Genomic DNA, 72,089 nt, shown 5'->3' with positions numbered 1-72,089 from the left:
TGAGTGGTTGCTAAGGTGTTGCTATGCGGTTGCTAGGGTATCTGTGATGGTTGCTAGGGTGTTGCTATGCGGTTGCTAGGGTACCCCGAGTGGTTGCTAAGGTGTTGCTATGCGGTTGCTAGGGTATCTGGGATGGTTGCTAGGGTGTTGCTATGCGGTTGCTAGGGTACCCCGAGTGGTTGCTAAGGTGTTGCTATGCGGTTGCTAGGGTATCTGGGATGGTTGCTAGGGTGTTGCTATGCGGTTGCTAGGGTACCCCGAGTGGTTGCTAAGGTGTTGCTATGCGGTTGCTAGGGTATCTGGGATGGTTGCTAGGGTGTTGCTATGCGGTTGCTAGGGTACCCTGAGTGGTTGCTAAGGTGTTGCTATGTGGTTGCTAGGATACCCTGGGTGGTTTCTAGGTTGGTTTGGATAGTTGCTAGAGTGTTGCTATGAAGATAGATAGATAGATAGATAGATAGATAGATAGATAGATAGATAGATAGATAGATAGATAGATAGATTAGAAACAGTCAGATTATAGATAGATAGATAGATAGATAGATAGATAGATAGATAGATAGATAGATAGATAGATAGATAGATTAGAAACAGACAGATTATAGATACAGACAGATTATAGATAGATAGATAGATTAGAAAAATACAGATTATAGATAGATAGATAGATAGATAGATAGATAGATAGATAGATAGATTAGAAATAGATAGATAGATAGATAGATAGATATGACATGATAGATGAGTTTGAATGAGTTTGAATGGGTTAGTAATAGTACATACAATATGTACATAGTACATAGACTATGAGTTTAATGGGCTTCAGTGTGTTTAGATTTGAATTTTTGACAGTTGGAGTTTGACGGAATGTTCAGTTGAGCAGAGGCTTTTCAATGCAAGTCTATGGGAGTTTTTATGATTTTTAATCTTCAGTTTTATGAAAAGTATAAGTCCGATCAGTCTAAAAAGATATAGCAACTAACTTCAGATCAGTTTGAAGATCTGGGCTGAGTTTGGAGTCTGTAGAGTTAAAGCTCTAGGAGGAGTAGCAGTTGAAAATTTTAGTCTCAGAAGAATAATAATAACTAGATAAAAAAGTTCGTCAAGACAAACTTTAAGTTGGCTTGAGAAAGCCTGGCCAGTTTAAAGAGTTTAAAATTAAATTTTAAGTTAAGTTAAAAAGTTTGATAATTGCTATGCAGTTGCTAGGGTACCCGGAGTGGTTGCTAAGGTGTTGCTATGTGGTTGCTAGGGTACCCAAAGTGGTTGCTAGGGTGTTGCTATGCGGTTGCTAGGGTACCTGGGATGGTTGCTAGGGTGTTGCTATGCGGTTGCTAGGGTACCCTGAGTGGTTGCTAAGGTGTTGCTATGCGGTTGCTAGGTTACCTGGGATGGTTGCTAGGGTGTTGCTATGCGGTTGCTAGGGTACCCTGAGTGGTTGCTAAGGTGTTGCTATGCGGTTGCTAGGGTATCTGGGATGGTTGCTAGGGTGTTGCTATGCGGTTGCTAGGGTACCCTGAGTGGTTGCTAAGGTGTTCCTATGCGGTTGCTAGGGTATCTGGGATGGTTGCTAGGGTGTTGCTATGCGGTTGCTAGGGTACCCTGAGTGTTTGCTAAGGTGTTCCTATGCGGTTGCTAGGGTATCTGGGATGGTTGCTAGGGTGTTGCTATGCGGTTGCTAGGGTACCCTGAGTGGTTGCTAAGGTGTTGCTATGCGGTTGCTAGGGTATCTGGGATGGTTGCTAGGGTGTTGCTATGCGGTTGCTAGGGTACCCTGAGTGGTTGCTAAGGTGTTCCTATGCGGTTGCTAGGGTATCTGGGATGGTTGCTAGGGTGTTGCTATGCGGTTGCTAGGGTACCCTGAGTGGTTGCTAAGGTGTTACTATGTGGTTGCTAGGGTACCCGGGGTGGTTTCTAGGTTGGTTTGGATAGTTGCTAGAGTGTTGCTATGAAGATAGATAGATAGATAGATAGATTAGAAACAGACAGATTATAGATAGATAGATAGATAGATAGATAGATAGATTAGAAACAGACAGATTATAGATAGATAGATAGATAGATAGATAGATAGATAGATTAGAAACAGTCAGATTATAGATAGATAGATAGATTAGAAACAGACAGATTATAGATAGATAGATAGATAGATAGATTAGAAACAGTCAGATTATAGATAGATAGATAGATTAGAAACAGACAGATTATAGATAGATAGATAGATCGATAGATATATAGTTTAGAAACAGACAGATTATAGATAGATAGATAGATTAGAACAGACAGATTATAGATAGATAGATAGATAGATAGATAGATAGATAGTTTAGAAACATACAGATTATAGATAGATAGATAGATTAGAAACAGACAGATTATAGATAGATAGATAGATAGATAGATAGATAGATAGATAGATAGATAGATAGATAGATTAGAAACAGACAGATTATAGATAGATAGATAGATTAGAAACAGACAGATTATAGATAGATAGATAGATAGATAGATTAGAAACAGTCAGATTATAGATAGATAGATAGATAGATTAGAAACAGACAGATTATAGATAGATAGATAGATAGATAGATAGATAGATAGATAGATAGATAGATTAGAAACAGACAGATTATAGATAGATAGATAAATAGATTAGAAACAGACAGATTATAGATAGATAGATAGATAGATAGATTAGAAACAGTCAGATTATAGATAGATAGATAGATAGATAGATAGATAGATAGATAGATAGATAGATAGATAGATAGATAGATAGATAGATAGATAGATAGATAGATTAGAAACAGACAGATTATAGATAGATAGATAGATAGATAGTTTAGAAACAGACAGATTATAGATAGATAGATAGATTAGAAACAGACAGATTATAGATAGATAGATAGATAGATTAGAAACAGACAGATTATAGATAGATAGATAGATAGATTAGAAACAGACAGATTATCGATAGATAGATAGTTTAGAAACAGACAGATTATAGATAGATAGATAGATTAGAAACAGACAGATTATAGATAGATAGATAGATAGATAGATAGATAGATAGATAGATAGATAGATAGATAGATATGATAGATGAGTTTGAATGAGTTTGAATGAGTTTGAATGGGTTAGTAATAGTACATAGAATATGTACATAGTACATAGACTATGAGTTTAATGGGCTTCAGTGTGTTTAGATTTGAATTTTTGACAGTTGGAGTTTGACGGAATGTTCAGTTGAGCAGAGGCTTTTCAATGCAAGTCTATGGGAGTTTTTATGATTTTTAATCTTCAGTTTTATGAAAAGTATAAGTCCGATCAGTCTAAAAAGATATAGCAACTAACTTCAGATCAGTTTGAAGATCTGGGCTGAGTTTGGAGTCTGTAGAGTTAAAGCTCTAGGAGGAGTAGCAGTTGAAAATTTTAGTCTCAGAAGAATAATAATAATAACTAGATAAAAAAGTTCGTCGAGACAAACTTTAAGTTGGCTTGAGAAAGGCGGTGCAGAAAGTTTGAAAAAGTTAGAAAAGTTTGAAAAGTTTAAGAAGTTTAAAAAGTTTTAAGTTTGATGGTTTTCAGTCTGAGATAGATCAGATAGATAGATAGATAGATAGATAGATAGATAGATAGATAGACACAGTCAGAAGATAGATAGATAGATCTAGGGTCCCCAGGAGTGGTTGCTAAGGTGTTGCTAAGCGGTTGCTAGGGTACCCTGAGTGGTTGCTAAGGTGTTGCTATGCGGTTGCTAGGGTATCTGGGATGGATGCTAGGGTGTTGCTATGCGGTTGCTAGGGTACCCTGAGTGGTTGCTAAGGTGTTGCTATGCGGTTGCTAGGGTATCTGGGATGGTTGCTAGGGTGTTGCTAAGCGGTTGCTAGGGTACCCTGAGTGGTTGCTAAGGTGTTGCTATGCGGTTGCTAGGGTATCTGGGATGGTTGCTAGGGTGTTGCTATGCGGTTGCTAGGGTACCCTGAGTGGTTGCTAAGGTGTTTCTATGCGGTTGCTAGGGTATCTGGGATGGTTGCTAGGGTGTTGCTATGCGGTTGCTAGGGTACCCCGAGTGGTTGCTAAGGTGTTGCTATGCGGTTGCTAGGGTATCTGGGATGGTTGCTAGGGTGTTGCTATGCGGTTGCTAGGGTACCCCGAGTGGTTGCTAAGGTGTTGCTATGTGGTTGCTAGGATACCCTGGGTGGTTTCTAGGTTGGTTTGGATAGTTGCTAGAGTGTTGCTATGAAGATAGATAGATACATAGATAGATAGATAGATAGATAGATTAGAAACAGTCAGATTATAGATAGATAGATAGATAGATAGATAGATAGATAGATAGATAGATAGATAGATTAGAAACAGACAGATTATAGATAGATAGATAGATAGATATAATAGATAGATTAGAAACAGACAGATTATAGATAGATAGAGATAAAATAGATAGATTAGAAACAGACAGATTATAGATAGATAGATAGATAGTTTAGAAACAGACAGATTATAGATAGATAGATAGATAGATAGATAGATAGATAGATAGATAGATAGATTAGAAACAGACAGATTATAGATAGATAGATAAATAGATTAGAAACAGACAGATTATAGATAGATAGATAGATAGATAGATAGATAGATAGATAGATAGATTAGAAACAGTCAGATTATAGATAGATAGATAGATTAGAAACAGACAGATTATAGATAGATAGATAGATAGATTAGAAACAGACAGATTATAGATAGATAGATTAGAAACAGACAGATTATAGATAGATAGATAGATTAGAAACAGACAGATTATAGATAGATAGATAGTTTAGAAACAGACAGATTATAGATAGATAGATAGATTAGAAACAGACAGATTATAGATAGATAGATAGATAGATAGATAGATAGATGAGTTTGAATGAGTTTGAATGAGTTTGAATGGGTTAGTAATAGTACATAGAATATGTACATAGTACATAGACTATGAGTTTAATGGGCTTCAGTGTGTTTAGATTTGAATTTTTGACAGTTGGAGTTTGACGGAATGTTCAGTTGAGCAGAGGCTTTTCAATGCAAGTCTATGGGAGTTTTTATGATTTTTAATCTTCAGTTTTATGAAAAGTATAAGTCCGATCAGTCTAAAAAGATATAGCAACTAACTTCAGATCAGTTTGAAGATCTGGGCTGAGTTTGGAGTCTGTAGAGTTAAAGCTCTAGGAGGAGTAGCAGTTGAAAATTTTAGTCTCAGAAGAATAATAATAATAATAATAATAAGTTTAAATAGAATATCAGTAAGTTGGCTCTCTCAAGCCAACTTAATAATAAGTTTAAATAGAATATCAGTAAGTTGGCTCTCTCAAGCCAACTTAATAATAATAATAAGTTTAAATAGAATATCAGTAAGTTGGCTCTCTCAAGCCAACTTAATAATAATAAGTTTAAATAGAATATCAGTAAGTTGGCTCTCTCAAGCCAACTTAATTACTGAAAAATGCTATCCAATATTTTGAATTCATTTAAAAATAGCCTTAGTGATTTGATAATTACACTGGAGGCTGGAATACACTATCATGATTACTATTTATTTTTATTTGTGCAACTATAATTGGTATATATTTAAAATGTAGAAAAATAACGCATGAAAAATTTTGCGCTTAAACACTTAGCATTTAAGCTATTCTTGGCTGAGCATTTTCCTTTTTAACCTAATTTACTTTACAGAAAGTACCGTGACTCAATGATAGTATCGTATGGAAATTGGGGTCATGATGTACAGTAATACCTTGTCCAAAGACCATTGCAATTTCTTTTTGGTACTTGTTTGCCTTTTTTAGGCAAGCGTCCCAAGCAAGCGTCCCAAGCGTTGTAAAATATTGCCTTACAATTTAATTTATTGTAACATCAAATTATTTTTCATGCTGTTCAGTTTAGCTAGCATTATTATAAGTCCTGAACTGTGCTTAAAAAATGGCAGTCTTTGAAATCCATTTTTCTACATACACAATATTTATTAATGAGACCCAGTTGTTAGTCACTTTGCTAAAGTTCTTCCAGATGTTTCACAGTTTCCTCATGCCCATGGCTACCGTACACACACTCTGTCACAGTGTATGGGTCGTGTGTACTGAGCTTTTGTTTGTAAACATGGTCTGTCAAATTTAAGCCTTAGTTAATCCTATCGGTTCAGTTTGAAATTAAATTAGCCCCCCTGCACATATTGTGCTAATGTCACAGTCTGTTGAGCTGGACATATTCAGTGTTTAGTATTCAAAGTATCACTCTGTTTCTGAGGTTTAGCTGTTGCTGCTGATGGAGTCTTGCTATTGTTAAATAAAAAGTACCAATAGCTCTAGGCATGGTGGTAGTATCATTGTATTTTTGGATGCTGTAATGATAATGCTATGGTATTCTTTCAAGTACCTTTAAATACAATTTACATTCCACTGCATTTACAGTAGTAATCATTTAGTACCATACTATTAGACATGGGGTTTTTAAACTTTTTGAAGCCAAAGACCCCAGAATCCCCTTCTGGCGTTTACAGTATCGTTCAAACTATTGAGGTTAGTATTTTTTATACTTCTATTCAGCAAGGATGCATTAAATTAACCAAAAGTGACAGTAAATACACCTTTAAAGTAATAAGAATAAATGTTCTTCTGGCCTTTCCATTCATTACTAAAAGAAAATGATACAGTACTATGGAGAAAGCGGAGTAGACATTTGGCAACTTAAACACAATACTTTTTGAAGTTTAAGCCATTAAAATTGTTTTTCAGAAATTGTCATTGTCCATTGCAGATTCAAGACAGCACAGCTACAGATCTATAAGATGCTTTCTTGTTATAACACATTTCCTTATTGTGCATCATCTGGCATCCAGACCTCTCAATGCTTGTGACCCATTGCCACTCCAACTGCATGTCTCTACAAAGCCTGTGAACAACAGATGATGCCCAGAGCCTTCACAAATGATCCCTCACCCTGTCTTTTTTGTTTATCACAAAGTACTCAACACTTGTCCCACTTTGGACGGCCTGCAGACAGAGAGAGAGAGATGAGTCACAGAGAACCTTTTCCACTACTTCTCATAACATTCTTCTGTCTGGGAACGGCTATGCAGGATCAATCATGGCTGGGCAGCATTCACTGTTTCTCCCCTTGCTGCTGTCTCTATAGTCCTGCAGTCAGGTCTTTGATTTTTCCATTAGAACATCAGTCTCTTTTGTCCAGCCCAATGTTTTAGCACAAAGCAACAATAGTCTTCTAAGAGGAGACATCTCAGGCACATTAGATTTCTCCTCGGTCAAAAGTAAAGTAAATTTTGTCTTGTGTGCTTGTGTTGGAAACTTCATTCAGTTGAGGTCATTTCAGGTGTGAAAACACTGTTGTCATTTGGGGGATATATATGCAGGCTTGACAGCTGTTGTTTAATCTAGTAGACTGTAATAGTACATGCTGATTTTATTACTTTTATTTTTGTTAATACAGGCCTTATTTGTTGCAGGCTCATAAATTTTTACAAAGAGGCAAAACTCCTCCTCTTGTCCCCAGAGCGAACATCTCCAGGCTCATATTTGTACCTCTAAATATTTTCGTACAGCTAAGCAACCCAGTTCTGTCTGTGCTCTGAGCGTGTCAGTGTGATGTCATTTTTGTTTTCAGTTTTGAAGACCATATTTTGCTGACACATATTTTTCCTCACTATCCAGCGGGTTAACTGTGGGCACTATAAAAGATCTGAGAGATGCATCTACAAAATATTTTTAGGAGAAGTTGGGCAGAGTTTAGATGTACTCATTTATTATGTGCATCAAAGCTAAGACTGATGTTTATTGTATAAAGTAATTCTTTATTAATAGAGAATGATCAAGAGTCAATAACCCATGAGTCTCAATCGTGCTTATCATCATATATCAGTAAATATATGTGGTAGGGTTGCTGTCAGGGGACGCTGTACCTGTGATGGGTACCATAGATGGTGAATGGTCCTATACTCAAATATGCTGCTCTAGTAGCCTCTTGATGTGTCATAAATCACAAAATGTGCTGCTTAATGAGTGGTCAACTAATTGGCTAGATATCAGATAAGATAACAAACTAGTCATTTAGTGAGGTTAACTATTTTATCCAGATCTGTTTCTAGATACTGTACATTAATATTTAAAAGTTTGGGATAAGGTAAAATAGCCTACTTGTATTCAGCAAGGGTACATTCAGTTTACAAAAATGACAGTAGAGATTTATAATCTTACATAATATTTATGTTTCAAATAATTGCAAATATCGACAAAAATAAACTGCTTCTTATTCAGCCTTAATAATAATAATAATAATAAATGTTTATAGAACCGCAAATCACCATATTATAATTATTTCTGAAGGATTATGAAGTTACACTGAAAACTGGAGTAATGGCTGCTAAAAATGCAGCTTTGCTTTGCCATCACAGAAAAAAAAATAGTTTAAAGAATATTAAAATAAAAAATATTTCTTTTCAATTGTAATAGTATTTTAGAATATTACTGTTTTATTGCAGTGTTGATCAAATAAATGCAGCCTTGTGCTACTTTCAAAAACATCAAAAAACATTTTGTTTATACTGTATATTATTAACTCAAAGGTAAAGTAAATCACAATTTAAAACCGAAATAGACATCAATAATAGGCTGTCCTATTGATGTAAACATCTGAATAATTGATAAAAGATGTTAAAATAGTCTCTATTCTATGTAGAATCTATACGCCTGCACGTTTCACATTAGGGTCAGTTCTAATATACAGTACCTTTCATATGCAGGTCTGATTCTAAAGGCCAAAAGGTTGACAAACAGACCATCGGAGAGTAAGAGCACAAAAGCAGCAGCTCACTATAGATTGAAATGTTCCTCTTTAACCTTTGTATCTTGAAATAGAAGCACTCATTTGTTTCTCTATAAACCTAGTCGGCCATTTTCTCCATGCCTATGTTTTATTTAATAGTATTTCTATCCGTTTGCAAACATCAGGCCAGGCCTGAGAGGTGAAAGAGTTAAAGACACAGCAGAAAAAGACACACAGATGTTCTCTGTCACATTGAGCAGCAGCTGCTGAAAACAGCCCTGTATTAAGGCTGACTGATGTAGATCGCTGCAAGCAGCTCCATTCCAGCTGGAATACAGACCTCATATGGCATATTCTGATTCGCTTCCAAATTCCACCGTTGATATTATAGGCCCCATAGAAGCCCGTTTACCAGGTGTTAAAGGTTTTATCACCTACAGACCAGTTAAATTGGTGAAATCTTAAACATGCCAAAGCCAGAGGCTCTATGATGTTTGGATAAACAGACGCTCTGCTGGCTGTTGGATGAAAACAGGCCAGTGAGGTACTTAAAGCCGAAGCGTATAATTTCTTTTTTTCATGGTTCAACAAAAGTTTCTTGAACATTCCTCCTGTCTATTATTGTTTGATCAAACAGATCCTGCCTTAGATGCATGCCACTGGCCGATCCATAGTTGGTGTGATGAGTATTTTGGAAAAATAGTACTATTTGAAAATCAACCTCATACTGGAATCTGTGAAAGTTGTGATCAGAGTGCTTTTGCCAAAAAGTGTTATATTGGCCAGAATTTGATATTTAATTGTATTTATTTTTATTTATTTAACAAATTAATTAGAAATTAATCAATAAGTAATAAGGTAATAAGTACTAGTGAGTACTTCTCTTGCAGGATCTGTCTGCTGCTTTTGACACGGTTAACCACCAGATCCTCCTGTCAACCCTTTTGGCAAAGGGCATCTCCACTCCCCAATGGTTCTAGTCTTACCTCTCAGATAGGGCCTTCAAGGTATCTTCTTGGGGTCAGTTGTCTAAATTGCTGCGTCTCGCTACTGGGGTGCCTCAGGGCTCAGTTCTTGGACCACTTCTCTTCTCTATCTACATGGCATTACTATGTTTTGCCATACAGAAAAATGGATTTTCATATCACTGCTATGCCGATGACAGCTGTGTTTATGGCATCTTCAAGAAATGACTAAAGACACATCTCTTCCATCTACACTTGAACCTCTAACACTTGCTTCTATCTACTAGGTTTCTATATATATATACAGTGTATTTATATATATATATATATATATATATTGTCACGGGCGGAGCACAAGACAGACACAGTGGGCGTGGCGTCAGGCTTCGGAGAGGCTTTTATTAACAGAAATCATAAAATAACAGGGAATAAAAGTGGCCAAAGGGGGAAAGTGTCCAAAATAACAGGGAATCTGGTGTCCTCGTCGTGCTGCGGGGTTTGTGTAGGTCGGGCAGTGTTCATCGAGGAAGGGTCCAGGCAAGGGGCGGAGTCCGGCGGCCGCACGTGCTCCCCTCCTTGGTCCGGGTCGCGAGGGGCGGCGGCTTCTCCTAGCGGCCGCGTCTCTCTCGTCGGCCACGGCACTGGTAGGGGATGGACGGCCCGGCATCCTGGCCTGTCGGCCGTGTACACAGGTGCAGTTCCCATCCGGATCGCGGGTCCGGCAGCTCACGTCTTGGTGGCGTGGGAGTCCCTCAACGCACCCTTCCTGGACCCACGAGGACACCAGTGTGCATGCACGGGGAAGAGACCGGTCTCCCGAGGAGAGACGCGTTGGGCTTTTAAACAGCGGCAGGGATGAGGCTCCATTCACATCAGGTGTGCCCCATCACACGCCGCCAGCCCTGACTCGTCCAGCGCCCCTCCTCTAACACACCCACAGAGATGTATAGTAACGAAGTAGAACTACTTCACTACTGTACTTAAGTACTAAAAGGCGGTATCTGTACTTTACTAGAGTATTATTTTTTTCTCCTACTTCCACTTTTACTTCGGTACATATTTTCGCTGAGTTTAATACTTTTACTCCGATATTTTTTTTATGTGCTGCATCGTTACTCGTTACAATTATAATAATGTTACGAATCATTCCATTACAAACCACTGCCAGAACTGTAGATGAGAGGTTTGATGACGCTGGCACATCATTGAGCGAATCAAGCGAGACTGCGCGTGCTGACTGAACTGCTGTGAAGAGAGAGATGAACACCGAGCCGAGCCAGATAATGACTCGTTCACGATTCAAGAACCGGTTGCATAGGTTTTCGGATGACCAGTAACGTTAGTTCTTTCTGACAGTTCGATTCAATAAACCAGTTGAAGAAAACAGTTCACCGATTCTTTTGCGCTCGATGCAATGGCGTCATTGGCGTTGACTGCACATTGGCTCATAACATTAACACAGAATTAGTTCAGAATCAATCACCAAAAGAATCAGTTCGGTTCCAGACGCTCTGTGTGTCGGTTTGCTTCACGCTAAATCACACATGCGCAGTATCATCAGCTCCTCGGTTCACGAATCGGACGTTTCTAACAGAAACGGTTCTTGACTCGTGAACGAGTCATTATCTGGCTCGGCTCAGTGTTCATCTTCAGTTCTCTCTTCACATCAGTTCAGTCAGTGTACTGTTTGAGTCAATGAATTACTCCGGGATATTGGTTTGTTTTAACTCAGAGGGAGTGTCAGAAACATTAAACAAGTTAACAGCTTAATTCATCTGTGGATTAATGCGCATTGGAGACGCGAACTGTTTAAAACGATTCAGTTCGATTTGGTGGACTGTTTCAAAAAGATCCGGTTACATCAAACGATTCGTTCGCGAACCAGATATCACAAAACTGCTTTGTTTTTAACTGTCTTACAACAGACACGGAAGAGAAGACAATGCTGAATAAAGTCGTAGTTTTTGCTCTTTTTGGACCAAAATGTATTTTCGATTAAATTTCGAAAAATTCTAAATGACCCTCTGATGTCTTACGTGTTTGAAACAACATGAGGGTAAGTTATTAATGACATCATTTTGCAAATTGGGCTAACTAACCCTAGTAACCATTTTTTGTTTACAAGAAGTTACAGTCAAAGGAATTGTGATTGTCCTTTAGGTTAATCATTTGAAATAGTAAAAACAATATGTTCAAACTTTTGACTACTTTCTTTAAAGGGGGGGTGAAATGCTAATTCATGCATACTGAGTTTTTTACACTGCTAAAGAGTTGGATTCCCATGCTAAACATGGACAAAGTTTCAAAAATTAAGTTGTACATTTGAAGGAGTATTTCTGTTCCAAAAATACTCCTTCCGGTTTGTCACAAGTTTCGGAAAGTTTTTTTCGAGTATGGCTCTGTGTGACGTTAGATAGAGCGGAATTTCCTTATATGGGTCCTAAGTGCGCGCTCTTCTACCGAGTACCCGAGTTACTTCTATCAAGTAAACAACATGCGATGTTGTCATCAAACTGCAGTTTCCACATGTACAGCTTAAAAAAAAAAAAAAGACGACAAAGTGGAACTTAGTCATTTTCCAAAACCGCTAAGCAAAATATATACAGTTTCAGTACATACCACATAGCATACCGCCTTTGCTGCTCTTGTTAAATTTCAGCCTCTGGATCTGTGTCACAGCTTCCACATGCTCTCAACTCAAAAGCCTACTGGCGCTCGTGATTTTTTTAGCTCCGCCCACACGTCACGCCTCTATGCGCTCGTGTTTTTCCGGGAAAAATCGGTACAGACTATCTTTCTCTTATAAATATAATAAAAATAAAGACTTTTTGGGTTATGAAGGATGCAGTACTACTCTATAGGTACTCAAGATTAACAGGATATTGAGTGAAAACGAGCATTTCACCCCCCTTTAATATAGCTACATAACACAATACTTCTACTTTTACTTTCAGTACTTGAGTAGTAAATTTTAAAATAGACTACTCTCCAACACTTATTTGTTAAAATTTTACTTTTTGCTATATAAACTGTATATAAAACCATACTATCATATAACATGCTGTGAAATGTCCTTACTCCCACAGTGTACTGTTGCTTTTTAATCATACTCATCCTTCTTTCCTTCTCTTCTTTCTTTAGAGTTGCTGGGCTCTGCCAAGAAGGTGAACGTCAACTTCCAGGACACTGATGGGTGAGTGGGACATATAAGGACTTTATATGGCTCCATGTGGCAGTCTCTTGTAAACATGATCGTTCCTGTCTGACTGCCAAATATCCTCGGGATCTGCTAGAGTTCTTGTGTGCTTGTTGGATTAGAATTTTTTTTATCCAAGTCTCTTTCCCAGTCACTCTCTTTTGTCTGTTTATCGAACTAGCCTCCATATACATATTGTTTGTTAATTTCTTTCTTAACTCCAATCCAGCATCTAGGGATATATTCATGGTGAGAACCAGTTAATCCATACACAAGTCCATATACTATACATTAAATAACCATATCAATCCATAACTGCTCTTTAATTTAAACTTAATCAGTGCTTAATTATTATACAGTGGTTAAAAATGTGGTATTTTTGTAAATAAATGTATCACAGACACGTTTTTAAGCAAAACATAAAAAGTAGTTTTTTACATTTATAATTGAAAAGGAGCATGCTCAAAATTGAGACAAAAGAATTTGAACCCTTTTTGGTTGTCAAATGTTAAAGAAACATGTTACTATGTTTTAGTGCTGTCAAACTGCGATTAATCACATCTAAAAGAAAACTTTTTGTTTATATATTATATGAGTGTGTAATGTGTATATTTATAATGTGTATATTTATTATGTATATATGAAAACAAACACATGCATGTATATATTTAAAAAAAAAGAAATTATATATTAAATATATTAATATATAATATGAAATGTAATAATATAAATGTATATATATATATATATATATATATGTATGTGTGTGTGTGTGTGTGTAAATATTGTCAAAATATATACTGTATGTATGTGTATTTATATATGCATAATAAATAAACAGCATACATATATTATGTAAACAAAAACATTTATTTTGGATGTGATTAATTGCGTGTTTGACAGCACTCTTTTTTTCATTTGAAGTAGAACTTCTTTTTGGCATTATAATTTTAGTTAGTAATAAACTAAATACCAATGCATTCAAAGCCAGGTTCTTGCTGTATATTAAGTCCAGAATGTTTTTTATTCAGAGCTGTTCAATGAGATTTGGCAGAAAAGGTCTGTAAGCATTGAAAAATAAAACTCTTTTACTATTTTATGTTTAAACCACAGATGGCAAAAGCGATCGATTACATAAATCTATAGTATACGTTTTAAAATGTGTCTTAACTGTCCAAATGCTTTTTGGGACTGTTCATTGCACAGCATAATTGTATGTCGATTGCTGATCAAAATAGCTAGATTATAAGTATGACATATTTGCTCTCATCCAAATTGCTTCTGCCACATTGAATAACTCTTTCAGCTGCCCCTTAATGTTTGTTCAGCTCTATCCAGCGTGTTTCAGAGCCAGAGAGCATTGTGTTATTTGTGGCAGTGTGTTATTTGTGCTAGCGTCATAGAGCTGCTTTGTTCCAAATATCCTGTATCCGGATGTTCTAGTGGTGTACTGTACATATTGGTTGTGAATCATGCACTCTACTGAAGTTTTTCTTGAGTAAAGAAGAGCTGAAAAGAAGAATCTGTGTTGAGATATAATGCAAAGGGTGGTTTGTGGTTTGGCACAGAGCACACAGACACCTGGACTGAAGCATAAATGTTTCTAGTGCTGCAAGGTCAGTTATTTCTGTTGATGTAGCTTAAAAAAAAGAAAAAAACAATGGAATACAAAAATAGATTCAACAAAATTAATGAACCTAGTCAAACCAAAGATGTAAACTGATTCTCTGTCATTTCATTTTGTAAGAGTGCCATACAAATACTAACCATGGGAATATGTTGACTTTCATGAACGATGGTGATCTGAACCACCAACTTTATTTGTAGGGGTGTGCGATACTGACAATTTTGTAAATAAAATTGTCTGAGTGTATTTTTGTGGTGGTACCTTGACTGATTTAGTCCTATCATGGATTAATAAATATGACTCTAAAACCACCAGTAGGTGGTGGGACGTCCCTGTCTTCATTAGTGATTCATTTAATCATTTGTTTAAATGTTAGGTTCAGAATGCTGATTCATTTAGAAATGAAGCAAGCGACTGTCTTTATGAATGGTCATTGAATTACAATTTTTGTAAACTGAGTGACACATCGTCACAGCAATTACTATATTTTAATAGATGATAAATATTGCACACCCCTGTTATCTAGTGATAATGTAAACATTAAAAACATTGGGCTCCTAAAAGTGTATTCTTTTTCTTTTCTCCAGCCTTTAAAGGCCTTGTGGCGAAGACAGGATTCCACAGAAATTGCACCTCACACACAAAAGCACAGTCATACACACGGTGGATGGGCAGGCTGCCATAAACACTCACTAATTCTCACATGTGCAGACGGATGGGCAAACACACACTGACGCACTCTCACACATGCGGTCAGGTGCAAATACACAAACATCATCTAACAAAACTACCCTTAAACCGATCACAACAACATAGTTAGACTTTTTACAATGACCCAAAAAATACAGCAGGGGCCTGTCCTGCTTTGAGCTCAGACATCCATAGATCAAAGGCTGTTTTATTTTGCTGTAGTCTGTCAAGCTGTGAAAGCGGCAGAATAATTTAAAAAAATCTCTTCTATTGATCACTGTCACTGAACACTTCATTTTCCAGCGATTTTTGTCGACTTGATTGCACTGATACTATTTAAACTGAGCTGAGCTGAGCTGGATGAGGACATAATTGAATTCAATGATGAACTGCATTTGTGCTTTATTGACACACTATTTTCATATTTAATCCTGTTCAGTTGCTTTGTTACAGTCTATATTGTAAAAAGCGCTATATAAATAAAGGTGACTTTGACTTGCCCAACAGAGGCATTCATCATCACAGCCCTGCTTCATGGGTTTTAAGGAAATGAAAGCTGTAACACTAAACCGCTGTATACCTCCTCCACGCACAGTATTTACACGCGCAGCCTTCCTCTGGCCACATTTGTATCAGTGAGATAAATGACTCACACATTAATTCCTTCTCCATAGACTATTGCTTTCTTAGCAGAGATGAAATGATGTTTTCTGCTGAGTGGAGAATAGAGCAGCAGCAGTGAGGAAATGCAGTGTGGGATGATCCCTGTTTTCGGAGGTTAAACTGCCAGTTGGATGGGTGGTGGTCCTTCTAGCCTTGAAATGACAGTCAGACATCAATACACACTCCCCTGCAATCACTTTAATATCTCACACCCTGTGTGATTGTGAGGTCCAATGAAGGTGACACTGAAGAGCTGCACATGGATCAGCTACAGTGGATTAAATTTAAAATATACGAGTAAAGTTAGGCCCAATCCCAATTCTACCCCTACCCCTTCACTTGAACGTGCAAAACAGAGGGGTAGGGGTGTCTCAATTCTTTTTTGGTTGAAGGGAAAGGGGTAAGGGGAAGGGCCAGATAGCCCTTCAAAACGATGTTTTTTTGGGACCACATTCAAACGAAGGGGTATGAATTATCTAGGAAACATGGCTGCTACAAAAATGCTACATGGCTGTCTATGAATGTAAGCTTTTTTGGCATAAATAAAGATTTTAACGAAAAGTAATCATTTGTTTTATGTTACATTCAATTGTGAGTTCATATTAATGGTCATGTTACTCAAAGAAATATTTGCAAAAAATCGCTAATATTTGCTAACTTCCTATCATTACAGACTGCATGATAGTGCCACAGCATATGTTTGATCAGGGCCATAACTGCCGTAGACTAATCCCCCCAATAATTAGAAATCGCTAAACCATTTTCTCAAATATTGTCTATTCGAGAGAGAGAGAGAGGGAAATGGAAGTTGTGTGTTTTGTGCGTTTATGTTTTTAGAGTGAGTTTACTTAAAAACAGCGATTGTATCCTCTCGTCGCTAGAAAATATAATGTAGCGATTCAATATTTAAATTGTATTTAATAAAAGTCGTGGGGGCAGCGTTGACAAGTTTATTTTCTCCTGGATGTGTGAGCTGTGCGATTTCTGGTTTGTGTGTGTTAGTAGGCAGCTCATTAATACAGAACGATAATTAAAGGCTCTAATGTACACCATTTTACTGTCTATGAATGCACAGCACACCAGTATATGTGTGTAATGTAAGAGCTATACTACAATCGCTGATGACGTGTGACGTTATGGTAGTGGTGTCCCAATCCTTAGGGGAATATTTTCTCCCCTACCCCTTGACACTCTGTTTCAAGGGACAAGGTGAAGGGGTATAAAATAGAATTGGGATTGGGCCTTAGTCTTTAATATTAGCCAATGATATTAGTGAGTAAGATTCCAGTGACAAGCAGTTTGTCTGTACAGACCAGACGATACACAGCTATATGACGCAACAAAATGAATCAAACCTTACAGACAAACAGAAGCACATGTGGACAGGCTCTCTAAAAACTCAATGCACATAACGAAAAACATACGTTTATAATCAAATTCATAACTATTAAACCATTTTTAAGATTATATACTGACTATATCTTTTTTTAGGGGAAGTCGTGGCCTAATGGTTAGAGGGTTGGACTCCCAATTGAAGGGTTGTGGGTTCTAGTCTCGGGCTGGACGGAATTGTGGGTGGGGGTAGTGCATGTACAGTTCTCTCTCCACCTTCAATACCACGACTTAGGTGCCCTTGAGCAAGGCATCGAACCCCCAACTGCTCCCTGGGTTCCGCAGCATAAATGGCTGCCCACTGCTCCGGGTGTGTGCTCACAGTGTGTGTGTGTGTGTGTTCACTGCTCTGTGTGTGTGCATTTCGGATGGGTTAAATGCAGAGCACAAATTCTGAGTATGGGTCACCATACTTGGCTGAATGTCACTTCACTTCACTTTATGAAATAAACTTGTTGGTTCGCATTGAGTTCACAGTTTTCATTTTTATCCCTGCTTTTGTTCCCCGGGAACACATGATAGTTAAAAATTGATAGCCTGAATGCACTGTAAGTTGCTTTGGATAAAAGCGTCTGCTAAATGCATACATTAAATTAAATTACATTTTAATTTTATTGGTCAGTTGCGACATTGCGAGGTATGTTATCCCTGGATAACAACCGGTAAAAGCTAATAACACTGGCTCATCCGGGTAACAGCAGTCAGCGCTGTACTCTAGCTTGAACAATTTTTGGTGGAAGCGTTGTGTTTGATTAAAACTCGATTCAAAATGGTGTACAATTATTTTAATTATGTCATCCTTGTATCGCGGACTCACTTTCATTTCATACAAACTCAGCTGCTGCCACTTTGACTACTGCTGTCTCAAATCGATATTTTGTGTCTACGTATTTACTTATGTAGCAAGTAGCCATGTAATAAACAGGATAATGTACATCCAGCCGGTTATAATCTCAGAATAAATCCCTTCAGGCTGATACAAGCCCCCCTCCACTTTGCGTCGGGGTCCTGATCACACGATCGGGGTTTATTCTGAGATAACAACTGGCTGGATGTACATTATCCCTTACTTAAAGCACTTAAAGTACCTGAGATCATCGTCACAGCATGTATATTGTTCAAATCTCAACATTGCAGAAATAGAAAACCGTTTCTAAAATAGAATCTGCTGTCACTCGATGCTGGTTAGGACAAAAACGCTGATTAACGTGAAGAAGAAAAAAAAATATACACCTTTCATTGCGCATCACAGTGTCGTGTCACATCTGGTCAGGAAACAGTGTTAACCATAGCTTCGTGTTCATAATACCTGTTCCAGCATTGCTAAGAAACTAAGTTATTAGTCTATTAAAAAAATAATTGCATTAAAAAAAAACTAAACAAAAGAAACTACACATCTCTCGTCTATAAGTTGCATGATTTGAGGTACCATTCTTAGAAGAAGAGGTTTTAAGAATAGCAGAACGGTAACGCTGTCATAGATCTGTTTTTGTGATGCTTCAGGATCAAAGGTGCGTGAACGAAGCAGCAGGAGCACGGCGTGAGGATTGTCAGGTGCTTGATGCTGATAGGAGGATTGTGTGGTAGAATGTTCCGGTAGTCATCTGCGGGAACAATAAAAACAAAGACGCTTTAGATGGGGCGCACACTAAGCTCTGATTTAAAGGCTTGTTGTGACAATGTTCTAGACAGATTTGTGAAGGCAATGTGTCTCAGTGTGAAGGTCACTGGCACTGACAGCCACACAAACACACGCTCTCACTGCGGTCAGGGTTGAGGCCCAGCAGAGCCACAGCAAAACAGGAGGCTTTCAGTGGATTCTGAGATAAGCTGTGTCTGAAACGAGCTCGAGGAACATTGCTACATGACTGCCATCTACTGTGAGGCTGTGTTCATCAAGATAATCTTACTTTGTCATCTCTTAAATCTCTGTGTGATTGTATCGAACACAAACCATAACTGCTTTCAAACTGACTGGGGATCATACCAACACTGTTTGTCCATTGCTTCCAGGTGGACTCAAAGTCTGTTCTTCCATGACCGGATAAACATAGGGTTGATAGACTCTGTTTGTAGAGGCTTCATCTTCTGTTTTTCAATTCAGCCCACATAAAAATCTAAGATTAATATAGCTGCCAGCCCCCTAAAAAAATCTAATCTTGCTCTTGAAGCAGTCGATAATTCTCTCAGCCACAACATCTCATTTTCAGGTAAGAAGCCGAGTCCTAAGCTGAGTAAGAAGACTGAAATCCTGACACAGCCGCTACGTGTTAGCTTTGATGTACATGTACATTTGCAATGATAGACTTCAGTGTAAAAGAAACAAGAGTCATTGTACAAAAGTGAATGAGAACAGTTTGTTCACTTAAAAGATATGAAAAACCAAACAAGTTGATTATTATGTCATTATGATGTCTCTACCACATGAAATGAGCAGCAGTTCTCTAATTTAACATGCTGCTTTAGCTCAGCAGATAATGCTCAATGTGTGTAATGCTGAGAATCAATGTAATGACTTTATTTTGAGGATCAAAAACGAGCTAATCTATAAACCTGCGGATGTCTTCAAAACACACAGCTTGGGCGGCTACGACTCAGTGGCAGGATTAATGAAGCTGTTCTTTTACTGAATTCATTACCACGCTCACTGAGCATTAATAAAGCTTTAATTGTTATGTCTAAACCCAATCAGCTAATTAGGAGTTTTCATTTCTTGAACTGCAACCCTGCACTTTCTTCCATGCAATTCGTCATCTTTAGACTTTTAATATACTAAGGGTTCCTGTTATTGCTGCCAATCAATATAACAGAAAAAAATATAAATAAATAGTGAAAGCCACTATGTGACTTGCTTTGAAATAAAAGTCACTTTTTAAAAGTGGCATTCATTTAAAGATTTATATATATATAAAAAAAAACTATATATATATATATATATATATATATATATATATATATATATATATATATATATATATATGTATATGTATATATGTATGTATGTGTGTGTATATATATATATATATATATATATATGTATATATGTATATGTATATGTATATGTGCAAGAGTTCTGGTATATAATTTGACTAAATTTCAGGTATGCATTATATATCTGCAGTCGAACTGGTTTTGGATGATAAAACTGGTTGAATTACATTACATTTATTATTTTCTATTCATCAAAGAATCCTATTATATATATGACTGTTACCACAAAAATATAGAGCAACTGTATAAATAAGAAATGTGTCTTCAGCAGCAAATCAGCATATTAGTATGATTTCTGGAGGATCATGTGACACTGAAGACTGGAGTAATGATACTAAAAATACAGCTGTGCCATCACAAGAATAAATTACATTTGAAATGTATAACTATAGAAAATAATCATTTTAAATACTATTTTACAATATAAAATATATACAGTTTTTTCTATATATTTAATCAAATGAATGCAACCTTGGTGAACATAAAACACCATTTTTATCAACCCAAACTTTTCAATGGTAGTGTATAGTAATGTAACAGGTGCCTGCTTTATTTGTCTATATACATATTGATATATATATATATATATATATATATATATATATATATATATATATATATATATATATATATATATATATAATATATATATATATATTTTATATATATATATATATATATATATATATATATATATTTATTTATTTATTCCTTTTCTAACTATTCTTTTTTGGCAAAGCATCAATCTTTGCATGTCGCTAAGCAACACACAGTAACAGCAATTTTCCCATCACCTTGGCCAATCCAAATTGAGAAAATAACATTTTGCAGGTATGTCATACGCACATTGTGACATCCATGTAGCGCCCCTGCTCTCTTCGGTAGTAGAGATAACAGACATCTTGTGATAATAAATCTAAAGTGTTCTCATAAGAGGCTTAATGTTCTTTCTACTCTGAGATCATTCCCTTAAATGGGAGCACTTGTGGGATCTTGATTTATGCGAAAGCAAGAGCCTGTCATTTTGCTGCCTCCAACTTTAATAAAACGATATGAAACCGGCCTTCAAAAAAAAAAAAAAAAAAAGGTTATGGAGAAAGAACAACTGAGAAAAAGTAGAGCTGAGTTATTTCAGAAAGGGATATTGCCAGCACTGACTCGGAGGATTGTCTTGTTTGATGGCATTTTGTTGGAGATAAATGTTTAAAAGGCAGAGGAGCCAGTTGAGCTGTAGGATTATTAACCATGATCCAACTGATGCGGCTGCCAGAAGTGAGATGTGTGGGAGCTCACTGATGGATGAGTAGCAGTTTATTCCATCTGAACAAACACCTTTTAAATTAACAGTGAAATGTGGGGGTCAATAATACAGTCTTTAGCGCTTGTAGTTTCAAAGATCTGCTGGTTACGAATAATCAAAACTAGTTGTTATATTTGCTAACTTGTGCCTTGAAGGCACAATTGTTCTGTTAATATCAGATTACATATACTGTATGAGTAATATGTTTAAGTCTCTATTATGAGTCAAAATCAAATAGTATGTAAATTGGGATCCAAATGTGAAAAATATTGATTGATAAAAATATATATACCCTAATAAAAAAAGTTATACTGTATATATCTAAAAAAAGACATTTATTTCATACTAATTATAGTTTAAACCTGTGAACATATTTACTGACATATCGCACAACACTTTTAAAAATGATTAAACTTTATTTGTAGCACTTGTGGGCAATGCACATTTCTTAATAGTAAGTCTAAAATGTGATTTATTGTCACTATCGATGAGGATTGTATGATCGTTTAATAATATCAGTCTTTAAATGTAAGATATTTCAAGTGTACTTCAAGTATATTTACAACAGTTCCACTTTAGCACAATCAAATATACTTCTGCGTATCTTTAGTTGGAATTTAGCACTACTTATGCACAACTAAAGTGCATTAAGCACAAATTTACCAGACTGTAAGTACACCAGTTTAGTATATTAAAAGTACAAATTAAGGGCTTTTATTAAGTACTTAACTATGTAAATGTATTTGTTATATACTTGGCATGAAATAAATGTATTTGAAATACATTTAAGTATATTTATTAGGGCCGGGACTTACACGCGTTAATTGAGATTAATTAATTACACAAAAAATAACGCGTTAACTAAGATTAATTAATTACAGAAAAAAAAATTCCCGCATTTTTAATAACTTATTTTTGCACCGCGGAACGTTTCTCACTGGATGAGTTTTGGCGGGACCGATTATACTGGAGCACCAACTAGCGTTCGCATATCACCGCAGCACATCCTTTCTTTTACTTTCTATGAGCACATCAAACCTCAAGTATCACCTCAACGCAAAACATATAGCAGCTAGCGTGGACTTTAAACTTTATGTTGAACTATGTATTATTTTGTTGGTGCAACAGTTTATGTTGGAATCTTTATTGTTTTGGCCAAGGTTATTGAGAGTTGGACTTAGTATGTTATGGCCTCTGAAGCAACAGAGAGATGTTTTCTAATAATCAGTGTTTCCAATTTCCTGAATGTAATTGACAGTATTGTGTTTTACTTAAAAAAAAAAAAAAAAAAACACTTTACAGAAGGTTCCAGCACCTATAAGCTTCCTGAATTTCTGAAATTTTCTATTTCTAAATTGTTTCTAAATATGCTATTGCTACACTTCATGGCAAAAATTGCACTGGTCTGCTAGATTTGGTTGAACAAAAATAAACTATTTTGTTGCTTAAGCTTATGTATTCAGTCATTATTCAATGGTATAATATAAATCCATGTTAAAAAAAATTACTTCTCACTGTTCTCAGGTCAAATATTTTTATGCGATTAAAATGCGATTAATTTCGATTAATTAATTACAAAGCCTCTAATTAATTAGATTAATTTTTTTAATCGAGTCCCGGCCCTAATATTTATGTTTCACTAGGGAAAGTATCTCGTTTTAAATGTGGAAGGATGTTAGTGCACACTATTTCTCAAGTTCAAGTCTGGTTTAATGGCCAGGTGATTGGTCAGATGACCTGTCAATCAAACTCCCTGCCAAGGGTCAGCACAAAAATATGCAAATGTATTTAAAATAAATTTTCTTATTTTAATTTTTTTTCACACAGTAATGTTTTAACGTTTTCTATCTCTCTTATAAATCACCAAAGCAAAAACATACACAAAATTACATTTTATGTTCCAGTTCACTTGTAATGATTTTTTAAAAATGATTTACTGTCTCTCATTATGATGCTGATAGTGATAATGATGACGTTGGTGGTAAATAAAATCTCATCAGACATGCTGCTAGTGAATGGAGCAGTCCCGATGTGCTTCTTTTGAAGGGAACGCCTTGGGCTTTAGTACCCTCATTAAGAAAAGTAGGTCAGACAGCGTGTTTATATGGGTTCACCTCACGAGAAAGAAAGACATACATGCATATATGAAGAGACAAGGCTCATTGTTTCTGGCCTACTAATAGAGATAGCGCCACAGAGTGAAGAGGACAATGAATATTGTATGTCGTGTGATGAATGTATGTGGGGAGAGTGGGGTTTTCTGGCCCATCCCCCATCATGCTCTGCTGCAGCGGCACAGTGCAGACCTGCATGATAGTGCCAGTGAGAGAGGGAGAGATGGGTCAGACAGAGCTCCTGTGAGTTTAGTATTCTGCTCTGAGCCGCCACACTCCGAGGGTTTACGTTCACGCTTGCACTGACAGCCTCACAACCCTAGCCATGGTTACAGCATATTTCACACACCAATCACAGAGAGAGAACCCAATGAGGGCTTTTTGTCTGCTCCACTTTGAAGAACCGTCTGCACTCTGGACATGCTGCATCATAATGCATTGTGGGAAAATACTATAGGGCGTTAATGATGCAGATAAACATACAGTATATATAAAATAATCTTTATTGAGGTTTTAACAGTCAGTGTTTAGTCTATATTGTATGTATGTGGGTTGTTTGAATGAAACTGCTGAAAACTTGAATTTGAGAGCATTGGTGTCTGAATTTTGCTGAAATCGCTTTTCAGTTTTACTAATTTATTTACTTACAACCTGATTATGTGTTATTATTGGTTGACTATATTTCTTTGGTAAAAATAACCAAACAAATGTCTCCCAGAATTGTTTAGAGTATCTGTTTATTAATATTTACATATTTAATATTTATAAATATATATTTAAGGTGCATGTGTTTTATAGCGTATTTGTCCAATATCATGAACAAAAATGCTCAATATATTAATTAAAAAAGAAAGAAAAGAAAAGAATAAATGCCAGGATAAACATACCACTTTTCATACCGATTCATACAAAAAAATAAACATAATCAAATATATGCTTTCATGTATGTGCGTGTGCATTTTTATACATTAAATTGTATATTAGGCATTAATACAAACACACACAGCCACACAACAAACAGCACACGGTTTCTTTTTGTGAAAAGTGGGGACATTCCCAGTAGGCCCGTAATGTTTTTTTATACTGTAGAACTGTATATTCGATCGCGCCTCCCAACCACCCTGACAACTTTAACAAATACATATGTCACAAAAAAAGAGCATCAGACCACAAATCAAGTTTGGATTAACCTCATACTGATTCAATTTATTAATTTTAGAAACATACACACATTGTATGTACATGAATGTTCTTGGAGTTCAATTGTATGTGGCTGACAGTATGTATGTGGCTGACAGTAATTCTACATGCTTGCATTAAAATCCAAATTAAATTAAAGTTGTGCATTCTGTTTGATACCTCAATTCACATCCAATACAGGGATTGGCATTCTGACACCTGGCTTATGTTATTTTTTATGTGTGTTATTCACAGATTTTCACCACTGCACCATGCAGCTCTCAATGGAAATGTGGAGGTTATATCACTTCTGCTGGAGTCTCAGGCCATAGTGGACATCAGGGACCAGAAAGGTACCAGATACACATAAGTGCTAAAGTTAACTAAATTATATTTGACCTGTTTGGCTCACAGATTAAAAAAAAAGAAAGAAATTGACAGTATAGCTTTGGATCTCAAATCAACACAGCCTGATAGAAGCTTAACTCTAAATGCATCTTTTTGTCTAATGGGTATTTTTTTATATATTTTTGCAGTGCTGTAATATTAAAAGTCTTTCCTTTCATGTTCCAGGGATGCGGCCTCTGCATTATGCAGCGTGGCAGGGAAAGTCGGAGCCCATGAAGCTGCTACTGAAGTCCGGCTCCTCAGTGAACGGTCAGTCTGATGAGGGTCAGATCCCCCTGCACCTGGCTGCTCAGCACGGACACTATGACGTAGTGAGTGCACACCATGCCCACTGTTCTTCAAAGACTCCATATGAGCTCTGGTGTATTATAAAAAATCCGCCATGTGGTTATGAATACTGACAACTTTGTACCAGAACCTGATGAGTAAATGCTTTGAAGCAAGATCATCCCACACACATGCATTTAATGAAATGCACAAGGCAGACACTTTTCCTGCTCTCTGTCAGAGTTTCTAGCTCCTAGTGAAGAAGCAGCTTCAGTAGATACTATGGTTCTTATTTTCCCTTTTAAAGACTTTGGTTTTTATTTAAATGTTTAAACACGAGATATAAATATGCCATTGTTTTGTGTGGCACTGTTTACAAACAGTCCTGATAGTCTTGTGAATCCATCATCCATCTCTGAAATTATGCGTATATAATAGGGATGCACAAAAATAACATTTTGATCAACATGCCAGAAGCTGTCAATCATTTTTTATGTTATGACTGATAGCTGATATTAAAATTGTGCTAATACTTTAATATAGGGACCGATTCTCTCTATTAACTAGTTGCTTATTAGCATATGTTATTAACATATTTTCTATTTATTAGTACTTATAAAGCACATATTCTGCATGACCATAATCTAAATCTCTAATTAATACATACATTTAACATTTACTGTACCTTACTAATTATTAATAAGCTGTAATTAAGAGTTTAGTGAAGCAAAATACGTAGTGAAAAAAGCGTGACCAAAATTGTATACTATAATGTCTAAAATCATTAAATAAGAAAATAATTCATAAATGAATAAATGTAACAATAAAACATTGTGAGATTGAATAATTCTTGCAAAGGTGACAACACGTAAATGTGCTTCGAAAGGAATATTTTCAGTATTGGCCAATATATATACACTGTTGACAGATACAAATAAATTAAGTTGAAATAAGTTGTATATATGTATATAAAATATTAAATGTAAATATTAATTATATTATACTATAATGGAATATGTGTATGCAGTATAAGATGATTTGAGCTTGTAACTGATATTTTAGTAATATAACAAAAAACTAAGAAAAGGACTAACTGCTGGTTACCTGTTCACAGTCTGAGATGCTTCTGCAGCACCAGTCGAACCCCTGCATAGTGGACAATGCTGGGAAGACCCCACTGGACCTGGCTTGTGAATTCGGCCGGGTTGGGGTGAGTCACATGCTGCTTTTTTTTGGTCACTGTCAAATTACTACTACATCATTTTCCTGACTCTAATTGGCTTTTGTGTGTGTGTATGATGGTCTGTCTGCTCTGCAGGTGGTCCAGCTGCTACTGAGCAGTAACATGTGTGCAGCTCTGTTGGAGCCCAAGCCCGGAGACTCGACTGATCCCAACGGCACCAGCCCACTGCATCTCGCTGCCAAGAACGGACACATCGACATCATCAGGTGAGCGCTCAGAGCCCCGAGACTCTGATGGAAAGACAGGATGCATGGCTCCAGTGCTTTTCTAAAAATAGAAGTCACCCCTCTAGTGCGCTTTTTTCTGACTGCCTGTGCCGGGTCGATGTTACACTTCTGTTTACCAGACACTGAAAATAAATTGCTTATGAATATGGGTTCATTTGTAAGTAACATAGTTCAATAAATAATTTTTCACTTAATTTATTGCTTATTAATAGTACTACTACTACTTATAATGATAATAACAAATATTCAGCATTTCATTTATTCGTGACTGTTCAGAATACATTTACTTAGGTTAACTAGAATTGTTAAAAATGGAAATGTAGAATGTATAAATTACATGTACATACTAAAATGATTTTAACATAAAGAGTGCATGCTTTTTATGAGCTGCTGGCAGGATTTGCACCACATATATTACAGCTATGATGCATCACACGTAGGAATCTCTCGTAACACATCTGTAAACCTGTTGTTTGTGCGAAAAGAAATATATTTCCTGTCATATTTAAGCCTAATTCAGAGTGCACAGCAGCAAGGCACAAGAAGCAATCCATACTCTCTGTGGCACCAACACCAAGGGATTCTGTTGAAAAAAAACTGCATATGCTGGTTAGGTATGTTTTGAAGCCTGTCAGCTGGTTTGAGCTGGTTTAAGGTGGTCCCGAGCTGGAGGAGGTTGCTTGGACCAGCTTAAATCAGCTCAAACCAGCTGCCATGCTTCATGCTGATTTAACAAAATTTACGTTGTTCCTTGAATCGCTCTGCATTTTAACTGAACCAGCACTTTTTTATTTTAGGAGCTAAGAAAGTTGTTCTATTCGTGGTCATAAACATAATCAAACATTGCAGCATGGACTGGAGCTCTGGGATGGAAATGTACAGGGGGAAGGCAAAAGCCTTCATCCTATTAAATCAAGCTGACTTTATGAGCCATTGGTGTGAGTGACGCTGGGTCCCGCTGTGTGTGTTTGAGTGTTAATGGATCCATGTGCTTGATGAAGTGAGACTCTGCAAACAGACGCGCTCTCACTGATGTTAATGAGCAGCCAATGAGCATGTGATGATGATGCAGACGCCGTGTGCAGGTCAGAAGTGCTGGATTTATTGCCACTCATGAGAGAGAAGGGGAAATAGTCAGTCACGTAACATGTATTGCAATATCCATATGTCACGTCATGTTCAACAAAGCCATTTCTGCTCTACTGGCACCAAGCCAAATCGCAAATCCAATTGTTTTCAGATAATTGCACAAAATTATGCCGTTGTTTGGAAGGGTGATCTCTTTTTCCAGGTCATGTCCTGGCCAGGATTTCTGAATTGCCTAAAATGTCTGGGTTTTGGCTTTTTCTTGTTTTTATTTTTTATACTTGCTTAAAGGGTAATAACTGAAAAGTAGTTTTACCAATAGCATGCAGAATTTGTTCATAATTAATCAATCGTGGTGCAAAGAAGGTGGGATTTACAGAGATTTATACAGATTTATTTTATTTTATTTTATTTATTATTATTATTTTTTTAATTCGTTCATTTCCACACTCACCCATTTTGATTGAGTCATTTATCTTTTGTGTGTGTGTGTGTGTGTGTGTGTGTGTGTGTGTGTGATGAGATCTGAGTATTATCAGAAATGGCCTGGAGCTTAGAAATCAGCTTATTAAAGAAACTCTTTGATGAACTGTAAGTCAATTATCATGTGACTTCCCATTGCATTATTATACGAATGCCCAGGGGTCCTCATGCAACTATTTACATTGGATGAGAAATCTATTGCTCCAAATCTCGGCTCAGCCGTGCATTTTGTGCATTGACATACAAGTTCAAAGGAAACACTTGACAAGCCATGTCCTCAGCATCAGCTGCTGTATCTGTGTGCAGACAGCTGCACCTGCTTGTGATGAAGGGCATCTTTCCATCTTTCCATTGCTAGCATGAGCACGGTTGAGTGTGCACGTCCTCAGCTATATTCCTCTGGGTTTGCCAGGCCCCATCCACTCCCTAATACAACACACTGCCATCCATCATTGTGACAGCCAGAGCCAGACCTCCTTCATTATCAGACAGAGATGAGAGGAAGATCAGAGGTGTTCTGCACTGTGCTGCCTTTGTACCATCCTAATGCTACACTGCATGTCAGACATTTTATTGGAAAACAATCAGGCTGACACATGAATCACTGCATCATACAGTACACCCAAATGTTCCTTATTTGATTGATATATGTATAGAACAAATTGTATTATGTATTGTGTGCTTTTTTTATTTAAACCCTCTGGTTATGATTATGATGGTGCATGTATAGGCTCAGTCTCAAGGCTTGTAGTTAACAGGACTATCAGTGCAGTTGCCAATAAGGGTCAATACTAGGTGTCAATACAGATGACAGCATGTGACTGTTTGTCAGTGTATATTCTAGAGCAGGGATGTCACTCTTTTTAGGTCAAGGGCTGGCTTGGTGTAAATATCACTTTAGGCTGGGATTTATTTTGTTTAACCTTGGTGTACCCATGGAGAGTTCTTGTAGTTAATTAAAATGTAAACCATAAAACTTTTTGATATGTGCTTAAAATAATTGTTAACTGAACCCAAAAAAATATATATTTCAACTAGTTGCCAAGAAAACATTTCTCGTTTTTATTAAATGTAACTTTATGTACTAAAAATCTGAAACTGAAAAAAAAAAAACTGTATTGCCATAATTAAAAATAATACTAATAAAGCACACAACAAAATTACAAAACTTCAATTCAATTTCAAATGAAAACAAAATATTAAAATAAAAACTAATTCAAAATTACAAATTATGAAATTATAAAAACTATAATAGAGTCTCAATGATACTAAAATAACACCTCTTGCACATAATGAGACCCAGAATCAGCTAAATGCTGCATTAATAATATCCAAACACTAGGGTAAATCAACATATCAAAATTTAATCATTTCATTCACAAGAGCCTTTATATGTCTTAGGGCCTATAGATGCAATAAATAACCACTAACTAGCATTGCTTTATTTTACATCAGCCAAACCTCAACACAAGGTTTGATCTAAAAAAGAAACTCAAACTTCAGCATCTAATCAATATAACTGTATTAAATCTAAAAACCATGCAGTGTGAAGATGTGAGCAATTCACAGTTAAGCCCAAATACTCATGACGATAGTCATAATTGCCATGAGGGACTCAATCTTCAAAAGACGAGCAATGGACTGAGTTCTGAGTTATCCAGGGACTCGTTGTTCACTTGAGTGCTGAATGTTGTGCACAATTAAAAGAAAGCTTCTATCTCTTCAAAGTAAACATGCTATAACATGCAAAAACATTGACTGTAGAGTATATCTTTCCTGCAGCATCTAAAAATATAGTATACTAATATAAATAAATACAAGTTAAAATGTTCTTTATATCATCTTGCATGCTGAATTGGACTGCTCAGTGGTGACATGAATTCTTGATTTCAAACCTTGAAGAACATCACCAACTAAATATAAAATGGCAAACTATTTTGCACTAGATTGATCAGTGTCTCATACAGACTTTAAAAGGGGCTCAAACATCTCCATGTGATCACCAGGTCTATCACTGCACATTTGACACTCATCATTAATTAGCCTGCCTGGATTGTAAGTGTTGCTGTGTCACACATTAGAAGAAGACCCACAGACATCAGCCCTCCCCTGTCACATGTGCCCACACATCTCCCTGTCTCTCCAGCTCTGATCAGCCTCGAGCTAAGTAAAGACCACGTGACAGAGCGCGGGCTATCGCGAGGCTGTTAATTACATCATTAATCCAGTAACCCCAAAGGCCGTACGCATTGGCCGGCCCTAAATAGATTGATGCAGTGAGGGAAAATATGAAAGCAGGCTTCTTTTATTGTTCATATCTGTGAAAGAAATGGAACATGGCACCTCTACCAAAGCTGTTACCTTCATATTAAAATGCTGTCTTCTAAACTCAGTGTCATGTACGTGTGTTAATGCTCTCAAACCTTTAATTAACACAGATTAATGTGGCCATGGCCACTAGCAGAAACCGTTTTTGTGGGCTGATGTTCAATGACAGCTCAGCACACAGCCGGACCAGTGTGGGCACACCTGCCAGTCAATATGTTATTTACTCTGCTGCATTTTCCAAGGGAGGTCGAGCATGAGAGGGCATTATGTGTAGCTAAAATGGCTCATTTTGGCAGCTAATTATAGGAGAGGTGTCTGATGCAGCGCCAGGACGCCTGTTTCCCATCCTCTTCTCTGTAGCCATGACTCAGTCCACCTGTGTTTGCTGATGTCCTGCTGCAGTAGATTAAATTTACTTTAGTGTCAAAGTCGTGCTCTGTCTAATAAAGGCTGTTCAATCTTCAGGATGCTGATTTTGGGACAATTTTGCAGTTTAATATACAATAGAAGGGTAAGATGGGGAAGACTTATTTACTTTTTCGTAATGTAACATAATTTAAAAAAATTCTAGCATGTACTGGATGATCAGTCAGTGTGTTATCAAAGGAAATAAATAGAAACAGAAACACCCCCAACCCCAGGTAAACTTTTAAAGAATAAATGACTTTTATTGTAATTATTGTTAATGTATAATGTATTCATGTAAAACACTGAATCAACTATTCTATTTAAAATTGTGTTTTGACAATTTTGTTAAATATCTGAATAATAGACAAAGCTGAATCCCGGTAACAGGGATTCAGCTGAAAGAAAGATTTTACTATGACTTATATACTGGTATTTGAAGTACATATTTTATTGCTCGTATTTTTAATAGAACAACACTATGGATTCAAATTAAATTATTTCTCAATTTTCTGGCCCTACTATGGCCATTCTGTTGATATTCAGATGAAACTACAAAATTAAGAACCATGTATCCATTTATTAAATGTGTTGAGATGACATTGTTTATGCACAAAATTTTGGATCAGTAAGATTTTATGTTTTTTTTTAAATAGTATCTTATGCTCAATAAGGATGCATTTATTTGACAGAAAATACAGTAAAACCAGTAATATCATAAAATATTACTATAATTTAAAATAACGTTTGTGCTGTATAATTTTTATCTATTTTTTTGGAAACTGATACTTTTTTCCCTATTTTAATAAAAAGGCAAAAGTAAAAAAAAAAAAATAAAAAAATAAAGACCCCAGACTTTTGAACGGTTGTGTATATTGTTATAAAAACGTTTTTATTTTTTTATTTAATGCTGTTCTTTTTAACTCTTTATTAATCTAAAATATGCATTTTCGATCAAATAAACGCATCCTTGATAAGAGACTTCTTTAAAAACATTAAAAATCTTACTGATCCTACACATTTGAAAGGTAGCATATGATCATGATTGGAAATAAATAAGACAGGCATCTTACCCCGTCTTACTCTACACACCTAATTACATGTCTCTCTTGAATACTTGATTATTATTGTTCAGATGTGGTTTATAATGACACTAAATTCTACTTAGCCCCCAAACTCATACACTCTCTTTTTACCTTTTTTTCCCCTCACATAATAAAGCAATTCAGTAACTTTAATAATTAATGTCTGTGTATTTATTTAGTGAGTAGTTTTATAATAAGCAGAATAATATATAGCAAAGCCATTTGGATTATATTGCAAAAAATCAGGATGATGATCACTTGAGAACAATAAGTTTAATAGAAAATGAAGCTCTAGACGTGAATTCGGTCTCAGATGTAATGAGTTTGATCACAGCTCTTTTCCGTGGTTGAGTAAACTAGTTAATAATCGTGTCCTCTCCTAATAGATTGCTGATCCAGGCCGGTATCGACATCAACAGGCAGACCAAAGCGGGCACTGCCCTGCACGAGGCGGCACTGTGTGGGAAGACCGATGTGGTGCGCCTCCTGCTGGATGTAAGTAGACAGAGAAACTGCTATTGATCCCTGAGGCGACGCAAATAAAAACAAAACAATAATTTATAAGTCAGAAAAAGCACCAACATTTCATTAGCTGACAGACTGATCAACCCATACTGTCTGTGATAAGTATTAAGAGCATAACTTACTGTTATAGCCTACTTAGGTGTACATGTATGTCGTAACATTGCTAGCAAACAGTTTATGCCCAGTTAGATTCAGGCTAGCAGTTTCAATGATATAGTGGTTTCCCTCAGATTCGGCTGTTAGGTGGAATTATTTTAATTAGTGAATTGGTTGGAAGTGGCCAGACAGAGCTGGTCTGTTTTCTCATGCAACCTGTTATATAAATAAGAAATAAAAAGATCAAGCATTTATGTTTCATATCTCCCATGTTAGCCATAGGGATCCCAGACATGATCAAATATTGCTTTAACTTTCACCATACAGAGTGGCATCAATGCAACAGTGAGAAACACATACAGCCAGACAGCGCTGGACATCGTCTACCAGTTCACTGCCACACAGGCCAGCCGAGAGATCAAGCAGATGCTGCGAGGTAAGAAAAGGGGTAAATATATATCACTTATTTATACGTGTTTGTGTCTATATATTTATATATGTTCATATGTGATGTGTAGTAGCTTATGCCATTTATATCTGTTTATCTCAATGCAGATGCCTCAGCAGCCTTGCAGGTCAGGGCACTGAAGGACTACTGTAACAATTACGACCTGACTAGCCTTAATATAAAGGCTGGAGATGTTATCACGGTAATATTCATGAGACATGCTCTAAAATTAATTATGAATATCTGAAGCTAGTTTGATGTCTGTTTGTTTAACTCTCATGCATTATTAAAATTCAAACTGTGGTAAATATGTAGATGTTAAAAATTCACATTGAATGTCTCCAAAAATCCAAATGAATCCTTTGAAATAATCGTAGGTAGTTCAGTGTACTTTCAGAACTTGTCAACAGAGGGTGCTGTTGACTGTGTTTCCCCCCAGACTTTCACAAATAATTTAGATAATTACGTTCAGCACCTTACTGTATGATCTCTTCTTGCTCTGTAATATGATATTTCAGACTGGTCTAATTTCAAAGCTTCACTTCAAGTTCAGAAGTTTTCAAGGGCTCAAGACAAAGGTCAGAAGTCAGAAAAGTCACAAAATTGCTCCAAATGCCTATGAATTATTTTTACACACATTTAAAATGGACATTTTTAAAATGATTATTATTTATGGGCATTTATGTTCATTTGTTTATTTTATTCGAAGCCTGTTTAGTTAAGTATGTGTTTATTTTTCAAATGCCAAAAAAAGTGAAAGTCAATTCCAGGAAATAATAAATACTATTGAATAAATAATAGATAAGATAATAATAAGAGATGTTTGTTGAGCAGCAAATCAGCATATTATAATAATTTCTGTAGGTTCGTGTGACACTGAAGACTGGAGTAACGAAGCTGAAAATTCAACTTTGCATCACAGGAAAAAATGACATTTAAAAAAATTAGGGAGGAAAAATCTCATCTCGGTTGTGAAAAATAAATTTTTCCACAATACTGTTTTAACTATTTTTGACAGACCAAATCTGAGGGAAACCACCGTATCATTTAAGTTTGAGCAAACCCAAACCTAAACTTTTGAATGTATCATCTACGATAAAAAAGAAACATACACATGACATTTGAAATTTCTGCTTTACATTCTACATCTACATACATACCAACACAAGAATTCAAATGCAGTTAACTCTGAAGATCAAGCTCCTGATTTTAAGTTTGCACTTTATTTTGGCATTACAAAGTATTCAAGGTGATGTAGATTGAATAAAGATTCAAGATCATTACTCATATAGGTTCTGGAGCAGCATTCAGATGGGAGGTGGAAGGGCTGCATCCATGATAACCGCACAGGAAATGACAGAGTGGGCTACTTCCCCTCCAGCTTGGTGGAAGTGATCAGTAAGAGGCCTGGGACTGCAGGTAAGAGAGGACAACAGGCGGGTCAGTGCTGCCTCTCACTGAGACCTCACGCACTCACAGATGCACGAGTAATGCTGATAAACTCACATGACCCTGATTCTGTTTACAGCCAGCTGTTCATGCTGCTCATGTGCACTGGATTGAGAGCCAGACAGGGCCATCTGCTTTAAAGCACAAAAAAAAACCCAGGGCAAATGTGGAGCAGCTTTAGCTCTTTTCTGATCTCCTATTGTTCAGTTCTTACAGCATTTTATGCAGTCTGAAAGGAATCTGCTGATAATAGTGCCTCAAATAGTAGCTAGGTCTCCATCCAAACACAGACAGAACAGCAGAACTCATTGGAGCGCTCCCTCTGCTGGTCAACTCGAATTTAATAAACAATTGTACGTAATGGTGGGCATCTAGATCTTCTTAGTTCACACTGGCCAATAAGTACCTCTTTATCCATGCTAGAGAACCTGATTTTTAGGCTGATAGTATTAGAGAAGAGAAGAGAAGAGAAGAGAAGAGAAGAGAAGAGAAGAGAAGAGAAGAGAAGACCCGTTAAACCTGACCTTAAAGATGTTTTCGCTTATCACTCATAGGAAGAACCTTTGGGCATCAGAAGACTTTTCTCTTTCCATCCAGAGGGTTTATGTCCGATCCATGGCCTTGTTTGGGAATGAGAGCAGGGGACTAATCTTATGTGTTCATTGTGTCTCATGCTTCACTAAGTATCCACGTCTGTGTCTACATTTGCTGCTCGGTCTCTTCCACACATTCCATGTTTTTTGGCCCCGCTTTTTGTGCTTTAGAGTATTTTCAGGTCCTTTTTTTCATAGTCCCTTATTTACTGAAATACTGAAGTTGCTGCAACTGATGTCATTTCTGTTATATTTATGTAATTAGTGAAAGGAGCATCTCATCTCCTCTGTGGTCACAGTGAACATAAATGGTCAAATTGCACACTCGCACGGCCACCCACACACAGACTTACTGAAAAGAGTCGTGCATACTGCATACTAAACCTCTCATTTGAGAAGATCACTCTGATCCTCCTCAGGCACTTTCATTTCCCTCAAAGCACCAGCTCATTTCCAATTCATTCACCTACCTTGCATTTCCACACATCGCTTCTATTTCAAATAGATATATTTATGTCTATTTTAAGTGTACGCACAGATAAAATTTGAAAGATGATATAGTTACATGCATTTCACCCCATTCACACTGAATAGCTCAAAATATAAAGCAAGAGTTTTTTCTTCTTTTGATTTGTCTCTCATGGTTTTGCATTCCGTGATCTTTGCGTTGAGTTAATTTCCTTCCCCTCTCTTATGTGTAATTGTTTTGTTTGTTGTGGTGGTGGTGGTTGCTGTGTTGTTGTATCTAGGTTCATGGAGTACAGTCACTTGTACCCAACAGTATCAAAAGATACAGCTCTGTGCGCCGGTGTGCGGCCCCGTGTCGCCCGCCGTTGCCATGGTGAATGGGGACTCGTATCATGAGATTCATATCCTGCCGCCGCCTCCACCTCCGCCACCACATTCCCATCTGCCACTTTTCACTTCCTTTGGCTATAACAGGTCCCCAAACACCTCAGGAGAGCCGCACAGTGGACAAGGTACAGATCCCCTAATCTGTCTCCACTGTATTATTCTTAATATCATTTATAATAATTATTCACAAAGCTTTAAGGAATGTTAAATTACAGTAGTTCTCATTTGAATAGTCCGACCACGAACAATAACCAATTAGCTCCAATAATTCCTTAAAGTTTTCTGAATTAATACATAATTTTTCCTGGAATTTTCCTTATTTACATTTGAGTTTAATTTTATTTTCTGACATTATTTTGGTTGTTGATTTTTTTTTTTTTTTAGAGGCCAAGAATGACCAAGATTTGGCTAGTAAGTTCTTTTAACCAGCACAAAAGAGGTTCACGGCCTCTCTTTGTTGAAGCTGTTATCTCTCCTCTTTTACTCCTAAATCTCCCTGAACTTGGTGCTACATTTTCCCTCTCTGTGATGACCACACCTGGGATTCGCTCCACTGCCCCCTTCACTCGTTCTCTCTTTTACACGTGACGGGTGCACAGCCATCCTCTCACCTCTCCATACCTGCACAACATCAGTCTGTGTGTGTGCCGTCGATCAACATCTGTCTGTTTCATCTCTCCCTTGTCTCAACTGAACTGATCTGTCCATTCATATACTAACTCTGATCCTTTCAGCGATTGTGTATCAAACCAAACTTTGATAATGGTATGGAGCATGTTGATATTCTTATGAACTCTGGGTCATTGTAAATTGGAATATGTTTGTGTCTGTTTAAGTTGTAGGTGATCAGTAATCATCAGGCTCATGTGGAATCAGTGCTCTTTCAGCTTTCAGCTACCAGTGAAAGTTTGGTACTTTCAGTTCCCTTTAACACCATGTTTAAATCCATTATGAAAAATTACTCTGATTCTTCCCTTTAAAAGGGTGAAACAAATCTGCACATTCTGTCTGGGCCTGGTAATTTTGAAACAAACCCTAAAGGGATAGTTCACCCCAAAATGAAGTTCGGCATCATTATTCACCCTCACGTAGTTTCAAACCTAAATTACTTTCTTTTCTTCGAAACACATAAAAGAAGATTCTGTTAAATGGTGTGTTTTGGTCCATACAATGAATTAGTGGTGTCCAAATAATCTATGGTGCATGACTTTCATTGGATGGACATAAACATAAAAAAGTCTATTGGGTTGACAAAAAACGAGGTGAAACGATGAAGTTGACATTTTTAGGTGAACTTTCCCTTTAACAATATTTTTAAAAAAGCCTGGTGAGACTTTTCTTTGATTAGAGACAACTAATGTAAGATGTTATTGTATTTATTTGCATATGATCACATTATTGTACATTTGTGGTTTGATGTCTTTAGAATCCTAATGAACTATGCTCTTGTAATGCACTGCTACACCTTTTGTTTTTAGACCTATTTCCATATATAATCATGTATATATTATATATGTCATACCTATGTGTATGTGTAAATCAAGGCATATATATATGTATATACACACATATACAGTACATGTTTCATGTACCTCTGTATATAACTGTTCATTTATATTTGTGTTAGATATACAGTATATATATATATGCGTGCTTGCCTTATGTGTGTGTTTGAAAGGGAGAGAAGGCTTGCAGTCAACCAGACTGCTAAAGCGACATGGTTTAGACATAGTTTAGCCGTCCTCTTGCCTGACCTGTCCAGAAAACCTCTGATCCCAGGCAGGTGGCCAAGCCAGGGCACAGTTAATGATGGTTTCTGTGTTAAAGGTTCTCGCGGCTCAGAGTCCAGTCCACATGGCTCACCCACCCCAGCCGGCGGCAGCAGCGAGGAGATCTGGGTTCTGCGCAAGCCTGTGGCAGGTAACAGTAGGGCTGCCCCCTCTTCCTCCTCCTCCTCCTTCACTTCTTCTTCTCTCGTAATTCCCCTTGCCTTGCCACGCTCCCGGTGCAGCTGCTGTACGCCTGACCTCAGAGACCTCCTCACCTGCAGGCGTGTAGGCGCATTGAAAGGCTCTCATTCGCTCTGTTAGAGCAGCATCCGTTAAGTCGTTTCCTTTGAGAACACACGTACAGATAATCCATCAAACTGCATTTTCAGTGAGGGCAGCATGGGCCTGAGTGTGTTTGTATTAGTGACTTTGCTAGCATGTCATGTGTCAGTCAGTCACCTTGTCTTTGGTCACCATTGTCATGTTAGTCTCTGTCATTCCGTGTGTCAGATCAGTGCATTGCAGAGGGGAAGTTCATAATGGTGCGACTGGAGGGATTCGGGGAGGTGTGGTCCGACTGGGCTGACTGTGTTTGTGTGTGTGTGTGTTTGCTGGGGGCTTGTTGTTCCAGGTGGAGACCGCAGCAGTGTGGGCAGTTCAGGCAGCGTGGCCAGTGCCCGATCCTCTGGTAGTGGACAGAGCGCAGGCAGCGGCAGTATCCTTCATGCACAGGCAGAGGGTGCCAAGGTAAGCTATTTGACGTACAAAGTGACTCAACTCCAATTGTTGTTTGAGAAGATGCCTGAAAGAACTTACTTATATATTGCTGGTTTAAATGGTTTAAATAGTGCCTCATATCTAGTAAAACTGGCAATAGAACAATCTCCAAGAACTGAGAAAAACGGGTCAGATTGTGCTAATGTGAACAAACACATCAGTCAAGGGTGTGTTTTCAAAAAGCATTGTTAGCTATTAGCTAACTATGGTTGTAAGTTCCATTGAGCTCTATTGGTAATGGTGGAACTTTTGACCAAAGTTGCTTTTGGGAAACGTACCCCAGTTCATTTGTGTTTTGGAATTGACCCTTGACTGACAGGCAAGGGTCCTTGAGTGAGACCTTGACTGACAGGCGATCTGACTATCTTGAATCTGGCATCTTGAGGTGCTACAGTGATCTATCATGAGACATTAAAGAGCAACAAAATGGTATTTATTGTTTGAATTTCTTTAGAGATCTTGTTTAATTCCAGAAGTAACCTGCTTTGTCTTGTCTGTCGGCGTGTTGTCAGTTTTCTCTTTGCTCTGTGATGTATTTTGCTGATTGAAAACATGGTGTGTGGCGTAAGAGCAGCTTTGCTTCTCGGACACAGCAACAGTGACTAATGAAGATTGGTTTGCAAAGGGTCAGTTGAACCAACCCAGCCAATGACTTAGATCAATGGTTCTCAACTCCAGTCCTGGGGACCCACTGCTTTGCACATTTAGTATGTCTTCCTAGTTTAACACCCCTAATTCAGATAATCAGCTTGTTAGGTGAGCGCTCCATGAACTCAACTGAGTGCATCAGATGAAAGGGTTGAGAACCACTGTCCTAAATAATCATAAATAATGAGCTCAAACAAGCTAGAAAACATTAGAAGCTGGTCTCCCAGCCCCTAATTTCCGAGCAGAACAGTATGGTACAGTACGATTTGGGATGGTACACTCTAAACTGGCTTGCATTTCCACCATAAACAGTACCCTTACTTGATAAGAGTGGTGTATGCCAGAAAGTAGCGATCACCGCCATTCTTGCACAAAGAAGAAAACGTAAAGTGGTCTTTTTGTACGTGTTCAGAAATATCCATCTTATTTTAAGAGTAGACTCGGCCATTTGTTAATTTTATGTGTCTGGCTTCCGGTCTCATCCGCATCCAATTATTTTTAGCTGTACAAAATAATACATCGATATGCTGCTTGTTGTATTAAAGCAGCATGTATTATCAATGTATTACAATGTATTATCGTAATTATCAAGAAATTGGTTTGTAGTGCAGTTTTACTGTTTACTGCAGGTTGTTATTTTTGTTCCCTATATGCTTAAGCCCTGTATGTTCACACAAAGAATGATAATTATAAAGATATGACTCTTAAAATCATTCTCAATAATAAAAAATAGCAGAGTCCACAACACAGTTATGATGATAAATAGGCTCTAGATGGTTTACAAGGTCAGCCTTGACCCTACAAGTTCTCAGTCTAACTAAACCCACTTGGACCAACTAACCACTATAAATGACCAGCATAAACCAGCTAGAACCTATGTAAAACCAACAATATCAAATGTTACTCTCAACCAGATTGATCAAGATGGTCTGCCAGGTTGACCTCAAACCAGCTTTACCCTGATTGCGATAAGCTTCAACGTTTTACACTTACTCATTCTTGCAAACCTTTATTCTTCAAAGCTGAACACGAGGGAGGTGAACTTGAAGTCCAACTGGCATAGATATGCATTGATATTTTCATGTTATTTCTTGATCTGATGAGCTTTGTTCATTCTGTAGCTTCTGGCAACGGTTTTGTCCCAGTCTGCCAAAGCTAAAGAACACCTGCTGGAGCAGACCAAGTCTTTGGAGCACCCCTCTCACATGGCCAGCAACAAGGGTTAGTGGGAATTTCAAACAACTCTTTTGAGAAGAATCACACGAGAATCTCTTGTCACAAAGTCTCTCCATCCAAAATGTTTTATCAGTTTTTTCACAAATTGGCTGCTTTTTCTGTGCCAGATGGTTGCACTGATAGCTGTGGGTGTAAGCATCGCAAAGATCTGATTGGCTAAGAGGAGTAGTTGGTCAGGGATTGGTTTGTGCCAAAGCACTGCTCCAATGTGTATGAATGATCTCATGGTTCTTCTAGGACCCTCCTCACGCAGTCAGAGTTTGTCAAGCTGTCCACTTCACGAGCAGCCGTATGGGGAGGCGGTGTCCCAGAGGAAAGGGGAGGTGCTGCCCGAGGGGAAGGTAAGGAGACTCCTACTCCCGCTCGAATCACACTGTCCCCTTACCTTTCCCTCAGACAAGCAAACACTTGCTCACGCACACATACGCATGCTTGCACTGGCATCTGCGCATCCAGGATGCTTTCCCAGCACTTTCTCTCACAGCTGGCATCATCGGTATTACGTGCTCTCGGTTGTCGTCAGGACACGGTGAGTTGGCTTCTCCACAGGCTTCCTTGCACGCTGTCCTCAGCTTCAGGTTTCTGTCAGCCGCTCTGTCTTATACTACTGTCTAATATTGACCGATTCCTTTCACTCTGATCTTTTCTGATCATTCATTTCATTTTCTTTGCTACATTTTGAAGTCCATTCCAATTGTTTTTGCCTTATTTGCAGTAATCGTCACCCTTTGATTTCTTTTCAGAGAGTACCCAACAATGTAGACTTTGATTTGAATGTGGAGTGTATTTTAGAGGGGATATGGTAATGGCACATATTCAAGGTTTAGACCGTCCACAGTGAGACTTGTGAGTGTAGAGGATATGAGACTATAACGCTGATATTTTCGAGAAAGGTGTATCAACACAATATTAATATCACACTGTCTAGGTGTTATTATCCTTTATCCCATGAATGAGCTTGTATGTTGCAAACTGGTAATGCATATTTGACACTCGCCACTTTTGATTTAATTTTTATAATTAGCTGAAATCAGAAATGACAGCGTTTAGAGTCATATAACAGAGAAATTTGGCCGCCATATCTTTCTCAGCGGGACTTTGGAGCTGCTGAGTAGAGCTGCTCCATGCTGGACCAACAGGACTGAGGGCCATCTGTTCAAAACAGCCCTATTTTCTTTGCTGCCCACGTCCGTTTTTGCCTCTCCTACACAGAATTACAGCACATCCTCCTACTTTCAGGGAAATGGCATTCCAAAGCAGACACTCCTTTTATTTTTACTGAACCATTTGGTTCATAAGAGCCCTTATTTGCTAAAGCTTTGGCTTTTGATGCCAGAGCAGATACCTGGACCAAGAGCAATAATTTTAATTCCAGTATAATACCAAACAGAAGTAGGGGCAAGTTTTAATTATTTATGAACTAATAAAGTTTAGTGGAGTTGAGACATTGGTCACTGGGACTAATGTTTTCAGTTTGTTGGCCTGGGGTCTGGTCCATTTTCCGCCACAGGACCCAAACAGTGATAGACTGCCACCTATCTTCTTTTCTAGAGCTCAGAGGCTGTTATCGAATGGCTGAGTGAATTTCAGCTGCAGGTCTACGCTCCAAACTTCATCAGCGCTGGCTATGACATTCCTGCCATTAGCCGAATGACCCCAGAGGTAAGATTTGTCCCCCCCACCCCCTTAAGCCACCCTGAACTGTTCACATCACTCCCCTCTACCCTAAATGTTACACTAACAGACCCACTCAAAGCACAGAAAAGAAGCGAATCAACCAACAAATTATCCTCAAATTCCCAAATAAAATTGCTGACAGTGTGTCTGAAGCACACAGGTTTTATCAGAGTTCGAATTTTGTCCATAGCAAGTAGGAAAATCTCACCCAGAAAATCCCCCCAGACAGTGCCACTGTATTGGTTTGTCAAATATGTTTGTCTTTTCCTACTATTTTATGCTGGTATTTTGATGAATTACATAACTTCACAAGCATATGTTGTGATTTATGTACATGTTGTTGTGAGCTACTGTATGTATTTTTGTATATATGATTAAAAGGCAATTTAAACATCTCATAAACATATATTTTGTAGTAGTATTATTAATGGTCATTTCATTAATATTATGGAGTGTAAATCTGTTACTAAGTCAAAATCATTACAAAACCTGAAATTAATCTTTGAGCAATTGGAATTCCTGAAAGCAAGCTCATCTACACTCACTTAATTACATTAAACCACTGACTCCACAGGATTTATATGTGTCATTGCTGAAAGCAAAATTAACAGGGGGGTTCTGTTCAAACACTGAGGACATGATCAATTAGGATATGTTTATATAAATATGTTTAGGGGTACTCTGAAAAGGCTTTCACTTGTTCCAGGTATTGTTTAATTTTTATTTTCCATTTCCTTTTTTTATTTTTATTTTGCATCTGCTTCTATCATTCTGGCACCTTTTGGCAATCAGAGTGTTTGATGTGTCTGATTTTAAGTGTTTGATCTTTTATGTGTATATGTAATTTTGCATATAATGTTTTTGTGTAAATGTTCATATGCACGGAATATATGGCACTTGGTTTAGTGTGTTTGTAAATTTTAGGGTGCTGAAATGTGATTGGCTTGTTTAGGGGCTCCTATATATTTTTTCAGGATTTAACAGCTATTGGAGTAACCAAACCAGGACATCGAAAGAAGATAACCTCAGAGATCAATAAGATCACTGTTAATGAGTGGCTGCCTGACCAAAAACCAGTGAGTTTAACACACAATCACACACACACATTGAAACATCCAGATGTTTATTTTTATAATTTGTAATTTAATCTACAGGCGAGTCTTGGAGAGTGGTTAGCTATGATTGGGTTGAGTCAGTATCACCAAGTCTTAGTCAAAAATGGATACGAGAACATTGACTTTATCACTGACATCACGTGGGAGGACCTTCAGGAAATTGGCATTACAAAACTTGGTAAGATACTCACACACACGCAAACTTCTGTTCTTTCCACACTGCTTGACCATAGTGGTTTACTCTTTCTCTATCCAAATTTACCTAGGACACCAGAAGAAGCTTATGCTTGCAGTGAAGAAGCTGGCAGAGATCCAGAAGGCCTCTGACGGTCGCAACACATTGCGTAAAAAGTCCCCAGTTACTCAGGAGGTGATGGCTATTGAGAGCCCATCCCACGACAGCGGAGAGTGTATGTCCCCTAAAATGACCACGTTCCAGGACAGTGAACTGAGCGGGGAGTTACAGGCTGCTCTGACACGCCCTGCAGATGTGCAGAATGGCGCAGAAATGAGAACAAACAGCAACTTGGGAGCACAACACAGAGCCCGCAGTCTGCATGAGAGCAGTATGAACAAGAGCCGAGACACAGAAGAGCCTAGTGGGCCACCCAAAAAGGAGGCACGTACTATGCGCCAGAGCAGCCAGGGGGGCCAGAGAAGTGTCTCATCGACACAGCCGAAACCGAATCAGTCTTATCCCCAAGGTAAAGGACCGCCCTATACTCCACCACAAACGCCCACCAAAGCAAAGCCTCCCACTTCACAGACGGAGAGCAACCCACCAAGTAAACAAAAACCTAGCTCTCAGCTGCATCAGCAGACTGAAAAGCCCATGACACCTCGTGCTCACCCCCAATCCCCCACTCAAAGGTCCCATCCACACCCAGCATCCCAGCCTGTGGAAACTAAGGAGGCTGCACCTCAAGGACCTGCTGTCTCAGTTCCACTCCTGTGCCTGCCTCCAGAAGGCGACGAAGTTTGCGATGAATATGGTCTGCCTAAGAAACGTGCCCACAGCCTGAATCGCAATGCTGTGTCTGATGGTGAACAGGAGCGAGACGAGCTAAATGTGCCAGATTCAGGAGGAAAGTATGCCACAGTACAGAACCGGGTGGGTCGCAGTAACTCAATGAAAGGGCAAGCAGACAAAAATGTCAACAGAAGCCAGTCCTTTGCACTCAGACAGAAAAAGAAGGGTCCTCCTCCACCTCCCCCCAAACGCTGTAGTTCAGCCATCTCAAGCTCCAGTAGTAATCTGACAGAATTGCCCAAGGAGACAAGTAGTGGACATCTTCTGGTCCCCTACCAACCACAAAGACGTGCAAGTGACCTGGGTGGCACTGTAGACACGGGCAGTGCCGGTAGTGTAAGGAGCATTGCAGCCATGTTGGAAATGTCCTCCATTGGTGGGGGTCCCAAGGGTCTCGCTTTACAGAAGTCTGCAGGTCACTATCTGCAGGTAAGGTGGTTGTCATTGTGTCTTTGAGATGATGCTTAGTGTTTAGCATAGAAAGTATTTAGGCAATTTCTAGTTCAGTAAAACAAGATTGTTTCTCTTCAGGTGGGTACTACAGGAGGAAAGCAGCGTGATGCCATTGGTCTGGATGGAGAAGTAGTGAACCGTCGCAGGACAATTAGTGGGCCGGTCACTGAGTTAGTAGCAGCTGCTAAGCGAGGACCACAGCCAGAGCCACTCCAGGATAGACAACGCAATGAAACCCAGCCAAGCTCTAGTGGGAGCTCAGCAGAGAACCTTCCATTTGCTGAGGATGGAAACCTCACTATCAAACAAAGACCTAGACAGGGCAAAGATGAGACTGAGGAGGGACTAGAAATGGCATACTTTTTCCCCCAGGAGGACCCTTCACGTGTCAATGCCACAGCCTCGCTGAAAAGGACGGTCCAGAGCCCCAGGCAGCAACCAAATGGCACAAAGTTCCTACTCACAGAGTCAAATACAGTTAAGCGCCGCCCCAAGAACAAAGAGAAAGATACAGAAGAACTCCAGGATGGGCAGATGCCTGTACCATATGAGAATGGAACTGGCACCATCAAAAGGCGCCCTGTGTCAGAGGTGACTGTTTCGGAGCAGCCCAGGCCACAGGAGCATCCTGAGAACTCGCCTCGTCGGGACAGTGCAGACCTGGAAGGCCATGTTACTGAGAGTGCCCTGCGAAAGTCCGTCAAACCTCCGGTGTCCCCCAAACCTGTTCTGGCCCAGCACATGAAGAAACAAGGACCACCGGCTGCCATCATCAAGAAAGCCCCATTTCCTGGACCAACTGGGGCACCTGGCAGCCCAGGTACTACACAGTGCGGCCCTTTCTCTTGCCCTGTCTTTACACAATTATGTGAGTATCCAGTAAAACCCTGTAGCATTTAGACCTTGTTGCATCAAAAGTCGCTCAGTCTCTTTTCCCATCTCTCTCCCTATCTCTTTTTTCTTCTATTTCCAGTTGAAGGAAAGAAAGTACCTCCTCCAATTTCCCCGAAACCTACACCTCCTCCCACAGCTCCCAAACCATCCAAAAATGTTCTACAGTCTTTAAATGTGACACCTAATCCCACTCCCACACCCTCTCCAGCCAAGCAGACTGTCACCAGAATGTCCAGCACAGCTTCTGCCCAGAACAACCACCCTGTCAAGGCTACAACCCCACCAGCTTTGAGTGCGAAGACCCCACACACACCCCAATCTCCTCACACTCCCCAGACACCTCAAACACCCCAAACCCCACAGACACCCCAAACTCCCCAGACATCAGGTCCCCCAACCCCCACCCCTACACCACCACCTGTGAAGCCCCCTCGCTCCTCAATCAGTGGGGTGTCCATGGACAGTTCAGCTGGATCAGCGTTTGTCACAGGGGTAGTGACAGCAGATGCAGTGCACCAGAAGATAGAGGAGACCAGTGCCTCACTGGCTGCAGCCCTGCAGGCAGTTGAAGAGAAGATCAAGGAGGATGGGCAAAAAGAGTAAGTGAAACATGCAAAAAAAAAAAAAAAACAGTGACATTGATGTAGGAATGTTAACATTTAATTTCAAGTAGTTTCTTTTTTTCCAGTCTTAAGTCCTTCAAATCAAGTCGGCAATTTTGAGGCTGCATCTGTGGTTATTTAGAAGCAAAGACTTCATAGTAGGAATGTCCTGAGTTGATCTCAAAGATGATTGGGCCGATTAAGCATTTTTTAACTGATCATTATCTGTTATGCTGAGCCCGATCCTTATTTTATGTCAACTGTCATGCCAGTTTTGTGCAGTAGGTGGCGATGTGCACCTTTTGGTAGGTTTGCCAACCTCAATTAAAATAAAAAGAAGATGCCCAAATGTGCGTGTGAATTGCGAGAAAACAATGAGGTCTTGTCCAATCAAGTGATAGGAAGTCGACCGGAAGTTGAAGTCGGCCGGGTGCCGCCATGTTGTAGCAGAACTTGCGTTAGCATCCCATTGACCTCCCATTCATTTTGCCGTCACTTTGACAGCGAATAACTTTACATCTGAGGCGTTTAAAGACTCCATTTGTCCATTATTTATTTCTAAAGATACACAAAAATGTATAAAGGGCTCCATTACCTTCTGTGTTACATTATGGCCCTGTAGAAACAGTTTTTGTAAAAATAGGCTAACGATTGCATCACTACCACTCGTCTCTCTGTCGCATTACCGTACAGACAGGAGGAGAGGCTCGCAGGCAATTAACTTAATATGGCGTACTGGCGTTACATTTTAAAATACTATACAAAATAATTAATCAGAAAACTTACTCCTGCTCACTCACGCCAAAGAACTCCCCGCTCAAGCTCGCCGTCTCTGCAAGATTAATGATGGCAGTTTGCACGCACAGCCACTTAGAAGATTTACATCTGTCAGACAGGTTGCTGACGTCGTCAAGCTTCGTTTGAGTCTGCGCGTCAGAAACGGAAGTACTAAAAATAGCTAAAAACGGGCTTCACTTGTCTCAATTGAGTTCCAATAGGGTCACTGTGTCAATTTATTTTACTGTCTATGGTTCCAATACATGACACACATTCGAAGATCTTCCATATTTAGCATTTCTGATGTGCACTTTAGTAACAAAAACGCTCCAAACTCTTTGCACATCCATGTGTACATTGGATTGATTTTAATAACTTTAATTCACTTGAAATGTGCCCAAAGCACATATCTTGAGCAGATACTCAATATTCAATGACCTGGAACGGGGGCACAAAACCTGATTGGGACTTCCCTACTTGAAACACTTTATACCATCAGATTGGGTACAGTGAGTGATGATATTACGATGCTATAGTAATTTAAATATTTTTATTTTCATAACTGGCTATAACATATTAGCAGACCAAATTTTAGAATTAAGAGCAAAACTTTTTTTCTTAAACTCACCACTGGAGATGTGTTGACCAGAGAAATCTGTTGGTGTCACATGCAGCCACATTTTTTAAAATTCCTAAATTATATTTAACTGTTTGTGTGTATGTTTTGATTCACAGCTCATTGGCGCAAAACAAGAGCACAGTGAGCATCCTAGACGACATCGGCAGCATGTTCGATGACCTGGCCGACCAGCTGGATGCCATGCTGGAGTGAAGAGCACAGCCTGTGTCTCTGTGGCACAACCTCAGGGCCCCGGGAGAGCACAAGGGCACAATGACCAACAACAAACCCACCTATCCCTTCCTAATCCTCATCCCTGGCTCCTCTCACCACCACCCCCCCTCCCCGTCGCCATGAAACGTCCATCTCTCCTCTCTCCCTCCGAGTTGGTTTGCACAAACCCGAGCTGATGTACCTCAGGACTGGGCAGAAGGCCCTCCAGGGCTTTAAACATCAAAGACAGAGCAGAGGGTAGAGAGCAGAGGTTGGGTTTTAATACATGAAGCTCAACTCTCTGTCCATGAAATATCTCTGCCATGAGCAATGAGTAGAAAAATAACACGAAAACAATAATATCTGTATATGAAATAATAGTATGGTATGTGTATATTGTAAGCATGAGGAAAGTTTGTATCTATAAAGAAAAAAATCTCATAGTGAGAGTCATGCATTAGTACAGTTATATATATATATATATAAATAAATATAAATATTTTATGTTTTTATTTGTTCAATGGTACATACAGTGTTGAAACATTAAGAAATCTATAAACTTTGATGAAAGATATGTGGATTTTTCTATGACTATATTGAAGTAAAAAAAAAAAAAGATGAATAATAATAAGTCTGGCTTAAACATCCTGTATGTTTGGCTGTGCTCCGCTGAAGAGTGTTGTTGGCTGTGTTAAATGTAGTGAAGTGACTGAAGTGGCTGTTTCACCCCCTGCTCTGTGCTTGCTCTGGGCTCCCGCTCTGTGCTGCTGTGACCCTTTATGTTTCCACTCACGTTCTACCTGTGTGAACTCATACATTCCTGCTCCTGCACAGCCTTCCTCCTTCACTTGCCCTCTTTCTCCTCCTGCCCTCATCATGTGCAGTGTCCTGTGTGCCTTAAACATGAGAGGTGACCTCAGTGCTTCTGACACACACAAGCAAACTGGTTCAAACTGAGAAAGGTCCGGTGTCCAAGTGGGAGGCGTTACCCTGTGTGCTCTGATTTGGTGAGGAGTGACCTCATCCTTGGACATCTCCATGCTTCAGTCATCTGCTGCAAGGTGATAAACAGTCAAGGCCTTGAAGTCGACATGAATTCTCAGTTTAATTCCATAATGTGATGCATTTTCAGGATATGCAGGGAAATAGTTTTTTTTTACAGTTTACTGGATGATGAAGGTAGGCACTGGATACCAGAATAGCTATTGGTTAGTATTATGCAATAGCCTGTGCGGCCTATATAAAGTGCAATGATGAAATGTTCAAAATGAGACCAGGATCATGCATCTAATAGGCTTATGTTGACTGACTATATGAGTGACCTCAGAAACACAAGCGAGAACAAGGGAAAAGGTTCCATTGAAGGTCGACGGCTTGCAAAAGGTGGGACGTCAGGAAGCACAAAGTGAGGACATTGCAACTGTGTGTGTGTGTGTGTGTGTGTGTGTGTGTGATTTGCATAAATCAGGAATCTAAAAGAAACATGCATGTAAAGACTGACAGTGAACTAACAAGGATTTAGCAAATGTTAATGTGGCTCGATGCTCAGTATGTCCACCTACCCGAGGAAGGGACAGGTGTAGTTCTATTGGAAGCATGCATGCAGTCTAATCTCAGCACATCGTCCAGCGGCTGTGTAAGGGTGTGAATGTACCATGGTGTGCCTGCTTTGTTTTGCATTCCCCCCGATATCATCCAGACAGACATGTCCTTAATGACCAAAGTAAGAGCACCAGTCCAAGATGCAGTTGAGCCTCGGTCCATAACTTATTCTGAAAAAACAGCAGTATCTAGGTTAAGAATATTCACTTTATATGTACACATTGAGGGTAGACTGAGTGATGCTTTTACAGTTTGGTGTCTGTGGACATGAGATGTATCCAGATGCCATGCTCTCTCATTTACAGTGAGAGCGCAGTTCGCTGTTACGACCGCACCGGTAACAAATGAACCTCTCGCAAGCCTCTGAATGTCATTATCTCATTGCCAGCAAACTCACAGTCATTATCTTAAACCATCTTTGCTGCCATGACAATCCTCCTGCTCATTATTAGAATCGTCACAGTATCCAAATGATCTTAAATGTAATTAAAGAAAGGCCCAAAGGAAGGGGACACAAGCAAGAAAAGTAGTTGCGTTATCCCACAATGCTTTACTCACTTGTAGCTCCATATATGCTTAACCCCTTCCCCGGTTCTCAGAAGAATATTTGTAATATTTAAGTTATGAACAGAGATTATTATAGATGTTTTCAGCAAGTGTTTAATGGTACAGTATCAAGGGGGTTTGTTGATGAAACTGCAAATATTTGAGATCAAAGTGTCTTCTTGGCTCGAAGTGTTTTAAACGAATTGTAAATGGTCATTTTTTTAGAGCTCCAGTTTTCTTTTTTAAGGTAGCTTTTTGTGATACGTTTTTTGACTGCCATGTCTTCAGAGGAAATATGTTGTATATTATGCAAATGTTCTGTTTTTTTAAAAACATGTACGTGCCTTGCTTTAGTTGTTTTCATTTTGTTTTTCACGTTTAAACAATGTGTAGAGGATTTGTGGCTGGTCTTTGTCCACCAGATGTTCAGAATTATATCTCTTTTTGATGCGGTCTGCTCTGTGGACAGAGCACAGATGTCTGGCACGGGAACAGCTTTTATAAAAGCTTTATCATCGCTTCAAAAAACTGGGTGTCGATCCAGTGTTAATTGAGATGTTACAGCCCTGTCCCCCTTCTTCTGTATATATAGCTGGATGTTTGTCACTGTGAATTTTCATCCTTTTTTAAAAACTTGTTTTCTCCTCTTTAAAGTTCTCATTCCATCAGTTTCTTATTGTCATGTTTGTTTGTTTTCTTTCGTCTTTTTTAATACAGGAGGGAGAAAAAAAACAATGAAAAATAAGAGAATTCTGAAAACACTGAAGTCAAACTTATTGTTGGTGCAAGATGTTATTTAATATTGAAAGCTGTTTTCAATTCCATCCTATTTGCGGAGACATTAAAAAAAGAGAGAAAGAAAAAAAGAAATCTGCACTGCTCCGTGTGTGCAGGCTGTATATTGTGTTGATGTTCTGCCATTGACTTGTATGAGACCTGCTGTGACTGGCATTGGGAACAGTGGCGTGCTTGCAGTGACTGCATCAACAGCCACCTGCTCTAAATAAACATTATATACAAACACTCTCACAGCCGTCCAATTACTCAAAACACCATAGTGTCTCATTAGTTAACATAAAATACTAGGCACTCCTAAAAAAAAAAAAACTAACAAGTTTGTACCAAAGGGCCACACAGCCCTTCCCAGATTTATTTCTCAACTCAAAATGCATTAAGGACACTAGAGGGAGTCAACACATTATGTGAAGGTTGATTAATCAAGTTCACGCGATACAAGCATTAAAAGTTTTGTATTTTATACATGTAACTGTTTTCAGTTGCAACAGAATCTCAAGCTCATATCCTCTCTCAGCTTAAGGGGAAAACAATTTCAACTGCTGAAATCTTGTCCTAAATGTGCAGAGCTGGACGGAGTAGCTCTATGCCACTCTGATATCCAAAATAGCGGCCGTTTTTATGCCTTTTGACTTAGATTAGCATTGACCATTAACTAGAAAACTTCCGGTTAAATTTACAGTTCACCCAAACACAAATAGTTGTGTCACTTCATCCACCCTCACAATGAACAAAAGTTTTGAACAAATTTGGTTAGCACAGCTTACACTGTATGGAGAAAAATACATTCATAAAAAAAAAATAATAATACATTCCACAAAAGAAAGCAAGTCATACAGGTTTGGGACGACATGAAAATGAGTACAAGGTGACTAATTTTTGATGATTTTTTCCTGTTTAAACTGTTTAAGCTGAGAGAGGAACTCAACTTGACATTGATGAAACCCAGTGTTCCCTTCCCCTCCACTGAACTCATTACTTCTTGAAAGTGACGCTGGGATGCTCTGTGATAATGAATTAAGTGCTTTACACTCATCAAATTAATTACTGTTACTCAGTTCAAAATAGTTTAGTAACTAGCATGAAGTACATTATAAAACACTTACTAGATTTGCATGGTCAAAATCTGGCTTCCTCGGCAAACATGGAAGCGCTCATGAAGCAGTTGCACCTTTGGTATGGAAACACTGCATTATTTACACAAAAGCATGATGGATGAGTCGGTCATTATAGAGTCATACAAAGGGTTCGCATCGGATCAACAGGCAGTTATAAGAAAATATCTGAGCCGTTCTGGGCGCTCAGTTGGCACTGTCAAATCGGAGATAAAAACATGGTTTACTGTGTTGTCCAAAACAATGCTCTGCTGTTTCAGGCCCAGGTCGGTGTAGTGTAGGTCTTCATTCAGCCCGGGGATGATGGTTGCTCCATGCATCTCCACTGGCGTCAGACTGAAGCTTAGGCACTCACTCAGTCGTGAGACTGCAACTCATGAAGGTCAAAGTTCAACAGTCCTCGCTGAGGCCACTGACGCAGCAACTTTTCCATGGACTGCAGGGAACATGACCTTACACTGGAAGTCTTACCAAATCTAAATCATACTTTCATAGGAAACGATCGTGGGTGTATAAAATACAGTGTTGTCATGTTTATGACGAACGTTGGCTGTCCGCTGGGAGGTTCTGTTTGTTGTCAAGAGGTGTCTGGTAAGAGGAAAGCAAACGAGCAACATCCATCCAGCGCATGAAGCAAGGCGTCTAACAGTTTACTGCAAAATTCACATGGGACAGACGCCCAAGTCCATAGCGTACAGAATAAAAACATTTCCGGTGCAATGCATGTTGTAATGTTTTCTTGAATAATATTCTTATTCATACTATAAATGTGTGCATCAGAGATCCACGTGGTTTCGGAGTTCCAGGAGACTGAGACACATTAGTCAACATGTTGACGACTAATAATGATTAGCAGTCACGTTTAGCACGTCCACACCTGAGAAGAGAAAACAGAATAAATTGATAGAGCTCATACAGCGTGAAAGATCTGATTCCAGTAGAAAAGGGTTCAAGGAATGGTGTAAATCATCTTGTTTTAAATGAATGCTCTTCTTTTGAACTTTCTATTCAAATAATTGTTTGTTTTTTAAATCAAAAATATTAAGCAGCTGTTTGCAACATTGATGATATTAAGAAATGCTTCTTAAGCAGCCAATCAGCATATTAGAGTGATTTCTGGAGGATCATGTGACGCTGAAGAATCCACACAGTCTAAAATTATCATCTGAAATTTTCACACGTAAAATAAAAATAAAAATGCGACCTCACGTTGGGTCCATCACATTTACGCACTGCCTCCGAAAACGTTCATCTGTCATAAATTTGGATCATGTTTGGTTTTCGCATCCATGGCAAGCATTTTGATAAGAAAGGATGACGAATACAAAAAAAAAAAGCATAAGAAAAGTCTCTGTGTGCAAGGACCTTAATGCTGAAAATTCAGCTTTGCGTCGCAGGAATAAATTACATTTGAAAATATAAAACCGGTAAAACTGTAATAATGTTTCACAAAATCAATGTATATTTGATCAAATAAATGCAGACTCATTGAGTATTAAGAGACTTCTTTTTAAAAAAAAAAAACAAAGTTTTACCGACCAGAAACGTTTGAAAGGTTGAGTACATAATTTAAAGTATAAAAAGGTAGCCCATATCTTGGCAAGCTACAGTTTGAAAGCAGTGTCTTGAACTCTGACCTTTACAGTGCTGTCTACAGCTCCAGAGAAGAGTCTTCCTCTGGACACAGCGAGCGCCGTCACGCTGCCCTGGTGCCGCAGCAGAGTCTGGGTGCAGATCATGTTGTCCATGCTCCACACCTGCACAGGTACAACAATCAGTGCCCAAAAGAGCTGGCACAAATCCCCAGATTACATACCACAAACCCAAGCCTTGTCCTTACCCTGAGGGAGCGATCATAGGAGGCACTGAACACTTTGGTCTGATCAGGGGTTGAGATGACGGCCAGGGCATACACGGTGCCCACGTGGCCCGTCAGTGTCCGCACCTGCTCTTTGGACTCAATGTCCCAAACCTTATTCATGGGGAAAGAGGAGAAATCACAATTTTAACAATGTTCTGACATTTTCAGGTTTCCATGGTCATTACCCTTGCACTTAAAGCTCTTCGGATTAATACTACTTACATGAATGAGGTTCTCATAGGTGCCACAAACTATATGATGATTGGTGACTGCAATGGAGTACACACTGCCTCCAGAGGTCTGGAGCACATGGACACACTCCAGAGAACGGATGTCCCAGATCTGAGGGAGAAATACACAAAAAGCCATTTCATTTAGTGACACTACACAGGTTTTACAGGAGACAAAAACAAAACAACAAATAAACAAATAATATGCAGGATATTAATTACCCAAACCTGTAGGAGAACAAGCACATGTCCGCATTAAATGCACATTGGCACATTTATATTTATATTTATATTTATATATATATATATATTTATATTTATATATATATATATATATATATATATATATATGAAAAATCAATAGTCAAATTACTGGTGGAGAAGCACAATACATAATCCTGTAAAGAGATTCTACTGGGATCAACCAATTAGAGAAGTCACTGTTTCCATGAAAATGAAATGAGAAGAGGGCAAAAGAAAATGGAACATGATGTGATCAAGTCAGTCTCCCTACACTCTCAATTTAAAACTTGAATATTTTTATAGATTTCAATATTCAACAATATATTTTGTATTCTGTACTCATGATCAGTGACTATAAAGTTAATAGTTTATATTACACAATATTTTTTTATTACGTCTTTCCCAATGCTTTTGTGGGCTTTTGTGTAGCTCACAAAAGCCCACCATCTGTCAACACTTTAGTTTTTTAAAGTGTTTAGTTTTTTACCATCTGTCAACACTTTAGTTTTTTAACCTTTTTTCCTTAATTTTGAATAAACTATGTTCAAATTAAAGGTTGTAATGTGATTAATCTGAGAGTTAGTTTTGTTCTTACTTTAACTAACTCTCTATTATTTGTTTTTTAATCACTATGGAAGTAATGAATGAGAACTAGTCCACATACTGTAGTGTTCTAATAAAGCAGTGGTCACTGTTGCATGCTATAGTGATGGATGAGCATTTCCTTTTATTTGTGCTCTCTCTGTGAGCACATTTGTGGCAGTCTGAGGTCAGCTTCCTGTCAGAGATCTCTGGAGTCTTAATTAGGCAACTTGAGAAAGCAAGCAGCTTTGGTCTGGTCTTATCTGCTTTTACAAACAACTCCGAGAACTGCTCTCTTATTACAAGGGAGACTGAACAGTAAAGCAACGAATGAGAACAGCTGCAAATCTGAAACTCTTGAAATATGGCCTTGTAAAAACTAGGACAGAATCACAGAATACCTTACACTATAAACCTTAATGTTTAGGATGCTGCAAGGAGAATGTAAACTTGTGAGAAAAGGGATTTGTAAACTTATGAGCATGACTAGATGACAAAGGCCGGCCATCAATATGTATATGGTCCTTCATGATGAAATCTGGGCATTCCTGAGGCAGTTCAAAGTCTAGCACTTCTAACCTTTATGGTTTGATAAGACCCGCTGTACAGGTGATTCTGAGAAGCCACCAGAGCTCGAACCCAGTGATTCAAGCCAGTTAGTTCCTTCTTTAGCTTCAGCTCTGTGCCCACAATGTCCCACACCTACAGAGGGAGAGAGAACGAGAGAGAAACATGTCCAATCACTTGAAGAATACTTAAACTGGAAAGTCCCCGAGAGATGAGCTCATTCCACTCCCTCATTCCTCCCACACATCACCATGGTGATACGAGCTCATCATGTGCTCTTCAGACGGACTCTCAGAGCCAAGTGGAGCTAATTCTGCGCCACCCGGGCCTCAGTAACTTAAATCTGTGCTTTTCTATTCTCCGCTGGTGCATGGATCGCACCCCCTCCACATCACCTAAACAGCTAACGTACACATCAGCAAACGGGGCAGAATAAAGCTCAATCTTAGCTGCTTGATCTGTAGATCTCTTCAACAGACGCCACTGACCTTAATGGCTTTGAGAGAGCCGCTGAATAACATGTTGTGTGAGGACACCAGAGTGCACACGGGGTTGTCGTGTGCCCGGATGGTGTTCACTTTCTGCAGGGTCTGAATATCCCAGACCTGTAGGAGAACAAGCACATGGCCGCATTAGAGCCACACTGGCCATGTCATGAACAGTTTGATTCCTCTGATTTCGGGAACACTCACAATAATGGTGCAGTCGGCTGAGCCACTGTAAAGCTTGTTCCTGCAACAGAAAGGAGAAAAGAACATGAAACGACATCTGCAACCCATTTTACGTTCACAATCCCTTCCACTGTAAATCCTTCCATTTCTGTATATTTTATTTTTACAGTTCGTGTAATTTTTTAATAATCCTGGAAAGTTAATAAACACTTTATATTCATATTTATAACAATATTTTATGTCAGTTCAAAACCCTCAAAATGCTTACCCCTGAATGCACAAGGCTAACACTATGCCATCATGGCCCTCAAGGGTCTTCTGGCACTTATATGTGGTGCATGTGTCCCAAACCTGTGGAGCAGAGAAGTACAGGTATTTTATACAAATAAAGAGGGATGCACATAAACCAAAGTGACAAAAAAAGCTGATGGCAGGTTAAATTACCTTGATGGACTTATCGGATGAGCCACTAAAGAGGAGATCACCAGTAGAGTAGACACACAAACACCACACCGGACCCTGGTGGCCCACAAAAGTACCCTTGCATTTGAAGATCTGCTGGGGGTCGTAGGCTGCAAAACATTTCATACAGTCAGACAAGGACATAGCATCTCATTATCCTCACAGAAAGCTGGAAGAGGAAAGGAAGAGACACTCACAGCCCAGTATACCCATATTGAGCCTGGCATTGATGTGAGACAGTTCATCCTGCAGAAGGAGGGATGGGTTAGAAGGCTCTTAAAACTAAATCACCACAGTTGTACATCTTAATTTGGTGAAAACTAGAGTTTAAAATAGACAAACATTCAGCATGGAAGCATCTCGTCTGAACTCCATCAGATCTTCACTGAGCTTACTCTGGTTCTCATCCAGCACATCTGCCACATTAGCACAAGAAAAGCCCAACAAAATCAACAACCGTGCATGCTTTGGCCTAAAAACGGCAAGTAATTAAGAGTTAGTTTCCTCACCGAACTTGAGCTCCAAGTTCTTCTCCAGCTGGTCTAGTTTCTCAGAGAGTTTGCCCAGCATGGAGCGCAGGAACGAGATGTCCTGGTCCTTCTGCGCCAGCGTCACCTGCATCTCATGGAATCTGTCATCCGTCTGCTGGAGAAACTCCTTCAGCCCCTCGAACTTACACACCTCCAGGTGCGTCTCATACGTGTCCTGATTCCCAATGAAGGTGCAACTGGGAAAAAAAATCAGAAGAGATCAGTTCAAGGCTGTTTTATCTCCTTATCTATGAGCGGGGAGAAAAGATTGTTTGCTTTTCCAAATGTCCATACCCGTATTTAGAGTGAGGGCACTTAATGTGTTCACACTCTTTCAGGTGGGCCTCCAGGTTCATGGTGAGCAATGGAGGGCAGTTGGGGTTGTTGGGACAGCGAACAGGTCTGTAGTCACAGCTTACTTCATGATCTCTGTCACACACACACACACACACACAATACTAAGTCATTACACTCCCTCTGCATGACTCATGACTATGTCGCAACAATAGAAATGAAACGCTGATATTGTGAATTCCAGTGAACCGGTGGACTCACTTCCTGGTGCTAAGCTTGATGGTGAAAGGACAGCCAAGTGGGTCAACCTCAAAGGCACCGGGTTTGCCCGAGGCAGCTGGGTGACAGCCGTACTTGCAGTGGATGAACAGCTCTCCGATTTGCTCGGCCACCGCTATGTTATTCACCACCACTGTGAGCTTGGAATTGTCCACGGGGCATTTCTCTGTAGAAACACAGGTTATTGGCAAAACACAAATACTACTGTATGTCGAAAACCTCACTCAGACCAAGGGCATGAAATTGAGCAGGGAGAGGAAATGAAAGAGGAACTGAGCTAGAGACCTGCACTTGATCCAAAATTAACTTTGAGCCTCTTATGTCAATGTCGAGCAAAAAAAAAAAAAAAATATTCAAATATATTTCAGTAAGTATTCAGACCCCCTCATTTTCATTCACATTTAAGCTCACATTTTTGCTTTTCTTCCTTTAAAAAAAAAAAGTCTATACTCTACACCCCATAACAGCAAGCAAAGCAAAAAATTAAAATATTATAAAAAAATAAAAACATTTTAAACAACCTTTTACGCATTATTTTTTAATTAACGATTGTTTTTTTCTCTGTGAATTTAAAATGATTAACCTCAAAAAAATTTTATATAAATTATTTAATATAAAAAATATATTATACATGTATGGCCACATGCAGTTCTAGATGGTAAGTTTTCCACTTTTGATAGATGAGTGACAACAGATGTCTTGTGCAGTAGATATCAGATCATATCAGATTTTCACTTCATGATCCCAGTAGAACTCACAACAACATCGCGAAAGAATCTTTGACCAAAAGTATAATGCAGTTAGTCAAATTCATGTTCATTTTTAGTTTTTTTCTCTTTTTTTTTTTTTGGTGGTTGCTTCCTCACTACTGGCAGAACTGGTCATCATGGGAAAGGTGAAAGCAAGACAAATGTTTAGAGTAAAAAAAAATGCTCTCCTTACCTGAGGTCAAGGCACATCGCCTGCAGAATGTGTGCTGAAGTGAAAAAGGAAGAGAAAAGGGAGCACAATCAGAGCGAATAAAAGCTGAATTTACATTTTCATCTACTCAGCTATTTTAAGTGTAATTCATCTCTCAACAGACACTTGTACTGTGGTGTCCAACAGCCTGACAGTGCCTTAGGAAACAGGTCAATGAGGTGTGCTGTTCACGGCCCAAGCTGACAGGAAATCAATACATGAACTAAAACCAGAACATGACGGGCAGCCCTATCCTGAGGGAGAGGTGAGGGGACGGCTGGCTGACTCACTCCGCAGGTGGTGATGACGGGGTCCTTGAACACGCTGCAGCACAGCTGGCAACAAAGCTTAATGGAGGGCTGCTCCGCAAACACCTGTGGCTCCTGGGAAGTAAACCAGAGAGAGAAAGTCAATCTCGCGCTGGACACATGTGTAGGTCTGTCAGTCTTTTGCGTCACTACACTAGATCAACACCTGAATAGGAAACAGAAGACTGCTGACACTCACCGTGTCTTCCTCTTCCTCGTGCAGGGAAAAGGTGGAGCGCAGCGACATGTTGGACTCGGAGTGCAGAGAGCGAATCGAGATGGCAGAGTCAGAGCGACGAGGGGTACTAATGGGCGGCTGCAGGGACAGAGATATTTTGCATCGAAACACTGTTTAAAGGTCATTTAAATGTCATATGGGGGTATTCCAGAAAGCATTTAGGTGACATACCGGATAAGTTTAAGTACAAGTAAACAGATAACCTCAACTTTCAGGATATGCAAGCTGACATAGCAACTTATTTTGTAAGCTGTAAGCTTCTCCAGAGCAGTCTATGTTTCAGGGTTAGTTTACTTCAGAAGTATTCAGTGCACTGATGACAGATTTCACACAACATTAAATTACAGTTAATATATAGTTTTTCATTTTAGAGCACTAATATAACAACGTTTATTTAATTGTACTATCATTTATTTTATTCTCATCTCACACACGGTTGATCTCCTTCCACAAGTGTTTTTTGTGTGTGTGTTCACCGTGAACGTTCTCTGAGTCTGAACTTACTCTCGGCTGCGCTTTTTAACTTATAACTACATTTCAGAAAGGTCTGGATCAAGAGTTCTGGGTTTCTGTAATTAAGTTGGTTTATGTGATTAAGTAATTGTGCTTTCTGGAATACCCCACTGAGCATCACAAAAAAAACACTGAATCAGACACACTCCCTCCTAGACAAACCCCATCCTATAAAAATACCTTTGAGCTCGCTGTAATCAGGAGAGCATGTCATCTCAGTGACCAAAATCAACAGTATTCTGATTCAACTACCTCAGCTCATCTCATCGCACATATGGGATTTCCTGTGAACGTCCAAAATAATCGACTAGAGGAAAACACCTGCTGATAACGGTCTTCTGATTTACATAAATTTGGTGAAAAACAAATCTGATTATAAAGATCTAATTATGCTAATTCTAGTCAGGCATTAAGAGCCACAAGAACGGTCTACGTCTTTGTAAATATTCATGCCGTGGCTGTGTGGCAAATACATATAAAAAAATAAAAACAGTATGGTTTTACACTCTCTCATAAACACTCAGAAAACCAAAATCAGCAAAGCAATTTATCAAAAAGCTGCCCAAAGAGCAAATAAGCTACTCCGAAAGCTTGCTATTATGTACTTCATGGGACAAAACTCTGAGGCGTCTGATTTCCATTCCTCTATATGTAAATGTGATTGGCTGTTCTGAAAAGGGACGGCGTGGTGATTACCATGCCATCGTCGTCGTCTCGAGGGGAGTAGGTCAGAGTGCTGGAGGTGGAAGGGGTTCTGCGGTGCTGTTTGTAATTGGTTTCTGCTGAAATGAAAGAGCAGTTACAAACAAATGATTGAACCTTGTTGCTAGACAAAAAGGATTTCTGTACAATCAGTGCTGAATAGCCAAATAGATAATACTGACCTTTCGCTACTTGAGGGACTGCTGGAAACGTGGATGCAAAACTAGCTTCCATTCTGGTCTGCATACATAGTAATATGAAATAAGAAAACAAAGGGGATTTTTTGCTACTGAGGTCTCTGGATAATTTGTAATAACGTAAATAAACATTTGTACTTACCCGGATGCTGATGACGGGTGAGGGATCGGTGATAGTGGCACCTAACACAGACGCTCCTGAGAAACGACTGAAGCGCGATTCTTTACTACAGCTCAAAATACTGCCAAGCCCTGTAGAAAATACCTGCTGCAGCCTGTAGAAAAAGAGGGGAAAAGTCACATCTCAGGCATTTTATAGATTTCATAACCACAGGACTGTTTAAAATAAGCTAGTACAACAATGTGATGAAAAATGGTGTAAGACATGCTGACTTGCTACAGAACCCAATGCACTCTCAATTTGACATTCTTATCAAATGTAACCCATAACCTAAAATCTTAAGAAAAATATTGTCCATGAACGTCAAAACAAAACAAATCAAAACGTTTCATGTGTCAGAATAAACACTGACGTATGTATGTATGTTAGCAACACAGAAAATCAGAAAACTCACACAAGATTAATGCTTTAGCTTTCCTCGTGTCTCACAACTGGTGAGATTCAAAGTGTTCAAACGTAGCACTAACGTAACCCTACAGATAAACATGCTGTTAAAGTACGCAGCGTTTTGAGCGACAGCCAAGATTTTGTTCGCGGATGATTGCTAAAATGTGGAAATTGTTAAATAAGAGAGGTCAGTTAGATAAAACGGATATTAAAACGTCTTTAGCGCATTATGTTAAAACGGTATAATATGCTAAAAGACAAACACACAGATCGGTTTGACCGTGTACTAGTGATTCGCGTGTCTGGAGTGAGCTGGTTAGCTATGTTGGCTAGCTGACGAAGTTGGTTTGTCGAACAGCTTTAATAAAACACCAGATTTAGCTTAACGAAATGTAGCAAGATAGACCTCTAGGTTAGCTACAAAAGACATAAAATACATCTCGTATGCCTATTTAGACAAATAAGGTAGATTCTCACCATTGGTGCTAAATCAAAGTCTGCAGATGTCTCTTTCTCACACACCCCAGACGCATATGACAGAGGATTGTGGGTAATGAAGTGCGGATACAGCAAATACGCCTCACTGTCGGGAACTGACAACAACAAGTTCCCGGAATCGGCCGAGGACTATTCAGTTTTCAAGATGATGAGACCAATATGGTTGAACCATGTTTTTTACTGGGTAATTTTCCAGATCAGTGCGAGAGTCGAATGTTTACATTAGTGGTGGGAATTTTGATTTATTTTTGTGAGTCGAATATTTTGTGTTATAAATGAGTGATTGGACTCGATTCGCTGAATCGTGCAAGTCTTATTAAAAGTTCACTCTTCTTTCTGTATGCCTTTAAATGAGTGAGACCACCAAAGCAAGCACCAGCTTTAAAGTAGAGGCTCCAAGAAGGAAAATATGAGCCAGTGCATGGAAGTGAACGAGAATGATTCATAATCCTTGAAATGTTTGTTCAAAACACTGATTCATATACTTAAAAGATTCATTCACTTGACTTGCTCCATGTCAACATGCACGTGTCTAATGTCACTTTACGCTTTTTGTAATATAGCCTAATAGCTTCATATTATTGAATGAATGTCTGTCAGACTATTCTGGACCTACATTTCTATTTACATTATAATTCCACCATATTGAGTTAATTAGCTAAACGGAAGAGGGTGCTGTTTGCTCAGATCCTAAGTCTGGACATGAATTAAACTCCCCTGTAAGTCACATTACCTCAGCAGATCAGTAAAGTCTGACAGCAATTATAGGTGTATCACTATAATTTAGACAATAATACCTTGAGTGCCACCTTTAATTTATGCTGTTGTCTCTAGATGTTGATTAAAACCCCATTTCACCCCCCCCCCCCCAATAAAAACCCTTTGCCTATTTCAAGATGTTGATGAGTTTTTCATTACATAACTTGCTCACCAGGGGCTCCTCTGTGGTGAATGGGAGCCATCAGAATGAGAGTCCAAACTGCTGATAAAATAATCCACAAATAATCCACACGACTCCAGGCCATCAATTAACATCTTGTTTAGCAAAAAGCTGTGTGTATGCAAGAAAACAAATCCATCAAGAAGCTATTTACTTAAAACTGTTGCTTCCAGCTAAAGTACAAGTCTTCTATCCATAGTATTGCTTACTCCAGTGAAAAAGTCAGACAGATGTACTGTTACTTCCTCTTACAGTCAAAAATCTGGGTGTTATATTAGACAGCAACTTGTCTTTTGAAAATCCCATTTCCCATGTTACAAAAACAGCATTCTTCCATCTTAGAAACATTGCCAAGCTACGAAACATCTTATCTGTTTCTGATGCAGAAAAGCTAGTTCATGCAATCATGACCTTTGGACTGGACTATTGTAACACACTTCTAGGTGGTTGTCCAGCATCTTCAATAAACAAGCTACAGGTAGTCCAAAATGCAGCTGTTGTAGAGTACTTACCAGGTCAAGAAAATATGATAAAATTACCCCAATTTTATATTCTCTGCACTGGCTACTTATTAAGTAACGTATCAGTATCAAATATAACTACTTACTTTTATGGCCCTAAATAGTTGAGCTCCTGCATATCTAACTAGTCTTCTGTCACGCTACAATCCATCCCTCTTCCTGTTACCGTGTGTGTTCACAGTGTGTGCATGTTCGTTCACTTCTCACTGCTGTGTGTATGCACTTGGATGGGTTAAATGCAGAGCACAAATTCCAAGTATGGGACACAAAACTTAGCCACACATTTCCTCCTTTCCCTTCCTTAGAGCTTTATTATATTTGGCTCCCAAACTCTGGAAGCTTTACTGATAATGTTCGGGGTTCAAAAACACTCTGTCTGTTTAAATCTAGATTAAGGACACATCAGCCAAGCATTCACATAACACATCTCAATAACCTTGTACAGTAACATCTGATCAAATGCACATTTTCATTCTTTTACTTGGTGCATTATTTTTTGCTTAGTTGGAATAGCAGCTACGCTAATTTTTCTCTTTTACCTTGAATCCAGCCCTTACAAATACCAAACACCTGAGAAGAGATCATGCCAACCCCCCCAGAAGACATCAGATGATGCCCTTGGCCAACCCCAAAACAACATAAACTACCAAATTTTGCATTACATGACATAAACTAACATCTTGATTTTTACAGTACATTTCTGCCATAATGGACATCAAGTTGATATAGTCACCACTGATAAGCTTATACTGGTAACACTTTACAATAACAGTACATGAATCATCATTTACTAATACCTGAATTAATAATAACTTGACTATGAACTAATGATGAGTTAAGACATGTATTAATCAAGAGCTAATGAAGAACTAATTTAACTCTGACATGAGTCATATGAAATACTGCATGAATAACACTACCTTAATTACATGTTAGTTCCTGCATGATAGTTAATGTATTAATTAACACTTTGAGAAAAACTAAACCACACATGTTCTAGAAGCAAGATGTATGAAAATGGTACAATTTATACATTTGCCACCAGCTCTGTCACAAACATCAGTGAAAGACTTTACGTTTAACCTAACTCAACCAACGCACAATGATGCATTTATAATTAAAAACAATTTGATCATTCGGTTTTGAGTGATGCCACTGCTGCTGTCCTACAATAACATTAAGCAGACGCAATTTTCCAAATTAAAATCAGTTAGCATAGAAATGCTGATTATCACTTTTGTTATGTTATGGATTGGTTTACTGTCTTTATATCAGACGTTTGTCTGGCTCTTCTTTTGGGCCACTATCTGCACTTCAAATTATCAACTTTCCTCCTACCGTTCAGTTCCTTCTCCATCCAACTGCAGCCACAGGACCTCTGCTCTTCAACTTATTTACAAACCACCGAAAAGGACCAAATTCCTGACTTAGATGAGTTGAATATGGATAGAACATGTGTAATTGATAACTTTTTAAAGATGTGCCACACCAAGACAAGTCATGACATAATGATACATCAACAAGTCATGAATTCATGTTACTTTATCAGTAATTAATGATGAGTTAGTAATAATGTGCCCTCCCAAGTAAAGTCATGACATAATGATACATCAACAAGTCATGAATTCATGTTACTTTATCAGTAATTAATGATGAGTTAGTAATAATGTGCCCTCCCAAGTAAAGTCATGACATAATGATACATCAACGAGTCATGAATTCATGTTAGTCTATGAGCTGTTAATGATTTAGTAATGTGTAGTAATGTGAAGTCATTATCTAAATAATCTCAATTAACATCTACCAAGGAGATTCTTATTTTGCAACAGTATATCCAAGATGATTACTTCAAGATACACATTACCCAGCACTTAAAACACAGAAATTAAAAAGGCAAAATACACATTTTATTTAACAAAGCTTTTAAATATCAGTGCACCTTAAATCAATGGGACAAGTTAACAGGTATTTTACAATCAAATGTTCAGTGTGTTGTCCTCTTAACAGGAAATTGATGGTGAATATCTTTTATTAGGCACCCAAGTGTCCCCCGTTAATTTTTTTCACCAAGCCAACGAGTCCACTCTATGAGAGAGAGTTGATGTTTCAGCATGTTCTCTGTCCTATTCTCTCTTAGTCTCCATACACTTGTTTTGTATGTCAACCAAGCTCTTTCCATGTGTTGTGAGTGAGCTCCACTGTGTGGGTCTACAAACCACTAGGAATGGTTCACTGTAAAATGTTTGTAGCCCATATTGGCCGAAGCCGTCCGGTAGGCTCTCCACTCATCGGGAATAATGTTAGTTCCTTGGATGCACGTTTTGCAACTATGGGGATGAGGTGAGGTCTTGATCTTCTTTTCACAAGCCGCAAGATTGGGTGTCTGCATTTATCCCTCACACCTAGCATGCCAAACACCCATTTTTTTCACCTCCATGTTGTTGATGCTCTCCCTCGTCCATACTGTAAAAAGTTAAATATTTAATTAAAAAGAGAAATACTACAATATTATGCAATTATATTCATTTAACATGTTTACACATACAAAAGGGTGACAAATTAAAGGAAAATCTACAGGAGCTTTATAAATGGCAAACCAAGAAGTATGAAGATGAAGAAAGTACCTCTATCCACATCCATCCATCATAAACATTGGGGGCTTTTCATTTGAACAACCCTCTACATTGTGAGTAAATCACTTGCTAATCTTCACTCTGGGCGACTAACTGATATGTAATATTAGCCAATGGGCTAATAAACTCTCAGATTTTACTCGTCAGTGTGTAAGTTGAAGGCCAAGTATAGGTTTATCACAAATATATTTTCACTTGCCGAACACAGAGACTGAGCGCTTCAGAGTTTCAGGATCGGTGCTATTTTCAGTTCATCTCAATGGATGCACAGCACACCTGTATTTGATGTACCATAAACTTTAGTGTAAAGGCGCACGACTCATCACTTTGGTGAAAGCAGAGAGCACGAAAGTCATATGTACACATGCAGAATTGACACATTACATGTAAATGATATTTTTTGTTTATTTTCCTGTTAAAATAACAGAGATCCTTTGGATTTTTCCTGCTTTTAAGAACTGCCAATCAAACTTTGAAAATACATTGTAACATTTTACTATTCCTTCTCTGCTGTCCGACAACAGACTCACCTGTAAATGAATATTAGCCAAGATGACAAGCTGAGTTTTGATCTCTCGAAGAGAGGCTGGTTTTCTTGCCTCAATGACTTTTCTGTCTGCACATCCTGTGATGGTGACAAATGTCAAAACATGGTTATGCAGACAACAGTATTTTACCTGGACTAAGAATGAATAAATTGTGGTAAAAAAAAAAAAAATCAAAAGCCAATGTGTTTACTACTACTGCAGAAGTAAAGCCCATTGCCAAAGCAGGAAGCTTTTGTGCAGTCTTTTCTTTAAAAGGCGGTCTTTGTTTCATGTGCAAAGCTTACTACTTTTACTTTTGACCAATTATTAATTTAATATTAAATGGATAGTTTGCCCAAATAGCAAAATTATGTCATTAATAACTTACACTCGTGTTGTTCCAAACCCGTAAGACCTCCGTTTATCTTCAGTACTGCACATGTGTGATTCAGTGTGAAGCAGACACAGAGCATCTGAAATGAACTGATTCTTTTGGTGATTGATTCTGAACTGATTCTGAGCTAGTGTTATCAGCGCGGGTAAACCATAGACTGTAAAAGAACTATGGACGTAGTGTCCGTGACGTCACCCATATACTCCTCAATAGCGGTTTTGAAGCCTAAAGTGTGCAGAGCGGGCCGTCGCCACCTTGGCAGCGCGTCACCACGCGGCCCTCCCGGATATTCGAAAATGGGCAAAAAGGCGGGAGCTGATTGCTGACGCCACGCCCACCTAGCACGACGGCATTGTCAGCAGCGGCAATCCACCTGTCACTCAAGTGGCCACGCCCTTAATTATGCAGAACTTTAAGGCTTAATATAATATAAACAGAGTTATAAAAACATTCACCCCCCTCACAGTTGTCATGAAAGGCAAAATTAGCAATATAGACCAAACTCATTTTTTGAACCAGGCTGTAAACATGTTTTTTTTTCTGCTGTAAAGTTGGGCATTTTAACATGGGGAGTCTATGGGACTGACTCCCTTTTGCAGCCAGCCTCAAGCGGCCAGTCGATGAATTGCAGTTTTAGTCACTTCCTTATTGGCTACACTAGAGAGAGTGAGAGGTTGCCGCTCGGGTAAACCGAAGGATTGAATCAAGGACAATCATCGCCAATGACGCATTACGTCGAGCGCAAAAACCGGTGAACCGTTTTCTTCAAACCGCTTTATTGAATCGAACTGTCCGAAAGAAGTACTGGTGATCCGAGAACCAATGCAACCGGTTCTTGATTCGTGAACGAGTCATTATCTGGTCGGTGTTCATCTTCAGTTCTCTCATCACAGCAGTTCACTCAGTGTACTGTTTGAGTAAATGAATTACTCTGGGATATTTGATTGTTTGAACTCAGAGGGAGTGTCTGCCACATAAAAAAGTTAACAGCTTAAGTCATTTGTGGATTAATGTGTATTGGAGACGCGAACCGTTTAAAACGATTCAGTTCGATTTGGTGAACTGGTTCAAAAAGATCCGGTTACATCGAATGATTCGTTCATGAACCGGATATCACAAACTGCTGTGCTGTGAACGCGCTCACAACAGACACGGAAGAAAAGACAATGCTGAATAAAGTCGTTGTTTTTGCTATTTTTGGACAAAAATGTATTTTCGATGCTTAAAAAAAATTCTAGCTGACCCTCTGGAGTCACATGGACTACTTTGATGATTTTTTCTTGCCTTTCTGGACATGGACAGTAGACCTTACACACAGCTTCAATGGACGGACTGAGAGCTCTCGGACTAAATTATCTTAAACTGTGTTCAGAAGATAAACGGAGGTCTTAGGGGTTTGGAACAACACGAGTGTAAGTTATTAATGACATAATTTTGCTATTTGGGCAAACTATCCATTTAATATTAAATTAATAATTGGTAAAAAGTAAAAGTAGTAAGCTTTGCACATGAAACAAAGACCGCCTTTTAAAGAAAAGACTGCACAAAAGCTTCCTGCTTTGGCAATGGGCTTTACTTCTGCAGTAGTAGTAAACACATTGGCTTTTGATTTTTTTTTTTTTTTTACCACAATTTATTCATTCTTAGTCCAGGTAAAATACTGTTGTCTGCATAACCATGTTTTGACATTTGTCACCATCACAGGATGTGCAGACAGAAAAGTCATTGAGGCAAGAAAACCAGCCTCTCTTCGAGAGATCAAAACTCAGCTTGTCATCTTGGCTAATATTCATTTACAGGTGAGTCTGTTGTCGGACAGCAGAGAAGGAATAGTAAAATGTTACAATGTATTTTCAAAGTTTGATTGGCAGTTCTTAAAAGCAGGAAAAATCCAAAGGATCTCTGTTATTTTAACAGGAAAATAAACAAAAAATATCATTTACATGTAATGTGTCAATTCTGCATGTGTACATATGACTTTCGTGCTCTCTGCTTTCACCAAAGTGATGAGTCGTGCGCCTTTACACTAAAGTTTATGGTACATCAAATACAGGTGTGCTGTGCATCCATTGAGATGAACTGAAAATAGCACCGATCCTGAAACTCTGAAGCGCTCTGTCTCTGTGTTCGGCAAGTGAAAATATATTTGTGATAAACCTATACTTGGCCTTCAACTTACACACTGACGAGTAAAATCTGAGAGTTTATTAGCCCATTGGCTAATATTACATATCAGTTAGTCGCCCAGAGTGAAGATTAGCAAGTGATTTACTCACAATGTAGAGGGTTGTTCAAATGAAAAGCCCCCAATGTTTATGATGGATGGATGTGGATAGAGGTACTTTCTTCATCTTCATACTTCTTGGTTTGCCATTTATAAAGCTCCTGTAGATTTTCCTTTAATTTGTCACCCTTTTGTATGTGTAAACATGTTAAATGAATATAATTGCATAATATTGTAGTATTTCTCTTTTTAATTAAATATTTAACTTTTTACAGTATGGACGAGGGAGAGCATCAACAACATGGAGGTGAAAAAAATGGGTGTTTGGCATGCTAGGTGTGAGGGATAAATGCAGACACCCAATCTTGCGGCTTGTGAAAAGAAGATCAAGACCTCACCTCATCCCCATAGTTGCAAAACGTGCATCCAAGGAACTAACATTATTCCCGATGAGTGGAGAGCCTACCGGACGGCTTCGGCCAATATGGGCTACAAACATTTTACAGTGAACCATTCCTAGTGGTTTGTAGACCCACACAGTGGAGCTCACTCACAACACATGGAAAGAGCTTGGTTGACATACAAAACAAGTGTATGGAGACTAAGAGAGAATAGGACAGAGAACATGCTGAAACATCAACTCTCTCTCATAGAGTGGACTCGTTGGCTTGGTGAAAAAAATTAACGGGGGACACTTGGGTGCCTAATAAAAGATATTCACCATCAATTTCCTGTTAAGAGGACAACACACTGAACATTTGATTGTAAAATACCTGTTAACTTGTCCCATTGATTTAAGGTGCACTGATATTTAAAAGCTTTGTTAAATAAAATGTGTATTTTGCCTTTTTAATTTCTGTGTTTTAAGTGCTGGGTAATGTGTATCTTGAAGTAATCATCTTGGATATACTGTTGCAAAATAAGAATCTCCTTGGTAGATGTTAATTGAGATTATTTAGATAATGACTTCACATTACTACACATTACTAAATCATTAACAGCTCATAGACTAACATGAATTCATGACTCGTTGATGTATCATTATGTCATGACTTTACTTGGGAGGGCACATTATTACTAACTCATCATTAATTACTGATAAAGTAACATGAATTCATGACTTGTTGATGTATCATTATGTCATGACTTTACTTGGGAGGGCACATTATTACTAACTCATCATTAATTACTGATAAAGTAACATGAATTCATGACTTGTTGATGTATCATTATGTCATGACTTGTCTTGGTGTGGCACATCTTTAAAAAGTTATCAATTACACATGTTCTATCCATATTCAACTCATCTAAGTCAGGAATTTGGTCCTTTTCGGTGGTTTGTAAATAAGTTGAAGAGCAGAGGTCCTGTGGCTGCAGTTGGATGGAGAAGGAACTGAACGGTAGGAGGAAAGTTGATAATTTGAAGTGCAGATAGTGGCCCAAAAGAAGAGCCAGACAAACGTCTGATATAAAGACAGTAAACCAATCCATAACATAACAAAAGTGATAATCAGCATTTCTATGCTAACTGATTTTAATTTGGAAAATTGCGTCTGCTTAATGTTATTGTAGGACAGCAGCAGTGGCATCACTCAAAACCGAATGATCAAATTGTTTTTAATTATAAATGCATCATTGTGCGTTGGTTGAGTTAGGTTAAACGTAAAGTCTTTCACTGATGTTTGTGACAGAGCTGGTGGCAAATGTATAAATTGTACCATTTTCATACATCTTGCTTCTAGAACATGTGTGGTTTAGTTTTTCTCAAAGTGTTAATTAATACATTAACTATCATGCAGGAACTAACATGTAATTAAGGTAGTGTTATTCATGCAGTATTTCATATGACTCATGTCAGAGTTAAATTAGTTCTTCATTAGCTCTTGATTAATACATGTCTTAACTCATCATTAGTTCATAGTCAAGTTATTATTAATTCAGGTATTAGTAAATGATGATTCATGTACTGTTATTGTAAAGTGTTACCCTTATACTAAATATATTTTTGCATCGTGAAAAGCACTATACAGATAAACTTGAACTGAATTGAACTGAAATAGGTATGAAGCAAAAACAGTTCAGTGGTTTTTGATGTGAGAGAACAACAAGGGATGAACTTTTTTTTTTTACTGGAGGAAGCTTAATTATGGATTATATACTTGTGTTTTGGCCAGAAATGATGGTTTAAAGTTAATGCTGGATTTGTTTCTTACAAACACAGTTTTCCACAAGATGTTAGTTGATGGACTGGGGTCATGTTGTGGATATTTTGTGTTTTTATCAGCTTTGGACTCTCATTGTAAAGCCACCCATTCACTGCAGAGGATCCATTGGTGAGCAAATTATGTAATGAAGAAACAAACTAATCTAAATATTGAATTTCCAGCAGATTCTTACTTTAAATTCTGACATGCATTTACAGATTTCTTCATGTGCAGTACTCTCTAAATGTTTCTGTCACATATTGTATTGTAGTATTTTGGGAATTGTATAGTAATGTATAATTGTATCCACTGAAATGTATAAAATGATAATGATATTTTGGCACCTTTATTGTCATGCACATTTGAGCAGAGATTTGTGATTTGGCCTGCATTCACCTGGCTGGAGATGCATTATGCTGCTCTCAGAGCCACAGGTAAACCACTTAAGGTCCAGAATTAATGCAGAAATGTTGTGAATATAACATGTATTGGACTGCAACGGTCTTGATTCCTTTCAGCTGCGACCTCCATTAGAGTAGCTTACGGCTCCTTGCATTTGCTCTTTGTGTTGAAGCACTAATGGCAGTTTCTCATGGACACCCATCAATTTAGGACACATGGAACGTGTCTTTATCTT

The 72,089-nt window shown here is 38.5% G+C and overlaps 2 protein-coding genes and 2 long non-coding RNA genes across 8 annotated transcripts; 2 read left to right on the top strand and 2 right to left on the bottom strand.

Moving 5' to 3' along the window:
• Positions 1–12,933: 12,933 nt before the first annotated feature.
• Positions 12,934–48,955, top strand: LOC113047338 (caskin-1-like). 3 transcript variants are annotated; one of them, XM_026208688.1, is made up of 22 exons: positions 12,934–12,981; positions 25,196–25,293; positions 25,514–25,659; positions 26,730–26,825; positions 26,934–27,064; positions 32,859–32,967; positions 33,421–33,529; positions 33,649–33,743; positions 34,834–34,960; positions 36,333–36,563; positions 36,823–36,849; positions 38,266–38,358; positions 38,839–38,954; positions 40,754–40,853; positions 41,106–41,209; positions 42,420–42,530; positions 43,520–43,621; positions 43,700–43,838; positions 43,927–45,119; positions 45,222–46,011; positions 46,117–46,636; positions 48,152–48,955. In XM_026208688.1, the coding sequence occupies exons 3-22, from the start codon at positions 25,516–25,518 to the stop codon at positions 48,246–48,248; spliced, it is 4,434 nt and encodes a 1,477-aa protein (XP_026064473.1). In that variant the 5' UTR covers positions 12,934–12,981; positions 25,196–25,293; positions 25,514–25,515; the 3' UTR covers positions 48,249–48,955. The 3 variants fall into 3 exon arrangements, with proteins under 3 accessions (XP_026064473.1, XP_026064476.1, XP_026064475.1); XM_026208691.1 differs by lacking the exon at positions 36,823–36,849 and having other exon boundaries at positions 45,222–45,963; XM_026208690.1 differs by lacking the exon at positions 36,823–36,849.
• A 2,560-nt stretch (positions 48,956–51,515) lies between these two features.
• Positions 51,516–62,099, bottom strand: LOC113047339 (E3 ubiquitin-protein ligase TRAF7). 3 transcript variants are annotated; one of them, XM_026208692.1, is made up of 21 exons: positions 61,989–62,099; positions 61,086–61,218; positions 60,929–60,986; positions 60,741–60,826; positions 59,493–59,609; positions 59,276–59,368; positions 58,968–59,001; positions 58,008–58,191; positions 57,747–57,881; positions 57,432–57,649; positions 57,265–57,338; positions 57,120–57,168; positions 56,905–57,032; positions 56,729–56,811; positions 56,482–56,521; positions 56,278–56,394; positions 55,802–55,924; positions 54,390–54,509; positions 54,147–54,278; positions 53,944–54,063; positions 51,516–53,183 (listed from the first exon to the last, which is right to left on the bottom strand). In XM_026208692.1, the coding sequence occupies exons 3-21, from the start codon at positions 60,978–60,980 to the stop codon at positions 53,169–53,171; spliced, it is 1,920 nt and encodes a 639-aa protein (XP_026064477.1). In that variant the 5' UTR covers positions 60,981–60,986; positions 61,086–61,218; positions 61,989–62,099; the 3' UTR covers positions 51,516–53,168. The 3 variants fall into 3 exon arrangements, with proteins under 3 accessions (XP_026064477.1, XP_026064479.1, XP_026064478.1); XM_026208694.1 differs by having other exon boundaries at positions 60,741–60,823; XM_026208693.1 differs by lacking the exon at positions 61,989–62,099 and adding an exon at positions 61,519–61,800.
• A 3,256-nt stretch (positions 62,100–65,355) lies between these two features.
• On the bottom strand, positions 65,356–66,687 carry LOC113047679 (uncharacterized). Its single transcript, XR_003276340.1, has 2 exons — positions 66,634–66,687; positions 65,356–65,933 (listed from the first exon to the last, which is right to left on the bottom strand). It is a non-coding gene; the product is annotated as an uncharacterized LOC113047679 (long non-coding RNA).
• Positions 66,688–68,769: 2,082 nt separating this feature from the next.
• On the top strand, positions 68,770–70,101 carry LOC113047678 (uncharacterized). Its single transcript, XR_003276339.1, has 2 exons — positions 68,770–68,823; positions 69,524–70,101. It is a non-coding gene; the product is annotated as an uncharacterized LOC113047678 (long non-coding RNA).
• The last annotated feature ends 1,988 nt before the right edge of the window (positions 70,102–72,089 follow it).

This window comes from Carassius auratus, chromosome 28 (assembly GCF_003368295.1).
Source record: "Carassius auratus strain Wakin chromosome 28, ASM336829v1, whole genome shotgun sequence".
Taxonomy (NCBI): domain Eukaryota; kingdom Metazoa; phylum Chordata; class Actinopteri; order Cypriniformes; family Cyprinidae; genus Carassius; species Carassius auratus.
This window is presented reverse-complemented; position numbering and strand designations above follow the sequence as displayed.

Excerpts from the sequence above, each read along its gene's own strand:
- LOC113047338 (XM_026208688.1), top strand. The coding sequence starts at position 25,516 with ATGCGGCCTCTGCATTATGCAGCGTGGCAGGGAAAGTCGGAGCCCATG. Across the intron at positions 36,564-36,822 it reads AGAGCCGCACAGTGGACAAG|AGGCCAAGAATGACCAAGAT; the intron begins GTACAGATCCCC and ends TTTTTTTTTTAG. Across the intron at positions 43,839-43,926 it reads AATTGGCATTACAAAACTTG|GACACCAGAAGAAGCTTATG; the intron begins GTAAGATACTCA and ends AAATTTACCTAG.
- LOC113047339 (XM_026208692.1), bottom strand. The coding sequence starts at position 60,980 with ATGGAAGCTAGTTTTGCATCCACGTTTCCAGCAGTCCCTCAAGTAGCG. Across the intron at positions 57,650-57,746 it reads TGCCCTCACTCTAAATACGG|TTGCACCTTCATTGGGAATC; the intron begins GTATGGACATTT and ends TTTTTTTCCCAG. Across the intron at positions 54,064-54,146 it reads CCTATGATCGCTCCCTCAGG|GTGTGGAGCATGGACAACAT; the intron begins GTAAGGACAAGG and ends GTACCTGTGCAG.